Source organism: Canis lupus, chromosome 29 (genome assembly GCF_011100685.1).
Source record: "Canis lupus familiaris isolate Mischka breed German Shepherd chromosome 29, alternate assembly UU_Cfam_GSD_1.0, whole genome shotgun sequence".
Taxonomy (NCBI): domain Eukaryota; kingdom Metazoa; phylum Chordata; class Mammalia; order Carnivora; family Canidae; genus Canis; species Canis lupus.
In genome coordinates, this window is record NC_049250.1 from 31,017,265 (window position 1) to 31,089,353 (window position 72,089).

General features: G+C 34.5%; 1 long non-coding RNA gene across 1 annotated transcript; it reads right to left on the reverse strand.

Annotated features, from left to right (window-relative positions):
* Window positions 1–25,281: 25,281 nt before the first annotated feature.
* LOC102153041 lies at window positions 25,282–45,679 on the reverse strand. The gene is made up of 4 exons (XR_005380897.1): window positions 45,528–45,679; window positions 39,519–39,617; window positions 34,426–34,567; window positions 25,282–25,605 (listed from the first exon to the last, which is right to left on the reverse strand). It is a non-coding gene; the product is annotated as an uncharacterized LOC102153041 (long non-coding RNA).
* Window positions 45,680–72,089: the final 26,410 nt, after the last annotated feature.

The window sequence follows — 72,089 nt, forward strand, 5'->3', positions numbered from 1 at the left end:
TTTTTATAAAATTTGTTAAAAATAAAATGATGTTTCAATAAATCATGGAAATAAATATATATTTGATTTCTTGAAAACATAGATACCTTCTGCCACTCAGTCTACTCAGAAGTTGACAATAGTCAGAGCTATGAATAATTTTTGATTGTTAAATTCTGTTTGCAAATATGAAAGTGTATCCCTAAAATAACTCAGTATTTTAGTGTTGTTATTTCACATGTATGTAGATCAAATTAACATCATGTTCAAATATTCTCTGCTACTACTGAAAACTAAAGTTTTGTTTAGATAATTTATGTCAACAAAATCAGCATGTTGGTCTCAAAAAAAGCAATGGGCTGTTACTAAGTCTGTATGTTTGGTTTGGTTTGATGGATATGACTCACATTCAGCAAGATGAGAGACTGTTAGTGGAAAATATAAAATCATTATTTTCCATAAAGCCAAGTTTTTCTCTCTAAAACAAGGCACACACCACCTTCAAAATTTGCTTAAGAACCCATTATGTAAAAATACTACCTGACTCCTGCTCTTCTAATTCTAACCTCCAAATCCTCCTGTGCCCAATTTCCATCTACCAAATATATTGATTACTTTTCCATCTATTCAAATGTCCCTGGTTTTATTGTAGTCTATATTTTGAAAAAGCCACTTTGCTCCATCTCTCCAATAAATTAGTAAGCTCCTGGAAGCTCATTCCTTCTCCTGAAGATGGAGATATTGATATTAAGGAGGCTGATTGGAGGCACCCAGTGCCACAGGAGGCAGGATAAAGATCTAGGAGAAAGAAAGTGAGCAGACTGTTTGAAAGTCTATACCAAGAGGAATTTAATTCCTCAATTTATAATTTTCGGTGTGTCCTCAAGTAGCTATCTCTCCGACATCTTCTAGGAGGTCATTCCTGGCTCAGAGGTGGCTGGCACATGGTGTGAAGGTGGAAAGAAACCAGAAATCCTGAAAATTTAGTAAAAGTCCCCTGACTCAACAGTGAGGCTCCAGTTTTCACCGAAAGCTTCAGAATATCTGCACCCGGCCTGCTAATCCACAGGCAAAGAGATAGGTTTATTCTATAATCTTCATATTACTATGGAGAAAATGAACATCAAAGAGAAAAAACTGAAAAATTCTTCAATAAAAAAATCTGACAGCAACACTTTCAACCTATACTAGCTCACCAGCAACAAGCCCGTCATGTTCAGAGAGCCTTTCATTGACTCACTGTTAAATATGAGTGAACAAAATTTTCCCGATTCATCAAAGAAGCCACTAACACAAAATATAGGGACTAAAGAAATTAAATATAATAAACATTACACAAGTAATATTGAAAAACATAGATATAAATATATAATCTGACCTGTGGAGGTTTCAGAAAAAGAACAAATTTTTTTCATTGTGAGAAAATTCTTTTTTTTTTATATATATTTTGGTTTTTCTCAAAGCAAAAAAAAATTAAAGTTTTGCAGGGAGATTGTATGGTGGTGGCAAACAATTCTCATTTTGTTAAATTTTAGAACTTTGGAGATCAAATAACATTTTTACATCTTCCAGGGATGAAGAGTGTACGAAAGTTCAAGAACCAAAGGACATCTGAGTCCACAATAGCAACATTAAAAGGCAGAATAAATAGGAAACAAATATTTTCAGACTTATAAAATTAAAATCATTTGAAATCTAGAATTCTAATCTAGTAAACCAGAAGTCAAGTGTGAGGGTAGACTAGATACATTTTTAGGGATGCAATGTTTTAAAAATAAATGGAACTCCCATTACCCCTTTCTCAGGAAGCTAGTGGAGTGTTTCAAAAAAACATTTACAGAATTTATAAAATATAAGATGGCTAAGTCCAAGATTCTAAGAAAAGCAAGTAGATTTTTAAGGAGTCAATTATTAACCCCAGGAAAATGCAAAATATATATAAAAAGGTAATGTACCCATGGCATGCCACTTAGAACAGCAGTTAGTAATATTTTAAAAGTCAGAAAAATCAAAACACTGAATATGTATTTATTCAAATTTGCAATATAGCTATTTTGGGAGATGGGCTGAGTGAAGTTGTGGTTGAAGGGTGCTGTGATAATAACTAAAATCCTGAATCAAGAGATAGCAAAATGCTAATATTAGTTAGAAGTACAAGAAAAACACACTGGAGATAGTTAAAAGACTTTAAAGTGAACTGAAAAAAATGGTAAGTATGGCAGAGTGGTGGCCAGGGCTTGTTGAGTTCCTCTTGTTATTATTTGTATAAGCTTTTGCCATTTGTCTTTTTTTATATTATGTGAATGTAATAATTAGGAAAAAATAATATTTTAAGTTAATAAGAGCAAAATATTGACCATCTCTCAAAAATAATACACATAAGTCTAGGTTAGTAACAGAAACAGTCTGTAATCACAACTCACTGAAATGTCTTATTTGCTGTCCTGTTCCTTCCTACTATTAAAGTAAAAGTAAAATCAGTAAAAGAAGAGATGCTGCGATGACAGTCCTGGGAGAAAAGCATCCATAATTTGTGAATGTTTGAAATGAATTTTCACTAACTTAAAAACAGAAGGAGCTAAATTTTAATATCTCTACTGGTAGACTCGTAGACTATAGAAACACAGAGAGAAAGAAAATGAGTTAGCAAGTAGAGGCTTGTTTGGTGCTAATCCCAAAGTTACAGTCAGGGTCTCTGAGGTTGAACCACACTTTTCTTTACACATCTCAGTATTTCTCTACCAGATAAATATGAAGTGTTCTACACTGGGATGCAGACACAGGAATAACAATAGAAAGAATACATATACCATAAGGATTATCGGAGACTGTTGTTAATTCTTTTGCTTCAGGGCAAAAGAAAATTTCTAAATATCCCAGAGTATTTAAAAATATATTCATCCTCACATAAACAGAAAACTTAACAATGAATTTTCTACCTTTATCTGAATCATAGAATATTATCATCTGGGTTTTTTTTTTCTAACATATAGCACAACTTCTTTACTCTGGCTTTTACTATGTAAAAGGAGGATGCTAGAAATGGCTATAGGCAAAGCATGCATTGTTGAGAAAAAGAAAGAGAAAAATAAAAATGATAATAAAGGGCACAAATGCAGACTTTATTTATTTTGTATTAAAATACTGACAGGAATCAACAATGAACAATGACAAACATAGAGGAGCCTGAATATATCAAAGGACTCCCTAACGTGTAAGAAGGATTTCTCTTAAGATGCAGAGAAAATGAATCCTGAGAAAAAGATACACTATATTTTTTCTTTTATGATATATGTACTATTTTTCATTTGTTCATACAACAGACCTTTATTGAGGTGCCTATCAAGTCTAGGCATGGTTTTTGGAGATGCAGATATAGCAGTGACCAGAGTCACCAAAGTGACCCCATGGAAAATGCTTCTAACTGTTATAGGTGGACAGTAATCAAGATACATAAGCAAAGTATATGGTATGTTAGAAGGTAATAAGTGCTTTGGAGATTATAGAAAGAGCAGAAGGATGTTAAATGTTGGAGAGGAATAGTTTGGGGATTTTAAATAGGGTGTCAGGAAAGACTCCACTGGGTGAGTGACTTTTGAGAAACTACCAGTCTTGCAGGTGTCTTGGGGTCAAATTTTCCAGGCAGAGAAAACACTAAGTGCAAAGCTATGAGAAAGGATGTATCGCCTGGCCTGTTTGAGGAATAGCATGGAGACCAGGGTGGCAGGTCAGCTGAAATTGGAGACAGATCAAAGTAAATGAAAATACTAAAATATACGAAAAAATTATACAACTTCATAGCTAATATGTACACTAAAATAATGCAAGTTGCAAGTAAAGGAATTGATAAAAGGATGCGGGGAATCCAATTTTTAAAAATGGGCAAGATTTTTGAATGGACATTCCACAAAAAAAACTATATTCAAGAGACCAAACATGAAAATGTATACAGTATCATTCATTATCAAAGAAAATAAAACTGCACTGCTAGCAATCACTACCCATGAAAATAGCTAAAATTAAAAACTGACAATACCAAGCAGTGGGAGAATGCAGAACTGAAACAATCATACACTGATGATGAGTGGAGTGAAAAATGATAAAACACACACAACCAATCTAGAAAACTGCATGGCATTGGCATTATGCAATAGGTTAAATATTTAATGGACAACCAACTTCATCCTTGAGGATACACCAAACTGAATTGAATACATATGACAAAAGAATTGTTTGTAATAGTCTTGAAGAATCCAAATGTCCGCTTACAGTAAAATGCACCAATAATTAATGGGATATTCATACAATAGAATACCTTATAGTGATGGAGCCTTCAAAGTATTGTTACATATAATACATAATACTGATAATGTCACAAACATAATTCTGGATGAAATAATCCTATACTTTATGTGATAATTCCATTCAAATAAAGTCAAAACCAAGAAAAGAAAAATTGGTATATGGCATGAGAACCCAGGAGAGTATTTACCTTTAATGAAAAGGGAGAAGTGTCAATTAGGGGTGACTTGAAAATGGGGATTGATAATGTGGGGGTATTGTTACATGAGCATATTTATGTTGTGATCATTCATTGAACTTTACCCTAATGTGTGTACTTTTTCCTCTATGTATAGCAAACTTGGATAAAAATATCTGTCAAGACATATAAGGGATACCTGAGAAGAAACCAAAGTAGATAAAGAAAATGTGACTCCTGAGATTAGACATTCTGAAAACTTCTTAAACAGCTAATTCCACCTAAAGAGGGAATCTGAGAATTAGAGAACAGATAAAAAGATGAACATCACAATCAGTTGAACAGATAGAAAAAGTCAAAGTTTGATTTCAAAAAAAGAGAAAGAGAGAGAAAGAATGAAAGAAAGACATATGCTGTAATGAAAGAAGATTAGCTTATCTTAATAGGATTGCAGAGGGAGAAAATAGAGAGTGGAGGGGAAAAAAATTCAAAGAGACAATAGCTGAGAGTTTTCGAGAATGGATGGAAAGAAAATCCTCAGGTTCTGTCAGCAGAACGAACCTCAAGCATGAAAAAGAAACAAATAAAAAATCCTTGTCCTTAGCACAAAGCGCAGAACACCAGAAACAGAGAAGGTTTTAAAAGCATCCAGAAAGAAGAGACAAATTATCCACAGAGTGGGACATTAAATTGACAGCAACAAGAGCCAGAAGAGAACTGAATATTATCTTCAAAAAAGGAGAGAAAACAGCCATCTGATGAGAATTCTACTCACATGAAAACTATTTTTCAAGAATGAGTTTAAGGAAAAAAAATATAGCCGAACAATGAAAGGGACAGGCTGACAGTGCCCTAACCCGTGATCGATTTTAGCACTTGCAATGTTATAACAGACATTACATGTCTGCTTAAATGAAGAATCATAAATTACAAAATGATGTATTCTGACTTGAATATATCAAGCCTTTATTATCTATCAAGGTGTAAAAAGTAATGGAGAGTGAGGAATAAACCAAATAATACCCCAGGAGGCAGTCAGAAAAGCCAGTAAACTGTATTCAACTAGTAAACTATATTCAACTTTATTTTACTAAACTAGTAAACTATATTCAACAAATCAGTAGCATAAAAGATCTGTCTTAAATTAAGACACTTAAAGTACACGACAACTAGATGAACTGAATGACCCTGGGTTTGTTCTTGTTTGGGCAACCCGGCCATAAGGGGCATATTTTGGACAACTTAAAATATGTGCATATGAAATGGTTATTAGTGGATATCATGGAATTACTTTTACTTTCGTTTTAAAAGTATCACCTGGCTATGTAGCAGAATACATTCATTTTAAAAGATGTACTCAGAAGTGAAATAATGGCTTTTTAAAATTTGAAAGAAAGCATTTATTTTCAAACAAATAATAAGAGATCAAGAAATTTTTCAAAGGAATGTCTAAATGATGTACTTTAGTAAAAGAGAATTCCAGCACACTTGGTTTGGGTGACAAAGAGTTCTGTAAGCATATCTGCATACCCCAGCTGCATACCCCACTCTTTGGTGCTCCTCATGGAGGTGCAGAGATTAATCTGGAGGTTAGGTGAGAGAGAATGATTTGTATTTCTTGACTGGAGGAGGCTTTTAATGTGTGGTGGGAGTGCAAGCATCTACGATTTGATTGATGTTCCTTCTTTTTATATCTAGGTCAATGGGAATCAAAAATCCAGCAGCATAAGTAAAATCTTTAAAAAAATTCCAGCCACAGTGTCCATTCTGCACACTCAAACATTAGTTGGGCTAGTCACAGGTCTTTACTTAGGGTAGGATACCAGCAAGCCCATTTTTGTGTTTTGCACTAAGCTATGTTAACCCAACCAAACTTATCAAGTAATAACACTGATAATTTGTTTCTCCAAATATGGACACTTAAAAGTATTTCTAAGTTATTTTTTTTCTGAATTGGAGATACCACAGAACCATAAACATCAGATTCACTTGGCAGAGAAACTAAAGAAATACAGAATAAAATTTGGGGAACCAAATAACTTGTAATGATACTCAACTTTGGACACAGCTGAATTGAGTAGCTGTTTTTACAGAGGCCAGTGTCCATTTCTAGAGAGCTGGGTGTCAAGTTCATGCCCTAAGCAAATATGTGGTCCTAAGTGAAATCTGGTGCCTAGGATAGGTGCAGGATGTCTTAGAGTGAGAGAGAGGGAGACACAGGCATTGTCTGTATCCTGAAGGAAAGCCCTGAGAAATATATGGGTTTAGCAGCCTAAAATAACACACACCACGATGTATTACAGGAGAGAAAGGCAATACAATGACAGATTGAACCAAAGTCCAGGGTCAATAACAGTCTAGTGGGAGAGATTGCCCTAGTACGATTGTCCATTTAAGCAGGCAAAGGTAGGCATAGTTTAACTGAACCATGGTAGACCTGGTATTTCCTGAGGTTGTATTTCAAACTACAGAGGCCTCTTCCAGACAAAATGTGGATGAGTATGTCAGAAGATCAAATATCTGGTCCAGAAGATAAGGGAAATGGAGAGAAGGCACTTAAATACATCAAAAGGTCCTAGTTTTTTTGTTTTTTGTTTTTTGTTGTTTTTTTGAAATGTCCTAGTTTTTGAGTGGAAAGGAGAAGGACCAATTTAATAACTGCATTCACTTCTTAGAAATGCAACTGAGACCCTTCTGAAATGACTTTCAAGACAGCAGAGGTAAATAACATGCCAGAGGCCCCACTCATTTCAGGGGAAAAATGCTTGCTGTGCCCTGCGGCCCAGGGCCAAGCAGAGTGCATTGATAAAGGGATCAGTGCTCACAGGGCACCTCAGGCCCCAAGCTCTGGAAGCATCACAGCAGCTTTGAACAGGATGACAACTCAGCTGAAACAAAAAGGAATGAGGAAGAAGGAAATTTCGCAGGTATAGGAAATTCTTCAGCAAGGTCAGTAGAGTTCTGGCATAGATTCCAAAACACTTGCTTACCAGAGAGAGTGAAAGACATGCTGCTGGTCAGTAACCCACCCCTGGTTAACCTGAGAGTCCTAGAAACACTTGGCCCAGAAAGGAAGTAGCAATGCAGAGGTTTTGCAGACTAGCAGGGAAACAAAGGATCCTCCTATTAGAAGAAGGCTGACAGTACGCTGAGTTTCTTAAAGGAACCTTGGAGTCTGGATATGCCCCATTTCTGAGACACCATTCTCTGGGAGGGGAGAAGATGCCCCTGCGTGCATTTACTCCCACGTTTGGTAAATGCCTGTCGTGAGAAGTAAACTTTGCTGAGCCATTTCTCCAGGTTTGTTTTTGTTTTCCAAATCGTAGAGTCTATACAAGCAAAATTAACTGACCAGCATCTTCATTATCCACAACTTCTACATGCACTTGAGGCCTTTGCAAAACCTCAGTATTTAATTCCTTATACTCCTTTCCTCCATCCTCTTTCAGCCTGTCGCTGAGTCATCACACAGAGCATCTAATCACTAGTAACTAGAGCTCTGCTTTGTTCCCAATTCCATTAAATCCTCCCTGTGACTGCCACTTTCTGCCTAGGTTGCCCAGCCTAATTTCAGTAGTAGGTCGTCAGAATTTCTCCATTACCTAAAGCTTCAACTCCTTTACAATTCTTTTCCTTAACTGTACTTCTGTGTCAAAACCATAAACCTGGGAAAATCTAAACCTATCCCTAATGTCAACGTAATGTGAAGCTGGTGATATTTATAATTACAGCAAGGCAACCAGTAAAAATTAAGTCCATCTCTGGAAAATCAAGCTGGAAGATCACTCTAAGTATAAAAACAATAACAATATACAGAAAATCTAGAGTGTCAGTAGTCTTGTGAAAGTGCAAAAAAACAGCCAAAAAATAAAGATATAGTTAAATAAGTTTAAGACACCTCTTCCTCAACATAACCAATAAGGTGGTTAAAATGCAAACTGTAGAGTTAAGAACGTGATTGCGACATTTTGAACCAATAGTTTTTTATCTATCCAAAAAGTGAACTTCAACTTAATTTGGAAAAACAGACATTCCAAATTAAAATAAAAATAAATAATAATAAAAAATAATAATTAAATAATAAAATAAATAATAATAATAAATAATTTTAAAAATTAAAAAATAAAATAAATAAATAAAATAAGCAATAAACTTGGGGGTGATTCACAAAAGAAATGAATATACTATGGAAAATAAACATATGAATTTTGTTTAACCCCATTAGAAAACCCAGGGGTATTCGAATTAAGCCTACAACGAAATGCTTCCCCCTGCACAAGAAGCGCTAACAAAATAAAAATCAGACAGGGTCAGTTATTGGTATAGATGTAGAGCATGAGAGCTCTCACATGCTTAATGGAGAAAGCATAAAGTGGTATAACCGTTTTATAAAATGGTTTGCTACTACCTACTAAATTATGATATTTCCAAGTTGGCAAGTGTCATATGTCCTATGATCGAACAATTCTGCTGTATACACCAAAGAGAAATGAACACACGTGTATAGCAAGAGGTTAAAATGTTTTAGGTATATTATTTATAACAACTCCAAACTAGCCTAACTAACCACTAAATAGTCAAGCAATAAGGAAAGTATACTATACTTGAAGATCTATGAGATACAATTATATGCAATAACGTGAATTAATCTAAGTATAATATTGAAAGAAAAAGTCAGAAAAGGAGAACATATTTATAATTACAGCGGGCCAATGGTCTATGATTCCCCTGGCTAATAGGAGAAGTATACCATAGCATTTGTTACATGATTAAAAAAAAATAAAAGCAAGGTAGTGATTCGCCAAACTTCTGGCTTATAGAAAGAGAAGAAAGAGAGGTATGGAAAGAGCGGAAGAGTTGGTGATTATAAAAGACTTTCTACGAGGTTTAGGATGCCAACAATATTCTGTGTTTTGATGTGGATGGTAATGTGGATGGGTTCCCCTCTTAACTTTTGGCAATTCGTTACATTATACATTTATGGTTCATGTAACTTTATGGACCTATGTCATGTGACTAAGGTAAAAAGGTTTTAAAAGTTCGTATTACTTTATAGAGGTGTGTCTTATGTATTTAATTTCCACTGTAACATCGAAGTGAAATTCTTTAATGGAAGTACAAAGTATTAATGAGGCTATTTATCTGTAATCTAGAAGAAAGAAGTCAAATTGTTACAATGTAAAGCACAACATCTTTTAAGATTTGTTGGTGGTTATTCGATTTTCACATCAAAGAAGGAGGGTCACTGTAGTCTCATTTATTTTTTCTATTGTTTTCTGTGGTTTTAGTGACTTATCTAAAAAATGATTGCCAAGACCAATGTCAAGGAGCTTTTGCCCTATGCTCTCTTCTAGGAGTTTTATGGTTTCAGGTGTTAGGTTTAAGTATTTAATTAAGCTAATTTTTGTATATGGTATAAAAGTCTGACAAATTAAAAGGAGATTTGCTGTTTTAGAATTATAGAAAGAAGGGACATCTGGACATCAGTCAGTTAAGTATCTGACTTGATTTCTGCTCAGGTCATGATCTCAGGGTTGTGAGATTGAGCCCCACATCAGGCTTCACACTGGGTGTGGAGCCTGCTGAAGAATATCTCTCTCTCCCTCTCTCTCATCCCTCTTCTCCTCCCCACTCTCTCTCTTAAAAAAGCAAAACAAAAAAAGAATTACAGAAGGAAGACATGGAGGTAGAAGAAAGAAACATACCTAGATCTACTCCAAGATGTTTTACCCATTCCTGTTCTTGCTCTTCTGATCCTCAATGTTTGACTAAAAATCTTTTTAAAATTTTAGCAACAGGGGCATCTGGGTGTCTCAGTGATTGAGCACCTGCCTTTAGCTCCCAGGATCCTGGGATCCAGCCCCTCATTGGGCTCCCTGCATGGAGCTTGCTTCTCCCTCTGCCTATGTCTCTGCTTCTTTCTGTGTGTCTTTCATGAATAAATAAATAAAATCTTCTAAAACATAAAATAATAAAAATAAATAAAATTTCAGCAACATAAAGCAGGTCCCTCCTATGTAGTCTTTGACAAACAATAACAGAATCTAATTGCAGATTATTGGATGGTGAATAGTACCAACCTGAATAAGATCAGGAAAATATAAGATCAGTTCTCCAGTTCCTACTAGAAGCAACAAGAAAGCAAGTATGAAGGCAGCTAACACAGAACTAACAGGTATTACAGTTTCTCTAGAATTGTGTTCACAATGTTATAAGAATCTACAGGTAACAAGATTGTTTATTTGTGCTGTTTCAAATATTTACTCTTATTTCAGTCATAAACTATAATATTATAACTCTGGTAATTACCCTGTCATGGCTTTTTGACTCAGAAGCAGTAGTAACTATGACTTTAAAATCAAGATATTTTCATGTTTAAAAAAAAATAGTAAAAGACTGGGCCTGCGTATTTATTTGTGTCATAAAGTAATAAGCATTAAGCCTGAGCACAATGAATAGTCAAGATGAAAATAGTGTAGATTGTAAACACTTCTGAAGAGTTCTGTTATGTCTTCTTTTAATTGGAAACACTGATATTCACAATATCAAATTACATTCAAATCTCCGTGGTATTTCTGCATGTTATACACTGTCCTAATTTCTAAATGGCAAAAATGCATACACAAAAGGATTTAGGCTTATGTAACAGAAATAAAATCAGAAATAGAAATAGGAGTCGTATCCCAGTTAGCCCGAGTATTTAATATGGGACCTCTTGACTGTGGTTTCATTTGAACCTGTTGAATCTTGAATACCCTTTTGAGTCTAGATTTAACAGCGGGGAGTAAGTTAATTTGCTGCTGTGGCTTTTTTCTTGTTGTTGTTGTTGTTGCTTTTTATTTAAGCCTGAGTATGATACTGATAATATGGAATAAGAAGTTCTCGATATGCAGCAGAGTTACAGAATTTTTTTTTTTTTCTGTAACTCTAAGCTTTTGCTACAGCCCCTTCTTTCTGAAAAAGACTCTAATTGGGAAGGGGAGTTCTAGGTGTCATGTCCACTCACTTTAACTGGACAGTCCCCATAGTCTGTCAATGTTGATGACAATTAGTGCCAGTCTTCGCACTAGTAAGAGGTGTGGGACTCCTACTAAGAAATCAGATAGCAGTTTGTGCAATATGAAATGCCATACTCTAGCCAGGCATCTTGCCTGATGATTTTCACATAGTTTTATTTGTTCTACTGACAATATATGTAGGTTGTTTATAACAACAGATGAACTCAAATTAACATTTCAAAAATAAACATATATCCAAACAGCTGAGGTGACGCTAAAAGTAGAATATAAACAAACAATTAAGCTCCTTCATCTAACTCACCTCTTTTAATCATTGTGTAATTACCTCAGTTTGAATTTTTATTTTCCAACAGGAGTTTGACTGGACAGTCCTTTAACAAAACAATCTTTTTTGATACATTTTAGGTGACCCCTCTTCAATTCCAGATTTTCATCTAGCTATCTGATGTTGAATAGTCTTGTGGTTCCTTTCAGATTTGAAACTATTTTAACTCAATCAACTTGAATTTAGATTTTTTTTTTAATGAGGAAAAAAGAACCTCCCTTTTTTTCTTATTTTGATCATGAATATTTACTCCTAAGAACTAGGATCATCAGAAGCTCTTGAACAGAACGTTATACTACCCATTTACACTTGTAAAAGCAGAAAACAAGAAAAAAAGAAATATATTTGTAAAGTCTATTTATAACTGAGTTAGCTTCCAAAATACCTAATCTCTAAGGCTATTATTAAAGACATATCTAGATAGTATAGATCTCCACAACACTGAGTATAACTTTAGGTCTTAGAAAATATTATAGGATTTAGTCAACAATGTGGAAATGAGAATAAAAAATCATATTATAGCTCAATATCTTCCCCATTAACCTTATATCCATGTATTATTGACCTGACTGGTAAGATTAACCCAGGTAGACAGCTGACAATAAATGAAGACACTCAGCCACTAGATTTATTAATTGAAAAAAAAAGCCTATATAATCATTTAGTGGAGAGATATGTTTATCAATTTAAAATATGACTTTAAGTAAGAAATCTGAGAATTTGAAAAATAATTGCAAATTCATGTGATGTCTAAAACTGAGCAGATAGCAGGCTTAGCAAAATGGATGTCCTTTTCTTCAAAGGCTAAATGCTATATCCTTCAGATGTGCTGAATTTGCATTCCTCTCTGCACTCCTCATCACTATCTTTACACGAAGCCTGATCCTCAGAGTTTGATGTTTAACAAATTAAATGGAAATGAAAATAAGTAAAGTAGCTAAAATTGTATACTTTCATGTGGCAAATATCTTCTTATCAAAATGGGTATATACAGATGTTCTCATGAAAGAACTGCATCAAAGTAACCACTTTAAATCTTAGAACATGTCCCCAGCTATCCGCTGGTCAAAGTGTCTGTAATTTTCATTAGTTGTATGTTTTCCTTCTGTTAGCCACTCACTCTCGTATTTTGAACCCACAGGTTAATGTCTAGCTAAAGTAGTAATTTATAAAGGATTAAAATTTCAGAAACAACTGCCAAAAACATCATTTTAAGTAGGACATTTTTGGATAGAAACACTTATTTCTATCTTAAATGTCCTTTCTTTTTCACATCCCATTGCCAATTTATACAACGAGAAAACAAACAAGGACAAATAACTTGAACTAAAAATCTATATTAAAAGATGTTTCCCTTTACAGGTTACCATCCTAGAACAAAACATTATTAACAACAACTCTTCATGGTGATGTCTACCTGGTGGATTGCCCAGGACCAATGTAAATAGCCTGTTTGGGGGGACTAATAGCATTGCAGTTACAATTAGACATCATAGCTACATCTCTAAAAGTCCTACATGTAATAATAATATTTGATATTTTCTTTTTATTCATTTTTAAAGATTTTATTTATGTATTTTAGACAGTGTGCACATGCGAGAGCTGGGGGAGGGGCAGCAGGAAAGGGAGAGAGAGAATATCAAGCAGATTCCATGCTGAGCTGGAATCGGGGCTCCATCTCATGATCCTGAGATCATGACCTGAGCCAAAATGAGTAGTCAGATGCTCAAACAACTGAGCCATCCCAGGCACCCTGATAATGTTCGCCGATTTTTAAAAAATAATTGTAAAGAGCAATAGAGAGGAGGCTGTTTTTTTCCATAAAAGCCTGAATTTGCACTATGCAATATTCAATTTTTGCCATCACTAAAAATATAGGCATTATATCATAATATATTTATATATAAGCACACATCATATATATCAACTTACATGTAGATAGAGACATCTACTACTCAGGACAGTATATTTTTTAAATATAAATTTAAATATTTCTAAAAGATCAAATAAAAAGGATATTTATATCCTGTTCAAAAGTCAAAGGAAGAAATGTATTTTGATAGTATACTGTTAGTGTTCATGTTTTCATGTAATAGAAACCATACTTTCAAATTTAAGCAAAAGGTATTAAAGCATGTGATATATCACATATTATGTATTAAAATATTTAATATAAATAATATCCAAGAGGGCCCAACAACTGGGTTTGGATACCACATACTCAGAAATAGTACAAGAAAATACCTAGCAGTGACAGGTCAGGTTACCCAGGATAAAATGAAGATTAACATTCATTTAACTAATTGGAGAAGGTTGTTAGGATTAACATCTTTATGAAGTTTAAGGAATATGGCTTAAGTAGAGGAATAAACACATCACAACGACCTCAGCCAATTCCAGCAGGAGCTATGAAGCTGGGATGACCCTTTGCAAGTATCGTGACCCCCTACAACCCTGCATTGTTAAATTAATATATGCAGTTTGCCCCTGGATGGGGGCCATGATGTTGAAGAAGTGGTTTTCTTCAGCAGATAGATGGGATTCCTGGAGAGGGCTTCCTGTAGAGACGTCTGCTGATAGCTACCCACACCTGGAAGTCCGACAAGGGTTTCTAGATAGCACTGCATAGAGAATACGATACCACCCATGTTCTACTGAAATACCACTACCAGTAATGTCCAACCTCTGGTCCTATAACATTAGGGGCCAAAGCTTAAAACTACACTACTATTTCTTTGGAGGTTCCTAGTGTTTCTGCCATAAGGCTTGAAAGGATTACCAGCAACTCAGTATGTGGCTGCCTCTTCACATTTTCCCCTTTCACCTGCCGAGTGTCTCGTGGAAGAGTCAATCCCATGAAAATTAAATCATATGCAAGTCTTAAACTGTAGTTGCTGGATTTTCAGAAACTATGGTAGAAAAAAACTGGCCTACGATGGCATTGCAATAAATACTAAATTTAAGTATACAGTCTGCCTTTTGACTATTCAAATTCTATATATAAACACCATTTAGCTGTTCACATCGTAGCTATAATGATCTGAATCTGCCTAGTGTATTGCAACTATTCCTCATACAAATATAAATTCAATCATACTCAACTATCTCCCCAAAAAGGAGATCCAATGCTCATTATTATCATAACTATTTCTAAATGATATTAATTTCTGTCTCGGGTTAGAGGAAATTTTATTCATAGTTTTAGAAATTTTTGACCAAAGTATAAAGTCAGCCACCTCTGTACCAGAGCTTTAAAAAAGGTTTTATTTTAAATTTTCTAGAAAATGAAAAGATGTGTATGTGTATATATACATATACACACACCATGTGGGTACTCAGCAGTGACAATAACAAGTTAAGATTGATGAGTGGTAGTAATCTGAGTTAAGGCTATGGAACCCTTGTACCTTTTATCATAAACACTCAGTTTATGAGGAAAGAGTCTTTGTTGAAGACCACAGAGCATGTCATCTGTTCTGCTGGAGTTTGAATGCCTCCTTTGGAAACATATCCTTTGCTGAGTAAAACATCTTTACATTCTATGTCCATGTTGAGAAGTGAGGGTTCCATATACTCTTTTCCCAAATCTCCTTATTACACATCCTGCAGGCTTTTTATTTCCGAGTCCCTGATAAACTACAGAATCATTAGCCACTGCTCTGAGTCAGCCCATATTCTTACCTTAGACCTTCTCTCCTCTCTGTCAATATTGAAATTTGGCATGCTGGTAGACAGGAAAGATTTACATTCTCAACTATTTTTGAGCACCCGCTTCCTTGTGTGTGTCATTACAAATCTATAGTATCTACCCTTCTGTTGCCCCTAACATACCAAGCACAGTCATCAATAAACCAGGTTCACTTACACCTTCTTCAAATCATAAGGAATTTTCCATAAAAATTCACTACAGATGTGAGTTGTATGAAAGGAGACAATGAAATCACCATATTAGCAGTTTAACTCTTTGTAGATTTTCAAATCCAGTCTTGAGATATAATGCCACAAGATCATGACTAACACATTGATTTTATGGTTTGCTGGACCAGAGACCCTTAAGCCATATAGTTGTTGAATAACCTGAAGTCAGGTTAGGGTTTCTATATGGGCACAATAGTGAACCAGGAATTGCCTATAGATAGAAAAATGGTTAGTTGCTCAACAAAACATTATTTTGTTAAAAACACCAACCACAACAAAAGCCTAGATTCTTCTGTGCATATGTCACAATTTGCACATCCACTAAATTTTAACAGTATATCCCCAGGATACAGTACTATTGCTGCTTGAACTTCAGCCTTGATCACCTTGAAATTGCTATAGCTTACAACCTACAGTTCACACAGGAAATACAACAGACCAAGTTTGATATATGGGAGCTCTAAAACAAAGAGAGAATCATTACAAGTTTAGCTTCTTTCAAGTTGAAGAAGATACAAGATGCAGAATGTACTTTGGAGGGTTACTCAGAGAGTAATTGAGACAGCAGGAACCTGAATTTTCATGTGCTGTATCTCCTTTCTCCAAGCACAATAGTAACTTAACAAGGAATCTAAAGCACCTGTGACTTCCTATGCGCTTGGACATATTTTAAGTAATCAATACAGCAAACTAATGCAATGCCCTGTAGGAGGTAAAAGTGATAAGTCTCTATGAAAAAAATCACCATGAGTCTAAATAGCTAATATAAACCTGAGCTATTTTGTAAAGGCGCATTGTTAAATCTGTCAGTTAAAAAAATAAACAAAGGAAAGTGTTGCCAACATTTCTTCTTTAAGAGATAGGGGAAAAAACAAAAAACAGTGGCCAGATTAATGCCTATATGCCAAGCCAAGTCTGTCTTGATCACCTGGGCAAAGAGAAATTGTATTGCTGTGGTTATTGTTGTTGCGGGTAAGTAAGATCTTATTTGGCTTCTCAAGTCTTTAAAGGACCCATAATCATTAGTCATAGCCACAGATCCCCTTGGTTTTAATTTTAATGAGGTGACCATTTGTCTCACCTCATTCCATGTTACGGTAACCATGCTGTTCTGTTTCAGGAGCCACATCAATGCTCTGGGACTGAGTTTGTCTCTGCTGACAATTTATTTAACACCGGTTCAGGGAAAGTATTGCACATGTCAAAAGCATGCAGGATTATAACTTAACAAGCCAAAAAAAAAAGAAATAACACACTACACATCAATGATAGATTAATCATACTATTGTATCAGGCAAGATACAGAAGGAATAAAGTCCAAATTTAGTTGAGGTGTACTTTTATACAAGTCTGTAGTCAGGAGAGTTTGCTTAGCCAACTAAGTGCTGTTGTCCAGCTGCCAATACAAAAGTAGAAGTCTTCTGTTGCTAGAGTATATTGCTAGAGACTGAGTACCAGTGTTGACAGACAAGATGCCCTTCTTTGAGGGGACTCTACACAGCTTTCATCAATGCCAACTGGTTGGTGGGAATGTAAATTGGTGCAACCACTGTGGAAAATAGTATGGAGGTTCCTCAAAAAAATTAAAAACAAAAATACTATATGATCCAGTAATTCCATATTTATCCAAAGAAAATGAAAATACTAATTCAAAAAAAATATATATATATATCCCTCTGTTTATTGCAACATTACCTCATTAGCCAAAATATGGAAGGCACCTAAGTGTCCATCAATAGATGAATAGATAAATAATGTAATATATATATATATGTGATATATTTATATATCACATATATATATATATATATATATATGTATGTATTCAATGGAATACTATTCAGGCATTAAAAATGAAATTTTGGGGATCCCTGGGTGGCGCAGCGGTTTGGCGCCTGCCTTTGGCCCAGGGCGCGATCCTGGAGACCCGGGATCGAATCCCACGTCGGGCTCCCTGTGCATGGAGCCTGCTTCTCCCTCTGCCTGTGTCTCTGCGCCTCTCTCTCTCTCTCTCTCTCTGTATGACTATCATAAAAAAAAAATGAAATTTTGGCATTTGTGACAACATAGATGAGCTTAGAGGAGGCTATTATGCTACATTAACTAATTCAAAGACCAAATGATCTTACTTACATGTGGAATCTAAAAAACAAAAAAAATTAACACATACATGCTCACAAACAGAAACAATCCTCATAAAAAGAACAAACTCATGGTTGCCAGTGGGAAGAGGTTTGGAGGGATGAGCAAAATAAGCAAAGGGGGATTAAGAGGTACAAACTTCCAGTTTGAAACAATTAAGTCACTGGGATGAAAATTACAGCATAGGGATATAGTTGATAATATTGTAATAACTTTTTATGGTGACAGGTGGTAACTATACTCATGGTGAGCACCGGGTAATGTATAGAATTGTCTAATCACTATGTTGTACAACTAAACTAATATAGCATTACATGCCAACTATGCTTCAGAGAAACAAATAAATAAATAAAGTCACCTTTATTGTGGCAGGAGCTAATTGCCCCCAAGGTCTTTGAAGAGCTTTTATTATTAATAACAGAAAAATCATTTCTAATGGCACATCCATCCCCAAATGCCGTAAGTGATAAATCACCTTATGTCTTTTCTATTTAAATATGCACATTCCTGTATATATTTTACCCCTTACTTTCTTTATTAAATTGTAACATCTGTAAAATACACTATTGATTCAAAAAAATTTTTGAAATACAAATAAAACCTACTACATAAAATCTATACATCTATTCCATGATGTATCCCAATGTAAGAAATGCTGAAAGATTTTTAAAAATAGAGCCTAATGTTGAATAAGATGATTTAGGTCACGCTATATATGCATTGCTAGGATCTTTGACGTTTCAATTTACAGTCTTTTTTAGGCATGTTTTATCAATATAATTTTATTTCTACTGTACTACTAGTGGTTCTCAAATCTTATTGTGCATTAGAAAGTCTCAGAGGAGGATGATAATAACGTATGTTTGGGGATCCAGTTGGAAGTGTGCTTGACGCATGGAATCTAGGGAAGGGTGCCTAGGTCTGCAATGTTGCCAAAAGAAAAGAAGATTCTAAAGCAGTCTATGGCATGCTTCAAAAATCACCAGTACATTCTGACAAGGACTCCCTCCTAGACTAAACCTTTAGTCAGACTCATCTGAGCTTCCTTTCTACTAGGTCTTGCCCTTGATCCTAACCATGGTGTGCAGAACCATTTTCACAAGGAATTCTGGTAAGCCAAGTGATCAAGGATTCCCCCACAACCATGACATCTAATTAAGCTTGATTTCTAAACAAGTTTCTCTTCCCCAACCTTGATACCTAACCAAATTCTTCATAACTTTTCATCCTCCTCGCGGCCCTGAACTTCCAGGTGTCCTTGTATATTTGGAGTTGAATTAGATCTCTCCCTGCTATTGCAACAGTCTTAATCTCTATTGCAATAATCTTAAGTAAAGGATTTCTGCTCCTGACCAGGATAGAGTAACAGAGACTACCTTCCTCTAAAATAACTAAAAGGATGAAATCTATGAACCGAGTACCTCAAGACACTGGACATTGGTCAATGAGATCTGTGATTCCTGAAAGACTGGAAACAAATAAAGCTATTATTGAGGGATCCCTGGGTGGTACAGCGGTTTAGGGCCTGCCTTTGGCCCAGGGCGCCATCCTGGAGACCCAGGATCAAATCCCATGTCGGGCTCCCAGTGCATGGAGCCTACTTCTCCCTCTGCCTATGTTTCTGCCCCTCTCTGTGTGTGTGTGTGACTATCATAAATAAATAAAAATTTAAAAAAAAAATAAAGCTATTATTGATTGGTTTTTAATTTTAATTGCAGTATAGTTGACATACAGTGATATTTGGTTTCAGGTGTACAATATAGTGATTTAACAATTCTATACATTATTCAGTGCTCATCTTGATAAGAACCCTCTATTTCACCCATCCCTCCAATCACCTGATAATGATCAGTTTGTTCTGTATAGTTAAAAGTCTGTTTTTTTGGTTTGTCTCTTTTTTTCTTTGTATTGTTTCTTAACTTACACATATGAGTGAAATGATATGATTATCTGTCTTTCTCTGACTATTTCACTTAGCATAATACTGGCTAGCTCCATCCATGTTGTTGCAAATGGCAAGGTTTCATTCTTTTTTATGAATGAGTCATATTCCATTATATACATGGAATTTTTCTTATCCATTCATCTATTGATGGACACTTATGCTGCTTCCATATCTTGACTATTGTGAATAATGCTTCAATAAACATGGGGGTCCACGTATCTTTTCAAATTAGTGTTTTTGTATTCTTTGGGTAAATACTCAGGAGTGGAATTACCAGATCATATGGTAGTTCTGTTTTTAATTTTTTGAGGAACCTCCATACTGTTTTCCATAGTGACTATATCAGTTTGTATTCCCACCAACAGTGCATAAGGTGGGACTATCTGCATTCTATCTAATACTTGTTATTTCTTGTGTTTTTTATTTTAACTGTTCTGACAGGTTTGAGGTGATATCTCATTGTTATTTTGATTTGTATTTCCCTGATGTTGAGTGATGTTAAACATCTTTTAATGTGTCTATTGGCCGTCTGTATGTCTTTTTTGGAAAAATGTCTGTGTATGTCTTCGGCCCATTTTTAATTGGATTATTTGGGTTTTTTGGTGTCGAGTTGCATAAGTTCTTTATATATTTTGGAGACTAATCCTTTATTGGATATGACAATTGCAAATATCTCCTTTTGGAGAGCTATTTTAGATTAGCAGTCTCATTACTTAAACCAAACACTCTTAGATCATCCCCACAAGCTCTTAGTATTTATAGTCTAAATATCTCCTTGCCATTGTTTCTTTGCCACATATTTTTATTGATAAACCTCCATCAGGAATCCTCAGCAGCTGAGCTACAGAGTTCTTTTTGGGGAGAACAGAAAAGATGATGACATTTGACACAACTTTCTTCATTCTTATATCATTCGACAACTTTATTTCCAAAAATAACATTTTTCTTTTGTCTTGGTCATGAACAAGTGACAACTTTATTTACATTATAAAAAAGCAGATGTAAAATTATATCAAACCAATATACAACACATACCTACCAAGAATTCAGATATTTTCTATACTTGAACTCACTACTCTGGAAGCCCATACTCCTACTGAAAGCAGGGATCTTTGAATAAGATTCTTGAATAGAGCAATTCTATTCTTGAATAGAGCAGCATTACAGGAAGATTTCAGGAAGATAATAATGTAAAACAAAAGTCACTGCAAGGAATTTTCACTGCATTGTTACCTCCTCTAATGTATTATCAATGCCATAATCAAGGAAGTATCTTTTAGCCTTCTCCTGTGACATAGACAGGGAATAGATCAACATCAGAAATGATAAATCTAGGAGTGTCTGGGTGGCTAAGTTGGTTTAGCATCTAACTAGTGATTTACATTCAGGTCATGATCTCATGGATCTTGAAATCGAGCTCCTCATGAGCTCAGTGAAGGGTCTACTTGGGATTATCTCTCTGCCTCTCTCTGCCCCTCCCCCTGCTCTCACTCTCTCTCTCAAGAAAAACAAATAAATCTTTATAAAAAAGAAATGATAAATCTACTCTACTATTTCCATCTCCCTAAGACATTGGATTTTTTCCTATACTATACTAAGAAATATCTGGAATCTCAACTTCATTCAGCCAAGCATGCTGACGAGTTCAAAAGTCAAACAGTCCAATGTTTATAAACTCTTCCTAGAGTTCTATTAGATCAAATCCAACTTCTGGTTAGTGCATTGGTACTGAGCATACCAATCTTTAAAAACAGAAAATGAAGAGAAACAAGAAAAATAACTTGAGAAGAAACTAATTAAATGTGAAGAGGAAAATGAACCATGGGATTCTGAGAATCCAAGTGGAGAAAAATATGTTTTATAGAATAATGGATTGATTAATTACGCCAAATGCAACTGACAAGTTGAGTAATATAATGACAGAGAACTGACCACTATATTAGCAATATGGTGTTGAAATTGACAAGAGCTGTATCAGTGGAATATTGAAAATAAGCACTTGATTAAACTATATTAGGGAAAAGAGGATGAGAGGGGTTGGAGGCAATAAAAGTAAATTTGTAGAGAAGTTTTACTATTGTGGGGGAAGGAAGATAATTTTCTTTCTATACTCCTAGGTTCTTTGCTGAGACCCTCCTATAATAAAAGACAAATTAACAGGAGAAAAACGAACAAGTTTTCTAACATGTATACCTCCTGTATACATAGGAAATAACCAGGAAAACTGAGTAACTCCTCAAAATGGCCCAAGCCACCACCTTAAAATCATATCCAGCTAAAAACGAAATATGTTGAAGGTTGGGGGAGCCAGTCTTTGGAGCTACTGAGCAAGGCACAGCAGAAAAGGTTAAGGTTATTATGTAGATTTAGGTCCTTGCTTTCTCCATTGCTAGGGGTTTCTACAGATTAAGTCATCATTTTCTCTCGCATATATATAGAGAGAGAAAGAGAGAGAGATCCTTACAAATGAAAATTTCCCTTATAAATATAAATGTCTCTTACAAATGAGTAACATCTATTCAGTTTTCAAAGGTTTTCCCATGTCTGCTGTTTCTTAAAAAATAATCTTAAAATAATCCTTATGCCAATGAGACAAATTTTTCCCCTACACTTTATATAAAATAACAGAGATATGGTAGAGGCTGGACTAATTGAAGAGAAACACAGGATAAAAAAGTTTTCATTTGTAAGACAAGTGATATTACAGTTTGTTTTTTGATAGAAATGATGCAGGTGACATGTGGGAATGTTGTTTCAGGAAAATGAGGAAACAATTAGAGTGGAATGTTCTTGAGGATATGAGAAGAACGGAATCTAAAGTGAATAGTTTAGGCTTAGATAGAAAGGACAGTTCTCCCATAGGTACCACAAGGAGAGTAAGAAATAGATGACAGTTGCATGTTTGCATGTTGAAATGGTAAATGTGGTGAGAAAAAAATATGTGGAAATTCTTTTCCCATTGCTTCTCTTTCTTCAGGAAAATACTAGCCAAGGATATCTGCTAAGGATGACAAAGGGTGGGGTGTATAATATGCAAGGTTTCAAGACTGAGGAGGTGACTTGGGCTGCTCAGATTGCAAAGGATGAAAAGACAACAAATTTATTTAGGAAGAATACCATTGAGAGGCCAACCGAGGTCAATGGAAATGAATTTAAAGTAGATTGGTCATGGTGATAGTTGTTTTTCTTCAGCTGTGTGGAGGAGAACTGACTAAGGATACAGTCCATTTAATTCAGTCTGATTATTTCTTTTTTAATAATAAATTTATTTTTTATTGGTGTTCAATTTGCCAACATACAGAATAACACCCAGTGCTCATCCTGTCAAGTGCCCCTCTCAGTGTCTGTCATCCATTCACGTCCACCCCCAGCCCTCCTCCCCTTCCACCACCCCTAGTTTGTTTCCCAGAGTTAGGAGTCTTCCATGTTCTGTCTCCCTTTCTGATATTTCCTACCTATTTCTTCTCCCTTCCCCTCTATTCCCTTTCACTATTATTTATATTCCCCAAATGAATGAAACCATATAATGTTTGTCCTTCTCCGATTGACTTATTTCACTCAGCATAATACCTTCCAGTTCCATCCACATCGAAGCAAATGGTGGGTATTTGTCATTTTTAATGGCTGAGTAATATTCCATTAAAGGAATTCAAATTGGCAAAGAAGAAGTCAAACTCTCCCTCTTCGCCGATGACATGATACTCTACATAGAAAACCCAAAAGACTCCACCCTAAGATTGCTAGAACTCATAAAGCAATTTGGCAGTGTGGCAGGATACAAAATCAATGCCCAGAAGTCAGTGGCATTTCTATACACTAACAATGAGACTGAAGAAAGAGAAATTAAGGAGTCAATCCCATTTACAATTGCACCCAAAAGCATAAGATAGGAATAAACCTATCCAAAGAGGTAAAGGATCTATACCCTAAAAACTATAGAACATTTCTGAAAGAAATTGAGGAAGACACAAAGAGATGATAATTTCTTGTATCAGTTTCTCCCGTGTAGAATATCAGGTTTATAAAACCAAGGAGTTCATTCTCTTGTTTATTTTTTATTTTTTATTTTTTTTGTATGTTTGTTTTTGTTTTTTAGTATCCCCACTACCTGTAATAGTCCCTGGCTTGTAAATTGCTCAATCAATATTTGTTTATTAATTAATTAATTATTAATTATTAATTAATTGATGGATCCATTGAGGAACATACTGATTTCCATTCTAGTTGAGACTAGCCATATACAACCCCTCAATCCAAAATTTTCAAGACTTTTCTTCAAAATTACCTCTTTTCCCTGTTCACTAAGTTTTTCATCTATTATTACAAGATGTTATGAGGAAAAATGTTCCTTACGGTAGTATTCAATAAAGAATTAAAATTAGTGGTACAACCTATTAAAAAAGAAAAATTCTACTGAGTAGAAGCTCTAACAGACTTTATTCAATGATTCATGAATTGGACAGCATATCTAGCAAGTAGAGTGGAACTCCAAGGAGTTGTACAAAACGGAAGGCTTTATAGGAAGGAGGATAGGGCAAGAAAATTATTAGCCAAAGCAAAGAAAGGATTGTTTCAAGCAAGGTCACTTCCCTTTGGTGGGGGGAAGAACAGAGTGCCTTATCTGGTAGATTACCTCATTTTTCTACAGAGAAGGCCTGTGTGACAGATTGTCTCATTGGTGTTGACCAGAATTTACCTGACTGACCAGGTTAAAACTTAATTTCTGAAGATGAAAACTGGAATTAGATTGGGGATTAAGACCTGGTTTGGTGACTTGGCCTAGCATAAGCAATTCTACCTTGGGCCTGTAGTTTTCTTTTTAATAAGCCTAAATTGAAATTTCCTCCACAGAAAACCTCTTTTATTATTTTGATAATATGAAAATGAAATATGCTACTGAAACTCTTAGAATTTGTCACTAATATTCTAAGAAGCCAGACATCTGCAGGCCTGGCAGGTATTGGTTCTCTGTGCATACCCATGAAAGCAACCATATTTCTATTGGTTGCCATTTTGGGCCACAGAAATTCTGAATATGCTTGAACCTTATTTACCAACCAAATTTCTTTTACGTGCTTCTCCCTAGACAAAGATGAATCAGAGTATATGAATATAAATATCTGTCAGTAAATCCTCTGAGAAGTTACTAATATCTTTCTTTCTGTCCAGGTAACGCGAATAACCTCTGAGAGGAAATTGTGATGTGGTAGGTATCATTGTTGCCTAATGCCACACTCTTGCATATCTGTCTCGACTTTGGCCCAGCATAGCTACCTTGATTCATTTCTATGACACACAGTAGTCATTCAATAAATGTTTGTTGAAGAACTGACTATTCTAACAATAATAGCTATGATTTACAGCACTACCTGCCAAGAACTCTTCCAACTATTCATCATATGTTAAACACCTTAATCTTTTCAAAAACAAAACCAACAAATAATTGCCCAAAGAGTTTACATTTTTCATCCATTTTTATTGTTTTATGTTGAGGTTCTTGTTTTAGTCTGGGACATTTAACTTTTTGTGAGATTTAGAGGAAAGTAGATTCTACATCCTACTACAAAGATGAAAAACTCAGATAATGGCTTTCCCAGCTTCCCTTGCAGCTTTGGTTTGAACAGATACTCTGTGTAGACACATACACCGTGGATATTAAATTGAAAACTAGAGACAAAAAGATATGTAGTGCCATAAAGAATCAGGAACTGGAGTGTCAGCTACAACCAGCTTAATTTCCCAAGGGGATCCTGTCTTGTTGTGGAAACTGCAAAACCTCTTTCTTGCTGTGGGTATCCTAAAAAGAAATCATAAACAGATTGTCCTTTTGTTTCCCTTTGTTCTACCTTAATTGTTTGAAATTGGTTCTCTAGGTTCTTAGTTACATAATACTAGTTATCTTTAATCCACCATAGTATATTTCTGTTTCTTCAATGTCTTTGATTGATACACTTTCATACGACCTTAGATCAATAGAGACATTTAAACTTAATACCCCACTGGGATGCCTGGGTGGCTCAGCAGTTTAGCATCTACTTTGGGTCAGGGCCTGATCCCAGGTCCGGGGGTCAAGTCTCACATCAGGCTTCCTGCAAGGAGCCTGCTTCTCCCTCTGCCTATGTCTCTGCCTCTCTCTCTCTTTCTCTCATGAATAAATAAATAAATCTTTAAAAAATTAAATTAAATTAATACCCTCATTAATAAAATTAATTAAGTAATTTTATACTATATTGATCACATGTCCTGATCCCTGCAGAAGTACAATAGCAAAGTCCTTATGATCTCATTGCATAGTAGCTGAGTTAAGTCATAGTCATGATTAACTGATATGCAACTAATAAGTAAGAAGAAATAAAGTATTCCAGGAATTCACTGAAAGGAAAGATTATTAATCAGGAATTTTCTGGAACAGTTGAATAGGAATTAGGAAGCTGACGTGTCCTTAAAGGGTAGGAATTCAGACCGAGGGATGGAGTACCATGAACTGACCAGTCCAGTGAGATGATTCAGAGTCTATCCTTCATTTTGGCAGGAGGAGATTAAGGAAGACTTAGGAGAGACCACAAGCTTCAGTGAATATTTGGACCAAGTATATAATATGAGGGTGTAAATAAGCCAACATATGACAACACCAATGATACAGTTTGTGGTGATAATGACTCAGTCATTTTATTTTCTGTTTTTCAGACAAAGTGCTGATAAAAGAAAGTTGCAGATAGTAGTTTAAGACCCTTCTCCAAAGATATTTGGTCTTTTTTATATAGTCCAAGGTGTATTGTGAAAATTTATAAGGAGTGACATAATCAAATAAGTAATTCAGGAATTTCAATCCAAAGGTGGTCTTTAAATAAACATGGAAACAAAATTACTCAAGTTCCTCCTTTTAAGCAACGTTAAGAATTATCTGTGGAGAGGTGCCTGGGTGGCTCAGTCAGTATTATAATTATCCAGCTCTTGGTTTTGGCTCAGGTCATAATCTTGGGGTCATGGGATTGAGCCCTGAGTTAGGCTCCATGCTCTCAGTGTGGAGTCAGTGTGAGATTCTCTCCCTGTCTCTTTGCCTCTCCCTATCCCCTGTGTTCTCTCTCTTTCTTTAAAATAAATAAAATATTCTAAAACTTTAACTATGGAAAAGGAGTCATTATTAGATTTGAACTCTACTTTTTCACCTCTTTTGTTTTGCTCCTTCACATGAGTCAGTTTGTGGTGTTTCCCTCCTTTTCCATTCACATTCCAGAATTATTTGTAGTTCATCTTAAGTTGCCATGCAAAGATACCCAAAATGCACTGTCTCAAACATTGTAGAAGTTTATATGTCACCCATGTAACAGATCCTTGTGGGTAGGTAATATCTGCTCTGGGATTTACTTCAGGGACCATCACCAGTCGGGCAGCTCCATCATCAACAACATGCAACTTCCAGTTTGTTCCAATCATCACATTTTCAGTCAGCAGGAAGAAAATTAAAGGGATCTATCCATAGCAAGTGCATTTTTTTTTTAAGAAAATAAGGTTGAAATTCACTTATGCTCACATTCCATGAGGAAGAACTTAGTTGTATAATCACAGGTAAGACTGAGTAGTTTGTCCCAGAAATCAAGTGCTCAGGAAGGAGACTTGAGGAGGTGAGATCTGGGCAAACTCAAATCTTCACCTTTGCTTTCCTTAGTCTTCTGTCGACATAAACTGAAGGGTAAATGATGAACTCACTTTCCTTCTGGGTTCCTCATGAAGATGTAGTGATAGAGATTTCAAAATAGTAAAGTCTGTATTCCATAGTAGCTTCATAGAAAAAGGGAGTCTGTAAATTAAGTTGGATTTTTGCATTGAATTTTCCAGTTTACTGTGGTTTTCTATATGGAAGAATATAATTCTGAACATTTTATTTTTTAGTCTTTTTAAAATTGAGATATAATTGATATATGATATATTAATTTAAGGTTACAATATAATGATTCAGTATTTATATGTATTGCAAAATGATTACACAATAAGTCTAGTTAATACCTATCACTATATACACGTAAAAATTTTTGTGTGATGAGAACTTTGAAGATCTACTCTCAACAAGCTTGATTTTTAACTTTTAATTTTGATGTTCTGAATCTCAATATTTTCTAGCAAAATATCAATGCTTTTATTGATACCTGAGGATATTTTATTTTATGTGTATCATACCTAACAGAAATTGAGAGAGGAAAATGGCTTTCTCTGCTCTTTGTTTGTTGTCTTAAATTTATTTGAAGGATTTTGTTTGATTGCTTAGTTGGTTGATTTATTTGGTTAAAAGGATAAGAAATGGAAAGCTTTAGCAATATACCTCAAGTCACAATTCATTCCTTTCCTCAGATGAAATAGGATATTTTTAACTTTATTTCTGTGGTATCTGCCCTCTGAGAGGTCCCAGAGGATTTCTGTCTGCTGATATTCATAGCCATTAGGAGTCCGTCTCCCATGTGTAACAAATAGGGTATTACAGAAATGATGAAGTGTGACTTTTGAGGGTAGGACATAAAAGGTATGTGGGTTTTGTCTTTCTGTGTGAGGACAAGAGCATGTCATGAGACAGGTGAAAATTAGCCAGTACCCCACAAGTGAGATGCTACCATTTAGAGGTGGATCTCTCGCACAATGTCATGTCTTCAAATAACTACAATCCTGGTTGCTTCTACACTGTGTGTCATGAAATTACCCAAACTAGAAACACCCAGCTAAACTGCTTCTGGATCCCTGACTCACAGAATCTATGAGATAAATAACAAATATTTATTGTTTCAATCTACTGAGTTTTTAAATAATTACACAGCAATAGAAAACGAATGGAATCCCCAACATATCAATAGCATTTTTTTCTCTGTATATAGACCTATTTTTTAATTCTCTATTCAGTATAATTTTGAAGTTTTCATAGTTTTCCCACTGAATGATGCTATTCCTTATGTATGCATTCTCCCATAGAGGAATCAGTGGGTGAGTTTTTCCTATAGACCGGATTTGGGCGACATGTTGTCATTGATTGAAAATTGAAGCACATGTTTCTTTCCAAAAAGCCTACCTGGAAGAGCAAAGGGAATCACCAAGTTGCAGAGTCTGAGAAAGAAATGGTAACAAACAAGTCAAAGGAAAGAGCATCACCAGCAGGAAGAGAATTGCAGGTGAGATACTACCCAAAATATGCATAGATTACCCAAGGATCCTTTGAAAACACCAATGAGAGAATACTCTTTAACAATCTATCAGGCTCTAAGAGTGTGATGCTAGCTCACAACATCACCAATTATAAAAGTATTTCTGTTCATCCTTCCTCCCATCCCTCCACTCCAAAATTTGGTGGTAGGTATGGATTCCAAATAACTGTTTCCAAGGTAGCACCTTAGGAGAAAAAGCCAACTGTTCTTTTATCACAGACTTCCCCACTGCATGCATCTGAACTGAGAGGTGGGAGTGGGAAAGTTCTTTGATCTTGAGTCAAGTTCAAAGTTTGATTTTGACATGGCATTGGGAATTCTAAGAGTAAATACAGTTTACATTACAGGGGGAAAATGTGATAATTGAAGCCATAAGAATAGAGTTTTCTATATTTTATCCAGTAGCAGTGGAAAAATGAGCTCCCTGTATCTATGTAAAGAAAGAATGGGAAACCAAAGTAAAATTGCCTTATGATTAAGTCCCTGAAGTCATATATTTCACTATAATAGTTTGACGGAAAATGTGCAGAATTACATAGACCAAAAATAGACAATTTGATTGATGCAACTCTTTCCTGAAAACATGCATGGTAAAATAATCATTTTTTGCTTTAAACATAACTAAAATGAAGTAACATATTTTATAAAACTAAATAGCTATTTTCCTTCTGTATTTTATTTTGTGAAGCTAGACATAATGTAAGGGAGGGGTGTTTTTCCTTCCTTTCTCAGTGTAATTAGTTGGCAGAGTTTGATAACTGGACATAAAAACTCCATAAAAATTTTCCAAGCACATTCCACTCCGCTGTATTTCTTTGCAGTTTTTAGTCACATTCTGAGGAGCATAAATAGATGTATTACCTTATTTACATAATGGAACCATGAAGTCAGCACAGCTATTGCATAGGCTATCATGTCAGTGAGAGCTTTAGAGACTCAACTCAGGTTTAAGAAGAGATTCCAATATGCATTCAAATCAGTCTGCTATATATACAGTTTTTTTTTAATTTCAAACAAGAACCTCGAAATGGTTGAACTAAATTGATTTCTAGCCCAAGCAAACTTGTTTAAGTTGATAGAATAGCAAGAAACATATAGCATACAATATTTTTACTTCAGTTTTACTTTATTCTGAAAGATACTATGATAAAAATTTTTTTATATTAATCTAGTATGTTGCAAACTCCTCCACTAAATTAAAAGGTTCCATCTTCAGTGTCTCTATACTTACTAGATTTCATGACTAAGTTAAAAATGCATATGTTAGGAAAAAGAGAATCTGTAAATGATCAGTTTTAAGTATATGCATTTTAATGTTTTCATATAGTCACAATGTAGAAAAAAGGTCATTATATTTATAGTCTAAGCAGTGTGAGTTTTATAGAATCATACTTTAATAGTAAAGCAGTTAATTTCTTTGATTGATTAGATAATCTTTTATGGAACTGACTTCTTAAAACTAACATAAAAAATAAGGAGATCCAGAATTAGGAAATAGCTGTATTCACATATTTATTTCCAAAAACACCAAATAAGGGATTCCTGGATCAGTCAGTTAAGGAACCGATTCTTGATTTTGGCTTGGATGGTAATCTTGAGTCCTGAGATCTGGCCCCCTTGGGCTCTGCACTCAGCATTCAGTACAGAGTCCACTTAAGATTCTCTCTCCTCTCTCCCTCTGCCCCTCCCCCTGTCATGCTCTCTCTCTCTCTCTCTCTCTCTCTATCTCTAGCTTAAATAAATAAATAAATCTTTAAAAGTGAGACCAGATAAACTTTTAATATTGCAAATGCATCGTGGTTTATAATTACTCATCATTTAAAAGCTATAACTGTAAAAAATTGAAAACAAACACAGAATCATGGAATGACCAAAGTGGAAGAAACTTTAAACTCATTAGGAGAAGGCAAGATCCAAAGAGCAGATGGATTCTTTAATAGCAGAAGATAATGGACTTGACTGACAATATTTATTAAACAATATTAAAAATTCACACAATTATGAATTATTAAGCTGCTGTATTGTTTAATTCATATAATCTTTACTTGACCTTACAGTTGTTGGCTATGTTTTATGATCCAGTGAAAGCAAAACATCCTTTCATGTTTTTCCTCTCTCCTTATTCTTTAAAAAAAAAAAAAATTAAGAGGAAATAACATGTTGTCTGCTAGGATCCATGTCTTGATAACCTTTTTTACCCCTACTCAAATGTGAATAGTGTTCATCTGTATCATTATAGTAACATTGCTGCAAGGTGCTCCCAGAAAATTAGCATTATCCTTCCTTAATGTACATCAAAGCCTATTAAATTTACAATGGACTCTCCACCTACAGCTTCTGCCAATTTTAGCACAATCTCTTCTTAACACAACTCTTTAATTTTAAGGTTAAATATATGGTAATATAAACCTTGCCCTATACCATAAGATGCAAAGAAGTTACAATAATAATTTTCTTGATTATACTCTAAATATAACGTATCTAAATTCTATTTGTATACCAGTTTAGAAAAGAATTGAAGACTTATTTCTGTGCTTTAGAATGAAGGCAAGTTGAATTGGTCCAGAGTCTAACTTGAGCTTCTGTGGAATTAAAGATATGCAGATTTTACTGGATTAGGAAGGAAAGACAGTGGCATAACTGATTTTAAGCAACACAAACTCTTTGGGTCTCAGTTAAAGCATGTTAAAATATGCAACATGAAGATAGGTAAAAATTCTCACCTCATGAAGTTGTTTGAGGAATAAGAGAACTTACCTAAATATGTCCAGGACACTTTCTGCTGATTTGTATCATTCAATATTTTTTTCCAATTCCTTCTGCATCAATAATTGTATTTTTCCCCTTTGGAATTTTTTATCAACTCTTTGGTTGTTGGTTTATAAATGAATTATGTATGTGAGTTATATACTTTTTTGAAAATGATTTCTTAAAGAACTCTTGGTAATTATTTTTTACAGTAATATTTTTCATAAAACAGATATTTTAATAAGATTTCTCAATATATTTATTACCATATACAAAAAAAATATTTCTAACAAAGCAAAGAATTATAAATTATAGAATTCAATTATTTATAGAATTAGTTATGTGTTTGATAAATTCATATTATAATGTAATCTAAGGACTGGTAAATTGAAGGAAATTACTATACATCAAACTCATTATATCAGTATTCAATACGTTTTTACAAAATAATTATATTAGTATGAATATTCACTGTATCACCATACATAACAGAGGTAAGAACTTCAAACATATGACTTTACAATAAATTTCTTTTTCCCAGATACTGTAGATGTTCTTATCCTATCACTTTCAAATAGTGCATATTTAAAAAAATAGCTCCACTGCATAACACTATAGTAGAATGTATATTCTTATATGTTATAATTCACAGAAATAAATATATTTGGGCTTTATTGATTCCTGGATCTCATTTCAAGAACAAAGAATAATTCCAAAATTAGAGTAACTTGACTTGATGGCCTAAAAGCTTTTGATGAAATTTATCTTTCTGAGATCAATATTCTTATAGGAAATAGTCAGTATATGCTGGGGTAAATTCTCCTAACATGTAAGGTCATTATTTTTAGTTTATCTCAAGATTTTTTTTTAAAGCCACTTTATTGATGTATAATAGACATAAAAAGTTGTATATACTTAGGGTATGCAACTTGATGAGTTTGGATACAAGTATATATCTGTGAAAACACCACTGCAATCAATGCCATACATGTATCCATCACAACCATGGGTTATTATTATTTTTTGTTATTGAGGAGAACACAATATGAAAACCATCCTGTTAGCAAATTTTTAAGTATACGATAAAGTAGCCTATGATGTATAGTACATCTCTCAGACTTATCCAGCCTGCATAAATGAAACTTTGTACCTTTTGATGGACAACTTCTCCATCTCTCCATCCCCTTTCCTCACAATGTCTGGTAACGACCATTCTACTCTCTATTTCTATGAGTTTGACTATCTTAGGTTTCTCATGTAAGTGGGATCATGTAGTAATTGTTATTCTCCATCTGGCTAATTCTATTTAACATAATGTCCTCTAGGTTCACCCATGTTGCCACAAATAGTAGGATTTCCTTCTTTTTTAAGGCTGAATAATATTCTATATTATATAAATATTACATTTCCTTTATTCACCTGTTAATGAAATTTAGGTCCCTTTCTATCTTAGCTATTGTGATTGTTCTGAAATGAACATGAAAATCAGATACATTGTTGAGACCTTTCTTTCAATTCTTTTGGATATACCAGAGGGGGCATGGCTGAATCACATAGTAGTTTATTTTTAATTTTTTGAGAAAGCTCCATACTGTTTTCTATAGTGTCTGCACCAATTTATACTAACAGTGTACAAGTTTTCTCATTTTCGCATTTTCACTAACGCATGCTATATTTTGAGGATTTTTAAAAATAGTATCCTTCTATCAGGCGTTAGGTGATATCTTATTATGATTTTAATTGATATTTCCCTAATAATTAGTGATGTTGAACATCTTTTTATATACTTGTTAGTTATTTGTATTTCTTTGGAGAAATGTGTGTATTTATGTCCTTTGCCCATTCTAAAATATTTTCTTCTTCTTTGTTAGTAAGATTTAAATGTCCCTTATGTATTTTGGATATTAATCTTTTATTTTGGATATTAATCTTTTATCAGATGCATGATTTGCAAATATTTTCTTCCATTCCAAAGGTTGTCTTTTCACTTTGTTGATTGTATGCTTTGATCTGCAAAAGCTTTTTCATTTGATATAATCTTATTTGTCTATTTATGCTTTTTTGTTGCCTAGCTTTTAGGGTTGTATCCAAGAAATCACTGCCAAGGCCAATGTCAAAAGGTTTCCCCCTATATTTCCTTTTAGGAATTTTTTGGTTCCAGGTTTTTCTTTTAAGTCTTTTTTTTTTCTTTTAAGTCTTTAATCCATTTTGAATTGACTTTTGTACATGGTGTAAGATAGAAATTTACAACCTCCTAAGACTAAATGAAGAAAAGATGGAAAATTTGAAAAGACCAATAGCAAATAAGGAGAATGAATCAGTAATCAACAACTTCTCGACTAAGAAAAGCCCAGGATTAGATGACTTTATAGGTGAATTCTATCAAACATCACAGAAGAAATTTCTACCTCAACACAGCAAAAACCATATATAAAATGCCCACAGCTAACAAAATAATAACAGAAGTAGAAAAAGAATCCTAAAATCCCTAAAGACTCCAACTCGTGAAAGCAATTTTGTAGAAAAAGGACAAAACTGTAGGTATCACATTTCCTGGTTTAAAGCTATATTAAAAAGCTACATTAATCCACATAATATGGTACTGGTATAAAAACAAATATATAGGCCAATGGAACAGAAAAAAGACCAGAAATAAACCCACACATATATGGTCTACCCACCTTCAACCAGGGCTCCAAGAATACACAATGAGGAGAGGATAGTCTCTTCAATAAATAGTGTTGAGGAGAAATGGATTTACATGCAAAGAATGAAATTGGTCCTCAAATTTCTTTATAATTCCATGCCACAGCATGTGAGAATCTAGAAAGAAATTGACTTGTTCTTTTATTCAAATAAGGCACTTTCTATTTCTTTTGAACAAGCCTCAATATATTCTTACTTAAAAGAGGTAAAAATATAATTCCTAGTCTACCAGGTTAGTTGGTTTCATATTTCTTAATGTCTTCTGTATCTTAACTAAAAATAGATATTCCTGACTTGCCATCCTGTCTTACTAATTTTTTTCTTTTCAAAACACTTTTTTCCAATTCTGATATTTTTATAACCATCAAGCTCATATTATAATAATGGAGTTAATTAAATAATTTTTACTTTAAGAGTGAATACATATCCTTGATATAGAGACTGTTGGCACCAAAATCTAATAGGAAGTGGCTAGAAAAAATCAGGAGGTAGATTTCATAATGACGCTGGCATTTAGTACCTAGAAGTCAGGGATGCTAAATGTCATGTAAGGAGAGACAATCCTAAAGAGCAATGATGTTTCCTTTCCCCACCAAAAAATGCTAAATATTACTTCATTAAGAACCAAGCTGAGCGGTTTAGCGCCGCCTTCAGCCCAGAGTGTGATCCTGGAGTCCCGGGATCCAGTCCCCAGTAGTGCTCCCTGCAGGGAACCTGCTTCTCCCTCTGCCTGGGTCTCTGCCTCTCTCTCTCTCTCTCTCTCTCTCTCTCTGTTATGAATAAATAAATTTAAAAATCTAAAAAACAAAAAACAACAAAAAAAGAAATATTGAATATAAGGCCCTTAAATAGACTTTCATTTGATTTTTCCACTTCATTATTAATGAGATCAATGTTTTCCAAATTTTTGTGACTACTAGATGATATTAATTATAATTTGGGGGGATATGTGGGATTTATTATCCTTTCAATAATAATGTTTATAGTTAATACAAATAAATACAAATTAACTACCTAGACATACTAAAGATTTGATTTATGTAATTCTTTGGCTTAGAGGAATTAGGAAAGAAATGTGTTTTTTTTAATATTTTATTTATTTATTCATGAGAGACAGAGAGAGGCAGAGACATAGGCAGAGGAGAAGCAGGCTCCCTGCAGGGAGCTTGATGTAGGATTCAATCCTGGGACTCCAGGATCATGCCCTGGGCCAAAGGCAGGCACCAAACCTCTGAGCCACCAGGAGCCCCGAAAGAAATGTTTTAAATGTAAGCATAAATAAAATATTAAATCAATTAAAATCAGTGGTAGGTAGATGTGACAAAAATAAACAAATTATGGTAAACAAATTATGTCTGCTTAGGAAACTGAATTTGGGTTATATGTATGTGTGTGACAGAGGGAGAAATAGAGACAGAGAGTGTTATAGTAACTCATGTTTAATAAATATGATGACATAAGTATTTGTACAAACCCAAACAAAACATTATTTTCCCATTAAGTCCATATTCTCCCCCCACACATATGTTATGAAGAAATACATTTCTGAGGTTGTTAATGAAGCAAATACACATCACAGTTTGATAGTTTATAAAAATCAAGAGTGCAAACATTAACTTTATCATGACATACTAACCATAATCTGGTTTTCTATCCCTTTTTGTGTTTGTGGTTAAAACTTTAATCTTGCCCGTGCTGCCTCTTTTGGACAATACTGGCTCGAAATGCAGAACTCTTTCCCTCACTGCTTACCATTTCTTCTGCTCAGTGATTTTCTAAACTGCGAAGGGGCAGGCATGGCCTTGAAAGTGCTTTGCTACCTCTTTAGACATCTTTTCTCTGCTGCTTAGAAGTAGCTTTCCCCCTTTAGCGCTCTTTGTAGTGCGTTTGCGTTCTCTGCTGACATGTATATTCAATATATGTCTTTTGGTTAGCAGGTCCATGCATTCTGTTCCTCCTCATACTGGCCACAGATATTCTTGCCAGATTATTTCTGATTCTTCCTGAGAGATTAAGGGCTTTTAGATTCTTTTCTAGCATTTCCTATAATGCACACTCTTCTGTGAAGTTGCACCAAGTCTCATCTTTCTAGATATGTAAGTCTTTACTATTCTTCGGCTTATGTGTCATGTTTAAATAATTGGTCATATTTAAATGTCCTTGAGCACACTAAAAGGTGAGGCATGACTCCACTAATTTCTGATGATCTCCTAAACTCTTCTAGAATTTCTACTGCTACAGCACTTCTACCATCTTCTTTAAGAATTCTGTAACGAAGGAAACACAGGAGACAGTACTCCCCACCCAAACTAACAGTTAAATTCTCATGATTTTCTTTTTCAATACTCTTCAACGTGTCTGGCCCTAGTTCAGTAATTTTCTATACCTTTTTTTTTCTGCACAAAAGGAAATGTCTTAAAAAAAAAAAAAAAAAAAAAGGAAATGTCTTTGTACCATCTTGCATTTCTCCATACTTTGTGCTTTAGGCAACACAGTTTACTAAACTTCAATTTGGTAGTCAAAGCTAAGCTTATTGGAAATAAATGTTCTCAAAGTCATTGCAAATGTGTAGCTCTCTCTCTCTCTTTAAAAAAAATAAAAATAAAAATAAAAATAAAAAAGACTTTTTTTTTTATTTGCGGTGGAGGGGCAAAGAGAGACAGAGAAAGAATCTTAAACAGACTCTCTGCTGAGCAGGGAGTCAGACACAGGGCTTGACCTGAGGCTCCATCTCACCACCTGAGGCCATGACCTGAGCAGAAATCAAGAGTCCAATGCTCCACAGACTGACTAACCCAGGTGCCCCTACAAATGTATCAGTCTTGCAATCAAAATCCAAGTTGCATTTCAACACAGTTTTGGAACTCAAGGACAGTAATTTCACACAATTTTCAAACTGAATTCCTTTAGGATTCTCTGTTCCCTAGGACAATAAGGCTTCAACCATGGTCAATTATTAATAGCCAAAGGCTAGCATAAAGGAAAGCATTTGCCAAAAAAGAAAGATATAGGGGTGCCTGAGTGGCTCCGTGGTTGAGCATCTGCCTTTGGCTCAGGGCATGTTCCCGGTCCAGGGATCGACTCCCACATTGGGTTCTCCTTGAGGAGCCTGCTTCTCCCTCTGCTATGTCTCTGCCTCTCTCTCTGTGTCTCTCATGGATAAACAAATAAAATCTTTTTTTAAAAAAGAAAGATATGTATTAATTCAAAATATTCCATTGTTGTAATCAAAATCAAATATGTTGTCGAAAACAAAAAAATATCAGACATGTTCACTCTTTTCTTATACAGTGAAGATAATTTCTCTCCCACGTCAATAACAACAAAAAGAAGTGATGAAAATAAAGTAGGTGAGGAAACAAATAATTATCTAAGTATATTTGTTCTAAAAAGAAATGGCATGAAAATATAAGCACTCCAGGGACAATGGCATACCTACCAGTGGTATTCCAAAATAAGGGCTTATAAATTAGAGAATTTTGCTTCTCCTCACGGTCCATCAGATGATTGATTCTATTATTAGTCGGTCGATTGAGTTCTGGGCTAAAATTTGTGGTTGGTTTGTATGTTTGTTTGTTTGTTTTAAACCAGCATTGAAAAAAAAAATAAAAAAATAAAAAAAATAAACCAGCATTGAAGTGGGCTTGATTGTAGTTCTAAATAACACTAACAGGATTATATTAATTTTTCTCCACAGTATCCGTAAGTTAGGCTCTCAGAGCCTTTCAGTGTCTTTGGGTTTGTTTTGTTTTTATTGTTTTTTGTGTGTGTTTTATTTATTCATGAGAGACACAGAGAGAGGCAGAGACATAGGCAGAGGGAGAAACAGGCTCCCTGCTGGGAGCCCGATGTGGGACTCGATCCCAGAACCCCGGGTCGTGACCTGAACTAAAGGCAGACTTTCAACCACTGAGCCACCCAGGCATCCCTCAATGTTTTTAACCTATATGCCTACTCATTTAATATTTAGAATAAAAATAAAGAATAATGTCAAATAGGTTGCAACCCCTACTTGATGCGACAAAGATATTTAAATACATACATATATACCTGCGTGCACACACTATAACATACCTGAAGAATAATTCATTTTTTGACCTTTCCTGTGATAGCAGAACTCAAAAAATAATGGTCTTGCTCATGATCCAATTGTCTAATGTTCTCCTGATTTCTGCATAATTCCATGAATGATTCTGTTATAAAGCAATTTCTGTTCATGGAAATGTAATTCAAGTAAACAGAAATCCAGTTATGCTTCACTAGTAACTACTGAAATCTAAGCCAAAAAATTAACCTTTTGACCTTACTTTTCTGCATTGAAAATCTTTTCTACAAATACGATTAGTAAAGTTAATTTCATAATTTCACAGTAGTTTAAACCTAATCTAGTCACTATGGATGAGCAAAACCAATTTAAAAACAAGTGTTTGTAAACACAGCACATTTAGCTTTAATAACTGTTATTTGGAGGAAGAGTCCTTCACATATTTTGAAACCCTCCAAACTACTGGATCTGTTTTACTGCTTGTGGATCATATAATCTGTAAGCCTCTGTTGACATAGATAGAGTTCAGGGCAGGCTGCCCCAAAATACGCCACTTTGGCATATTGATTATTTTAAATTAAAGTTTCTTAAGAAACAGCCAGTGCAAAGAGGGCAACATGACCCTTTTCTGTGCCCCTGAAAGCAGGAAATAAATCTCCCATGGGAGAGCTACCTTCCCTGTATCAGGAGACATCCTTATCACCAGAGATAGGAAATTCAGGGCCGGGAAGGCTATATAAACAAATCTTGTTACTTCACTAATTTACTGCCCCAAGCCCAAACTTCTTTGTCTTGTCAGTTCTTCACAAATTTATTATTTCTTTGTCTAAAAGATATAAAAGCTGTCTGCTTTAGTCACTTCTTTGAGTCTTATATTTTTATGAACTCCTATAACATACAAAATTAAGTTAGTTTTTTTCTCCTGTTAATCTACCTGTCAATTTAATTATTAGCCCAGCCAAAGAATCAAGAAGGGAAGAAAGGAAGCGTTTTCTTCCCCTATACATATTTAAAACTGTTTACCTGCGGTGGATTTTAAATTGATGTTTCAACCAGAAGGATCTGCAGCTTTCAGCTATTCAGAAGAAAATACAGCTTGACCTCTTTGGGCTTTAACAAATCCTATGAAAGATATTTTTAAAATGTGATCTCATAGTTACCTTACAATACATATTTGTGTTGTGAACTGTCTGACCTTAGAAAACTGATAACCTCCTAACAGTAAAATGGGAAAAAAAAAATCTCCTATCTGGCATTAGGAGTTTATGTAGATAAAATAAGATTATACCTATTATAACATTTTAGAAATGAATATCCTTTGTGCCTCTCAGATATTATTAAAGAAATCTTAATATAATCTTTTTACAAAATAGTAAAGATCACATTATCTTCAGTTTAAAAAGCCTTCAAAGGCTCCTATAATATTCCAGATTCAGTGCAGATTCCTCAACCTGGCATTTGCCCTCCAAAAAAAATGGTCACAACCCACTTGTACAGACAGGTGTGTGCTATTACCTATGCAGATACTGAACTGCATCCATCATCAATAGTGCAAGTACATGTCTCATGACCTGACATCTCAGAATCTTTTTTTTTTTTCATGATAATACCTTTATCCTAAATATATCTTCCATCACTAGCCACAGGAGCTACCTTATTCTCAATTCTACCCTCCACATCTAGTAAAAGGGCAGCCAAATAATAGGAATTCAGCAAATTGCAATTGAATGAAACTTCTATTACTGAGGCACATGGGTGGAGTGGCTGAGCGTCTGCCTTTGGCTCAGGTCATGATCCCAGGGTCCTGGGATCGAATCTCACATCAGGCTCCCTGCAGGAAGGCTGCTTCTCCATCTGCCTATGTCTCTGTTTCTCTCTGTCTTTCATGAATAAATAAATAAAATCTTAAAAAAAAACCTTCTGTTACTAACAGTAGCCAGTCTTATACCTGTCTCCTGATTTTTATTGGATGTCTAGTTTCCAAAAGATTTTTTTAAAATGCTTCCATCTTAATTATTTTCCTTTCTGAAGTCAAGTCACATTCCCAAAGTTAGAAGTCATGAAATGAAGAACAAGGAAATAAGCCCAGGTCTTTTCACCACCCACCGGGCTTACTTCTAAAATATTCTCCTGATTATGCACATCCAAGTTATATATCATTACGTCCTCATTATAGTATCTTTTCTAATTCTTTGATATCTGTAAAGTTTGAGCTCTTTTTATTATAACAACCTTCGAAGCCCATGTGTAAGCCACAGAATCATAATCAGTTCTCTTGCTTTGGACCTGGTTTTGGAAAATTCTACACAGTTGAAAAATCTAGTGAGGGTGTTAGTTAATCACACACTTGTGATGAAGATCGGCCTTCTCCCTTTGTGGAAGGTCACCCTCACTGAGCCTTTAGCCAGCAGGTCCCAAACGGAGTGACCCGAGAAAGAGGGGATGGAAATGACAACCTCAGACTGGTTGATAATGTGCTTTATGTATTGATACTGAGTCTCCCAGAGTGTAAATCCTAATGTAAAATTTAAAAGAGAAATATATTCTGTGTTCTGGCTTCTTTGGCTCCTGCAGTACAGATAGAGGAATAAGCGTCTGGCACTCTAATGCACTTGAATGAAACTTTGTTTCAGGACTGAATGAACTAAAGAAAACGCAAAGTAGAGGACTTTTTTTTTTTTTTTTTTTCTTCCTGGTGCAAGATTGTGACAGAGGCAAAGTGGTTTTGGACCTGGCAGCTGTGGAGGCTTTCTGCGTTGGCAGATTCTTGATTACAGAGGAGGCGGTAGTTCCCTTGGGTGAGCAACTTTCTGTATTGTGGATCTGTGCGTAATTCCACAAAAGCTCAGCTTTGAGTCATTTTCCTCAGGCAAGCCCACAATTCTCTCTATATCTTAAACCCATTTCTGTTCAAATGAGACTAGATGTTCTTCTCTGCAACTAAGAAATTTAACCAACGTAATAATTGACAGCAGAAGTGATTGCATGCACAAATTCTCAAATGAATAATCTGGGATTGAATGGCTGGCACGCAGGTTTCCCCTCATATCTGAGAGCAAAGCATTCCTATGACATTTTGGTAAGCCTAAATGGTTAAAGCAAAAAAGTAATTACCATTCATTTACATGGGAAAATTTTTGAGCTTTCCAACACCCAAAAAATATCCTCTCTTAGGCTTTTCTGATATCATAGGAACATCTTGCTAAGGGAATGACAAAATAAATCGAGATACAGCACAGATGCTTAGGGGCACAGTTTAAACTATGGCAGCTTGATGCTGAGATGCTGAGTGTAGTTCTCAGGAAAGGACCACGGGGTGAAAGCCACTCTCACTGCTTGGGGTGTGCGCTGCCTCCATAACGCCCTGCTGCAAAAACAAAGCAACACAAAATGAAACAAAAAAAACACTGAATGCTATTTTTGCTTTTTGCTGCCTTTTTCATAAAAGCAAAAATCCTCTTAGATTCCCTTGGTTAGCAAAAGCAGGTGCTAATCTGGGTCCTCTTAAAGGAGAAATGGCATAATGTGAAGTTTTGAAAAGCAGGGACCTGTATTGAGTCTAGATGATGTCATCTGTCTCTGATTGCTTTAAAATAAACTTATTTTATCACATCAAAAGGATGTGCTTGGGCTTAAATTTATTTGTATTTATCCTAGAATTACTTTCTTTCTATAAATTTAAGCTTTTCATTGTTATGGAAGAAATTTGTCAGTTAAAGTCTAAACTCATTCTGTTTTTTCTTTCCTAATATTCTAGTTAAAAAAATATGTTAGAAAAAAAAAAAGAAAAAAAAATATGTTAGGCTTTCTCATTCAACCTTTAATATGTCCTAATTATTATTCCATATTTTTCACCTTGTTGCCTCCTTTGGGGTTCCCAGGTAATTTCTTCAGTTTAAATTTTATTTTCCATTTCATTAATTCACTTTTGGGCTGTTTTTATTTTGAAGATTAACCTATCATTAAGTTTTCAATTATTATAATTTTTATTGCTAGAAATATATATATACATTTATTTTTATTGTATACATATAGAGATAAATAAATAAATATATATATATATATATATATATACACATATTCATGTGTAATAGGGTTTTGTTAACTAGTCATATTTGAGTTTGGGTCTTCTATTTCTTTACCCATTTTATACATATAGATCTTATCATGAACCTGGTAGTCCTAGAATTTATAATCCTAGGGGTTCATCTTCACTATCTTTTTTTTTCTATTGAATCTTAAACATATCCATCTGCTTTTTCATATGTTTAATGATCTTTGCTTGCAATGATCTATGCTTGACCTTGACTGGGAAAGTCTAATGGACATAAAGTGGAGTTTGGAGATGCCTCTCTCCACAGAGGATTAATTGCTGCTTCTTCTGGTTGGTAGCACATGTCCCTTGCCATGGGACCACTTCAGATCTGAGTTCAACACAGAGTCCAGGCTGCCTCTCACCACACTGAGCCTGGATCAATGATCTATTTCCTTACAGGGGCTATCAGTATGTATCATCAGGCAACCTTCCTCTTGAAAACTGGTTTCTTCTCCTCTGCCCAGGCTCAAGCTTTTCTTCTCTTTGATCTCATTTAACTGTGCATGTGTGTTTGTGTGAGAGAGACAGAGAGGGAGAGCTAGAGGGAGAGAGAGAGAGAGAAAGGCAGGATAACTGCCACAGAACAGTAAGCCTATTATCGACTTGCATGATGTAAGTAATATCTCAGAGTCTTCTTTTTTCAGGGTCTCATTTTCTGCCGAAGAGCCTCTCGGAATGCCCACTTGTCCATAATGCTGAAAGCAGAGTTTGTAGCTCTTCTCTGTCTATATAAGTTTTTGTCTCTTAGCAATTGCATCCAATTTATCTCCTGGGCATGAGTAATTTGCTGATGAATCTCGATATTACATCTATATCCTTAACCACTCCCTTTAATTCTGGGGTTATATATCCAACAGTCTACCAACATTTCTGTATGAATAAATATAAAACATTAATGTGCACATAGACATATAAGTACAAAGAGGACAACAAAAGAGAATGCTTGATCTTCTACCCTAGTCCTCTGCAAAATTTAGTTAAAACAAATATTTTCCCCAAACCACAAACTTCTCCTCCTCTGTTCAGCCACCCTTTGTTTCTTTCTGTGACTCTTCACATTCAATCAATCAGCCAGTGTTGTGTATTCTAACTCAGATCTCTTATCAGAACTTATCTAAACACATCATCCTTTTTCTGGCTTATGAGTAGTTTGCTAGTTGGTTTCCTTGTTTCCTCTCTTCCCTCTTTTCAATCTATTCCATAGCACCCCTTCTTGTACACAGTGAAACTAGAAATTAAAATAATCTACATGGTCTTGATCCCAATGGCTTGCAAACCTCTTGTGCAACAGTTATGCGCTTGATTCACATCACTGTAGCTCACTGGTATCTTTGTAAGCGTTCAGACCCTCGGGCACTCTCTACCCACTCCTTGTACTTCCTCCAGTAATCTTCCCACAGATATCTGCATAGCTAGTTTGTTCATTTCCTTATTGTTCTGGCTTAAATGCTGTTGTCTCACTGAAGCCTTAACTAGTTATTATGTTTTAATAAATACTCCAAGAGCATTTTCTATCCTCCTTTCCTGCTTTATGCATCTTTGCAGTGCTGAACACAACGTTGTCAGTGAATACAATGTTTGCGTGAGCTATGCATCTCTCCTAACAAATCTTTTTTGTTCAAATTAGAAAAGTCTGAACTCTGTTATCCACCACTGGGTTTCTGTCTACTATTTAGGAGCATCTTATGTGGCAAACCAAGTCGGAGAAGTAGATAATTGCCATCAAAAGTGTGACAGTCATAACTTTCAGCACGTAATAGGTTTAATTATGGAGGAGTATTGTTACACTTAAAACATCATTAAGTTTTTCAAGAGAAGGCAAAATAAAGTTTTCAAATTATTCTAAAATGAGAATTTTAATTATATGTTTATTTTTCCCCAATTACATCTTTAAAGATGACAACACTACTGACACAAGTATACTATGTCTTCAGATAGTCACTCAAGGAAACATTTACTTGGACTTTAAAATTCTGATACATTAAATATTTTACATTAACTATTCTTAGTAACATATCATAAAATTACCTCAAACAAGAAGGAAAAAAAAAGCTTCACCAGGTATACCCTTAAATTTTACACTTAAGAATTACAGAAGTAATGACTTTTTTCTGCTGCATTGTTAGTAAACCAAAATTATGACAACAGAATATTTGCAAAGATTTAGACAACTATGATTATATAAAATCTAACTAGTCCAAAAGAAAATTACAGCCCTTACTGTTAGCAGATACAAATTTTCATTGAATGTAAAAAGAGTTCACAAGTTTTAGATGTTTTATGCCCAAAAGGAGCATATTTACTATTCAGTGTGTAGGGCTAATTTGCTGACACCTGAAGTCCCAAATAGTGACTATGTTGTGCCAATTCATTTTTCTTTGGATGCCAGGATTGGCTCCAAGCTAGGGATAGCATAATTGATTTAAAAATCAAAGAAGTGGGCTTTTAATTGATTCTCATAGGGAAATCACTGGTCTTGAAAACATATATGAAAATATGGCTAATGCTGATATCTCTTCATGCTGACAGATGGTACAGGGAAGTTCATTGTACTTTTCCACCCTTGTGTATGCTTGGAAATATTCATAGTATAAAGCTAAAATTAAGAAATTGCACACAACTGTGGTAAAGTTGCAAAGAAGATATCTTAGTATTATTACATCTTCATGTTTTTACAAGTCACTGTTTGACCACTCAGTATGCTCTTGAAAATATTACCACAAAGTACATTACTTGTCAAAATATGCATGCTCACACTTAGTCAAGGCCGTTGTTGAATCTCCAAAAAGCACACTAACACACACACACACACATGCACACATACACACACATCAGGATATTTTGATATGTATTTTCTTAGCAAATTTAAAATATTGACTAGAATAATAATGTAAAATACGTTACTGTTACATATGAGCCAGATTTTGCATGCTTACTTCAAAACCTTGTACAAAGTTTGCAGTTTAAAGAGAAGACCATGAACAATTTGGAGATCCTAGGGAGCCATTTAAGATATGTACTAACAGAAATGTGTAGGCATGAATGAGAGAGTAACTTATTGAGAAGCATTTTAATAGCAATTATATTGCATGCTCACCCAAGGAAACTAGACTATATTCTTGTGATGCAATAATACATTATACTAGAATGTAAGGTTCCCAGGCTTCCAAAGCCAGACTTCCTGGTTTATCCATTGAGTTATACCTACTAAAAATCTAACTCATTTGCCTAAAAGAAAAACAGATTGGCTAAAATCTAAGATTAGCAGGCTTAAATTTTACCAGAAAAAAGTCTTGTTCTGAAACTCTTTAACAGATACTTGCCTCATTTTCATTGGCCTGCATAGTGACAGCAAGCTAATAAGTCAAATCCAGCCGATATGTCTTAGTGGATGACACTCTCCCAACTAGCCTCTGCAAATGATTATTATTAAATAATTACCTTAATTATAGGTAAAGAGGTATAAAAATGAATAATGAAGTGTGAAAATACAAAATATTAATAATAACTAAACATAATTACTCGTTACATCCTTTACAACAACTGTACAAAGCCATTATTTATTAGGACGAGCAAAACATACCATACTTATGGAAAACATTGGAATGGCACGTGTGGCTATCTAAATCAGTAGGAGTTTAGGAGGATCAGCTTCCTGCATTCACAGAGCACCTGCTGCATGCAAGGGATACATCATAAATATCCTCTCGTAACATCTCCCCAATATATTTTAGAAAAAATTGATATCATTCATTATACAAATTAAATACATGAGACTCTGGACAAGTATATTTTAAACACAACACTTTTTCTTGTTTTGCTTTGTTTGGCTGGTTTTTATCTTAAGAAGAATGTAAGCTTTAGCTCAGTTATTAGCATCTTACCATAACTCCATTTTATTTTCAAAAGATATTAGGGAATGACAATGATTATTTTGGAATAAACACTATCATCCGATGAGACCAGAGGATTGACTATTTTACTTGCTAAACAAATCATTAATAATTTTTCATTCTACATTGCAGTTATTTCTACAATGGATTATTGTTTTATTTTAAGATAAAAATTTCCAATTTAGCATACTATAGACTTTAGAATATATTTCTCTTTGATTTTTTTTCTCATTATGTTTGACTATTATTAAATAAAAATTTTACTTTGAGTATTGAACCAATGAAATAGGAAAAATAAAATGAAAAATGTATTTTGAATATTAAGTCCTTTAATATTTCACTTCAGTTTAGGAACTCCCATTGTTTATTCAGTGGTAATGTACTTTAAAGCTTATAGAACACTCTACTAAGTCCCTTTGGGTTGTTTGTTTTCCAATAATTAAATGTTAGCATTTTAGCTCTGCTACAGTTACAGTTACATATAACCATTCACCTTTACAATGTATTTCTTCATATAAGTTTCCAAAGAATGGAAAGCATGTATAAGCATTAAAACCTTGTATGAAAATCACTGTATAAGGATCACCTACCTTGACACTGAATTCTTTTTTTCCGTGAGAATACCTACCCCACAGTTCTGGTACCTTAGCTTTCTCAACAGGCTTTCATTTTAATCTTGACCACATTCCATTAAAAAGTATCTGTTTACCTGTATTTATATGTCTCCTGATCTAGAATAAAGGCTCCTTCAGAGCAAAGACTGTGTTACTTATCTTTGTGTCACTGATATTTACTCAAAGACCTTCTAGTCACATTGTGGGTACTTGAAAAATATGTTGTAAGAAGGAAGGAAGGAAGGAAGGAAGGAAGGAAGGAAGGAAGGAAGGAAGGAAGGAAGGAAGGGAGGAAGGAAGGAAGGGAGGAAGGAAGGGAGGAAGAGTTTAATATTGTGAATTAGCATACCGTATGAAAATTGTGACCTGGAAAAGAACAGTCATTTATACTAAGCATAAGGGTACATTGAAGCAGAACTATTAGACCAAAGATATGGATTAACTGTGACTTTGGTTTCACTACTACTTTCCTTTTGCAACTTTGTCTTATTGTGCCCTAGAGCTGCCTTCATTCTACTTAAAGTAACACCAGGCAAGACAGTGACCAGGAATTTTTATCCTTCATCACTTACTTCTTATTAAAACTAATGTTCTGAGATCCATTCCCCTGGCTGCTTACTATGAAGGAGAATCCATTTCTTTTGGCCCTATTTTTGAGGGTAATATTTTGCCCTGCACTCATCCCAAGTTTATGGATATTAAAATTTCTACCCACTCCACTATTAAGTTACACAGGAGACTCCTAAGGGCTTAAGAACATCCTGAAGTGTTGTGATAGACGTTTTCACAGAGTTCCTGAATATTTGATATGCAATGACTCAAAATCTAGGTAGAGCCAGATCTTGTTCATGCAATTTGTTGAACTGTCAAGCAAGCTCTCTATGAAATCAGGTAGGTTAAATAAAATATTATGTAAATACTGTATTAAATACTAAATACTGTACCAAATTCTGTATTAATATATAAATAATACTAAATAAATAAGTAAATATTGAATACTGTACTAAATACTGTATTAAATACTGTATTAAATACTAAATACTGTATTAAAACAATATCTTCTTTCGAGTATTGACTTGCATTAGGTTTTATTCTAATTGAACATGTTTTATCTCCTTTTACTTATCATTACTACTATGTTAGTTAATATCAAGTTGACAACTTATTACCTCTTCACCTTCTTAAAGGGTTCATTAAGTTAACAACTTGCTATAATTTGAGTAATATTATATTATTAAACTTATAAAATGAATTCTTTATTTTTTTTCTGTTTCTTCCATACACAGAGAAACAAAGTAGAAAGTTTGTTAAGTAAGTGGCATCCCAGGGTGAAGATACAGTTCAAATCAATAAGCCTAGCAACACTTTTACATCTTGAAATTGAGTTTCCTGCAGAGTAGTTTTTCATCAACTTTGTGCATCAAAATCAAGTTCCTTGAAAATTTCTGCAGTTTTTCAAACTTCGTTAAAAGAAGTCCCATCACTTTGAGTCATTTATTGATCATATTTGGAAAAAGATACAAGCCACAAACAAGAAGTCCAAGAAATTTATCCATTGTGGAGATTAAGTGGAGGCTGAAACTGTACTTAAATTCACAAGCGAAACAATTATATCACTTTAAAAATGTCACACACTTCAAATATGTTTACATTGTATAAATAATATTCACTAACCATATTTTTACAAAACTCTTCCATTAAGCTTTTATTATGTGCAAGGCACTGCACTAACTGCTTTATATATTTCACAAGGTACTGTGTGTGCATGTGTGCACATGTAACAAATGGTACAGACAGGGGCTCCTGGGTGTCTCAGTTGGTTAAGCATCTGCCTTCAGCCCAAGTCATGAACCTGAGGTCTTGAGATCAAGCCCCACATCAGTCTTCCATCTCAGTGGGGAGTCTGCTTCTTCCTCTCCCTCTGCCCTGCTCATGCTCTCTTCTCGCTGTCTCATGCTCTCTCTCTCTCTCTCTCTCAAATAAATAAATAAGTAAAATATGCTTAAGAAATGGCAGAGACTAAAACACAAAGAGAACAAGTAACAAGGATTCACATGGAGGTTATCAACAAAAGAATCCAAAAAGCCTATCATAAAGGATCTACAACCACTGAGAACACAGAGGTGAGAGTAAGAGGTCGAAAACAAAGGATCTCTTAATGCTAATGAATAATCTCAGCACTGACTGTCTTGTCGACTCATTGTAATTTAAGAAAAACAGGGGCACCAGGGTGGGTGCAGTTGGTTAAATATCTGACTCTTAGTTTTGGCTCAGGTGGTGATCTTGGGATCCCGGGTTGATGCCCCGCCACAGTTAGGTTCTCTCTGGGTATGGAGCCTGAGATTCTCTCTCTGCCTCTCCCTCTGCCCCTCCTCCACTCACATATGCTCTCTCTCTCTCTCTCTCTCTCTCTCTCAAATAAATAAATCTTTTTTAAAAGTGCTTCACAGTGGTATTTCCAGTTTCAATAAATGTTATATTATATACATATATATTTCTATATCTCTATCTCTATGTCTATATATACATATCTGAATTCTTCACCACACTGAGCTTTATGAGAATATGAACTGTGCCTATTTTCGTTGTCTAGGACTGCTGCAACAAAGTAACACAAACTTAATATCTTAAAGCGACAGAAAATTGTTCTCAAACAATTTTCAAGGACAAAAATACACAATCAAGATGTTAGCAGGACCCTACTCCTTCTAAAGGGGAGAGTCCTTCCTTGGCTTTTCCAGCACTGGTTACTCCAGGTGATCCTTGGTTTATGGCTTCTTAGCTCCAGTTTCTGACTCTTTCTTAATATTCCCTCCTCCTCTGTTTATATTCTCCTCTTCTGTCTATGTCAAATCTCCCTCTGTCTTTCTCTTATAGTCATTTGTCATTAGATTTAGGCCCTACCTTGATAATCCTAGATGGTGTCATTTGGAGATTGTTCACTTAATTACATCTGTAAAAACCCTTCTTTTCAAAATATGGAAACATGCATAGATTCTGGGAATTAGAACATGAACATCTCTTTCTAAGGTGCCACCATTCAATGTACTACACATGAATACAGGAGACAGAAATTTTGCCTTATTCACCTAGGTAGTATGAGCACCAATGAAAGGTGTTAGCACATAATAAACTATCACATTTCCAGTAAAATTGTAACAAATGACAAATTACTACTTTCATTGGTGTCAAATTATTCTCTTGGTATAGCTCAAATTTCAATGCCACAGGGCATTAGTTTTTAAATTAATAAGAAGGAATCTGGTGAACTGACATATTTTATATTATTATGATGAAATGTATTAAAATAACTGCATTCGTATGTAGGAAAACTAAATCTGCAGAATTGTTCTTCTCTTAATGAACATGCTGAAGTCATTTGATTTGTAGAAAGAGTAAGAAAATATTAAACTATAAGGCTAACAGTAATAATACTTATTATTATCATTGTCAGTAGTAGTAGTAGTAGTTCTTTAATCTTTAGGCAGGATGGATCTTGCAAGCATAGAACCAAAAACACCACAACTGCAGTGTAGACATACCTCATCACATTTTTCTCAGCCTCCCTTGAGACAAATTTGACGATCAAGTGACTTATTTCTGGCCAATGACATGTGAAATATAAACCACTTCTAAACATATTCTTGAAAAAACAGTCTTGGAATACCCCAGGTTTCTCTTCCCCTTCCCTAGCAACCTCACAATTATGAGTTTCATATTGTATCACTACATTATGAAAACAATGTGGGGTTTAGAGACCTTTTTTAGATTTGTAGTAGGGCCAATGGATGCTGTCATGTGTTCATCCCCTTGTGACATGAAAGAGAGATAAAGTTTTCTTGTTTTAAAATCAAGAGATTTGGGGATTACTACACATAACCTCATTTGTCCTGATTCAAAGAAATACCTCAACAGAAAAATGCTTTAAGGTATATGGAGGTAATTCATGACAGACCAGGTAAAGATATTTAAGCTTACTCATCAATATTTTTTTTAAAAATTAATTACAGTTTTAAAAAGTACATAGTTCACTTCAAATATTGGCAAAGTAAATAAATAGATTAATTAATTAGTTAAAAACAAAGTAATACTCTCTTTTGGTTAAAAAATAAATGAACAAAAATATTTCTTTCTAAAGGATAGTTAGCCATAGATATAAACATAATATGGGGGTGTTTTGAATGAAAATATCGTGTCCAGAAATTTATCAGAAGGAATGATTTGATATATACCAAAATTTTATATATAACAAGAATCCTGAATGCTGCATTGTTTACAATCATTAAAAAATATAAAAAGCTAAATGACGATTAATAGATAAATAAATTATTGTGCAGATACAATGTGATGTATTATATAGCTTGACTTAAAAGTGTAGATTATTGGGATCCCTGGGTGGCGCAGCGGTTTAGCGCCTGCCTTTGGCCCAGGGCGCGATCCTGGAGACTCGGGATCGAGTCCCACGTCGGGCTCCCGGTGCATGGAGCCTGCTTCTCCCTCTGCCTGTGTCTCTGCCTCTCTCTCTCTCTCACTGTGTGCCTATCATAAATAAATAAAAATTAAAAATAAATAAATAAAAGTGTAGATTATTAAATTGGGACGCTTGGGTGGCTCAGTCTTTTAAGCAACCGACTCTTTGTATCCGCTCAGGTCATGATGTCAGGTCATGATGTCGAGCTCCAAGCTGGACATGCAGCTTACTTAAGATACTCTCTCTCTTTCTCCCCCTACTACTCCTACCCCTCTCTCCCTCTCTCTCTTAAAAAAAAAAAAGTGTGGATTATTATATTTTTAAGAGAATAGTAGTAGGTTATAAAATAAATCAGTATATTCATATTTTACTAGGAATAAATCAGCATACTCATACATAAATTATTAACAGTAATGACACTGGATTAGTTTCTAAAAGATGTTTTCACTTCTCCCTATTTCTTTTTATTGTTTGACAATATTTATATTATTTCTATAACTAGGAAAAAATTTTCAAACTTAATTTTATAAAAAGTGGACATCTCTAATGGTTTAAAAAATTTTTTGTGTGTAAAATACAGTATATCACCTTGTCAAACTGACCACAAAGTGTTAATATCAGATTGCTGTGTCACCTAGACATTGTTAACTTCTAGAGTGAAATCACTGAAAAGACAAAGAGTTATTTGACTCCCTTAGCCAAGTGCATTTGGCTAAAAACAGTAAACATACTTTTCTCTTAGCTTAATAGTTCACATGGAATATACATTTTTTGCAAGAATGCTAAATTATAAGTTTACATTCTTCTAAACTGATCATTTCAAATGAATCTCACAGTAATTAAGACCAAATGAAACTTGTTTTGTTTTGCTTTTAATTTTACAAATTCTTTCATTTTCTAATAAAATGTTTTACTGAATTGAACTTAACAATTCATGTCTGGCTCCTTCTTTTCCTGAAGAGCTCAGATTAACTATCTTTTCCTTAAACCAAACTTCTGTGAACATTTATCCCAAGTAGTCTTAGCCAATATTAATCTCTATCATTTCTAGTTAGAAACCTTTACCATTTTTATTTTTAATTGGTTACATGTTTCCTTTTCCTAGTGCACTAAAATGTAAAATCCATGAGGGCTAGAAATATTCCCATCTAGTTCACTTTTGTATTTCCAACACCTACCACAGAGTTTAGTACACACTACTTGCATAATAATTGAGGGAAAGCTACACTGGAGTAGATCATATCTCTGAGACACTAGATGACAACAGAAGTTCAGATGACTTTTCATTTGCTCTACTATATGTAAAAGCTTTCTTAAAAATCTTATGCAGGAATTACTTGAATGTAAGCATATCTCCATGCATTACATTTGTTCAGCCTTAATAAGGGCATGTGATATTTTTAGCTTGAGGTGAATTATGATGACTAATCATTGGCTAATCCTTATTATAAATGTATTATTGGTTTATTTATTTTTAAGAGAATGTATGCAAGCCAGGGGGAGGGACAGAGGGTGTGAGAGAGAGAGAATATCAAGCAGACTCCACGCTGAGCATGGAACTCAAGCAGGGCTAGATCTGAGGACCCTAAGATCATGACCTGAGCCAAAACTGAAAGGCTGATGCTTAACTGACTGAGCCACTCAGGAGCCCCAGCTAATCCTTGTTATTATGGATTATCTCCAGATCTCCTTATTGCATTTCCTGAAAATTGGACAGTTATAATCTACCTTTATGCTAATTAGCTGGATTACCTTTCCCATTCCTTTGATTTAAGCCAAGCTGTATTTCAGATGCAAGAGGAGACATATGAGAACATATCTGCTTCATCTGAATTTTTATTAAAAAAGAAATGTCTACAAATACTATTTTGCTCTTATACTAAAAACAAATTAGTTTTACTGTAGAGATTTTGAGGTTTTCCCTCATAGACTTTTCATTGCTGATATAATTGGCATTATATCAACATGGAGATATTCATACTTTATATAAAATAATTATATGAATCTAGATTTATACAAATGAGTTTGTCTAACTCTTGCTATTAGCATAATATAATATACAAGGAATGAAGTAGTTATAGAAAAACTGTGTTTCATTGTACATTGTAAAGATTAACACACTTTAAAAAATCCATTTATTAAAACCACCATATGTCTTCACAGTTTAAGAAAAAATGATTTGAATACCAGTTTGTAGTGGTAATAAAAAATACCACAGGGAAGAATTGTAGATTAACAACATTGAATTTTAAAATGAAGATGGGCTGCAAAGAGCTGAATCTTTAATCAAAATATGCTTCTTGCAAAGATTTGCTCTTATTAACACCAATGGGGAAATAAAATATTACTTCATTCCAGAAAAGTGAATTATTATCACAATTGAAAGGAAATGAAAATCAGGCAATATCAGTTGCACAAGCATAAGACAATACTCAGGTAAATTCCAAGATTATCTGGAGACATATAGGCCCTTGGAAAAACTGTGTAATGCAAACATTAAATGTTAGGACCTACTATGTAGTCAGTCATTTTTTAAGTGAGCCAGACCATTATGGACAAATGTTATCATCTGTGAATTAGTCCCATTAGAAATGTTCCACACAGATTACTATGTAAGATAAAATCTTTTTCTCTTTGTCCTCTGATAAATGAACTTTAAAAAGCACATCTTAGCCTCTTTTTTTACAGAGCCCTTCGATTAATGTTTATTATTGATTTTTTCCAGTGCTCCAGTATGTTTCCTTTTATCACTATAAAATAAAATGTCACATAAAATTACAGAACTGTTACCAATCATTTAGGCTGATAATTCTTCGATATTTTGCATTTATCATTAATTCTCAACATAAGGGGTTTTGGTAAAAACCCTCAAAAGCTACTCAAGACTTAAATTCTCTATATATGTACATAGATATAGACATACATATGGAAAACAGGATACAAAAAGTTGGGCTGCCATATATTTTCAAATTGTCTTCAAAAATCAATACACACAGTATTCATCAGGATCTATCCCTGGGGTCACAGAAAACAAGTTTCAATGGTCACCAATATTTAAAGAAAATATATAATACCTAAAACAAGGTACACAACAAATTTATTTCTAAGGAATTTAAGCTATATAATTTAAATCTGTATCAGTCTTCTTACTTTGTAATGGCTATGGTCATTCTTGATTACTTTCATTTTCCTCCACACATGCCATCCACCATTAATTTCGGTTGGTTCTTATCCATCTGACCACTTTTCACCATTTACACTGCTTCCCACCACTCCAGATCAACATTATTTTTCACTTGCACAACCAATATCTCCTCTTAACTGGTCTATTCACTTCTATACTTATCATGTTATAGTCCACTCTCCATACAATAGGCAGCATGATCTTAAAATAAAACTTCAGGGACACCTGGGTGGTTCAGTTGGTTAAGCATCTGCCTTCGAGTCAGGTCATGAGCTCAGAGTCCTGGGATTGAGTCCTGAATGGAGCTCTCTTCTCAGAGGAAAGTCGGCCTCTCCCTCTCCCTCTGTGATCTCTCTAGCTTTCTCTGTGTCTCAAATAAATATATAATATCTTTTAAAAAATAAATAAAAATAAAAAAACAAAACTTCAAAAGTACATAAAATCATTTCATTCTCATGATTAAAATATTCCGCTAACTTGTTTTAAAGTTATGATAAAATTCACCTTTTAAAATATTATTCTACAGGGGTCAACATAGCCTGGTGCCTACTTACCCATCAGCTTCAATTCTTATTATTTTCCCCTTGGCAATCTAGATACTCCAGCCATGTGTGTCTTCTTTCTATTCCAGGAATACCACTTCCATTGTACCTTATTCCCTTCACTGCAGATGCTGTTCTCTGGTGGTGTGCATAGCTACCTTATTATTCATATCTGTTCTCAAAGGTCACCTCTTCACACAAGCTTGTCCTGACCATTGTAACTAAAATAGCTCTAACAGCACCCACCATGTATACTCATTTTGCAAAGCCATTATTGCACTCTGAAGTGATGATATTTTTGTTTTCATTTTTATTACATCTTCCTTCTTCCACGAGGACAGGAGTTTGGGATAGTTTACCATCATATTTCTAGAGCTTAAAACATGGCCTATTGTGTTGTTGTTATAAGCGATTAATAGCTGTCTATTGAACGAATGAATTTGCTAATGACAGGATCTTATATGCTAATGAGAAGTTCTCTATGATTAGTAACCACATAACTTGAAACATTTATTGTTATGGAAATTTATTCATACGCATAAGCAGAATTTATGTCAATCTAGGCATAGCTAGACACAATCTCACTTAGTTTTCAGGAGTCAGACTAAATGTATCATCAATTTCTGTTGAATTGTCCTGGACTTTAGTCTTAGCACACACACTGCTTTTGTGTTGTAATTTGTTGTTTCTTTATCCTACTTTATGTTTTCTCTACCAATCAAAACAATGTCAAATACAATGCTGGCATGTTACTAATAACCAGAACCCCTACTTGCAAGTCTTTTTTATTTTAATAAACAGACTCTTTCATTATTAGCAGTAATCAGAAGGGGCCAATAAAAATAGGCCCTATCTTTAGGGCTGAAAGGAAAAGGTATTAATATTTCATTGAGGAACACTCATTTCCTGAATGGAAGATTAAGGGAGCAGTGGCTTACATTCTATGCTGATGCACATTTCTGGGCAACAATAAAGAAACTTATTAAAGTGAATGCAAAGAGTAGGTTGATCCCTATGATGACTTATCTTCATAATAACAAAACAATAAAAGCTCCACGATGATACTCTCAGAAAAACCCAACACCATCATTTGCATCTACAGTGCCTATACATATGAATGAACATTAATATCTGACCTTGAGCTATTGAATTTGCCATTTTAATTTCTTCCTTTGCAAACTCCACTGACAGGCATTAGAAATGACAATGAGTTTAATCAGCCAACCTCAGAAAAATCCACCATTGCCATAAAAATGGGAAAAAGAAAAATGAAAGAAATAAATCGGAAAAAAGGCCAAAAAAAAAAAAAAAAGCACAAAATAAAAGGAAGAAATAGAAATACAAAGCAAAAAGGAAGGTGATGATGAATCAGGATGTGTCTTGGAATCATTAAAATTAAATAATTAAATACAAAACTATATTTTCCCCTTAAAATTTGAAATAAAATCTGAAAAAAATTGGATTTATTAGTATTATTCATCATTTTTTGCTCAATAAAAATTTATTGAACACTTTTGTGGTCGGTCATTGCTCCAGATTCTAGGGCCACCAAGATGAACAGAATGACAAAGTCTCTGTTCTGACATAGTTTATCTTCTAGTGTAAGGAGAGAAATAACAGGATGCCTGGGTGGTTCAGTGAGTTAAGCATCTGCCTCTGGCTCAGGGCATGATTCCAGGGTCCTGGGATTGATCCTTGTTGGGGTCCCTTCTCAGTGGAGAGTCTGCTTCTCCCTCTCCCTCTGACTCTTCTCCTTGCTTGTGCTGTCTCTCTCTGTCTCAAATAAATAAATTATTTTTTTAAAAATCTAAAAAAAATTAAAAAGGAAGGAGACAGGTAAAAACCAACAAAATAAAGCAAAGCACAATAATTTGATAACAATAAGTCCTCAGGAAAAAAAATTGATTTCCTTTCTTTCTCTCTCTCTCTCCCTCTCTCTTATCTTTCTTTTTTCTTTCTATCTTTCTTTCTTTCTTTCTTTCTTCCTTTTTCTTTCTTTCTCTTTCTTCTTTCTTTCAAGTAGAATGATGTAGTAGAGTTTTGAATGAATAATCATAAGACTGGACAGTCATTAAAATTATCTGAGGCATTTCAAAAGATAACTGAATTATAAGAAATTGTCAACCAAGAAAGATTAGAGAAGAAGAATTAAGAAAAAATGATAAATTATTTTCATGGAGTACTATGTAAGTAGCTTTTAAAACTAGTCATATAATTGTATTTCTTATATTATGGGAGCTCATAATCTATGAACAATACCTATGTGGCTAAATAAAAAATGAATCAAAACAGTTGGTAGTGAAATCACCACAATTTGAGATATTTGAAGATAATTAAGGAGTCTGTATTAGTTTGGATGAGTATCAATATTGTCAACAACCCTCTCAGTAATTAATCACTCAAGCAAAAATAATAGTAATAATAATAATAATAATAATATATGAACATCATGAACATGATCTTTAGCAACATATGGCAGACGTTTTCCACCACCTATGGAACATCTATTTATGGACCATAAATTGGGACCATTAAATATGTCTTCTATTTAACCACAACTCAATTAATATACTACTTATACAACTAACTACATGTATGAGGTTTTTTAAAGATATTTCATATGTAGAAAGGAAAATTAACTTTAGAAATAAAAATTAATGAGTTTGAAGCTGAGGTACCTCAGTTTTCTATCAACTGGGCAACCTTGCAAAATTTAATTTTCTTCTCTGAGACTCAGCATAGTCATCATCAGAAGAATAATTATATTTATCACCTAGGTTTTTTATTAGATTAAGTGACACTATACATTTAAAGTACTTAGCATAGTAAGTGTTCAGAAACTATATAGTAGCTTCATGCAGCAACAATTAGTATGCCAATATCTAAAACACAGCTAAAGACTATTTTCAAAAATTCAGTCATTGAACTTGTCAGAAGGAGATGAAAATCTATGTTATCGGAATCACTGATTGAAAATAAAACTGCAAATGGGCGCCTGGGTGGTTCAGCCAGTTAAGGGTCTGACTCTTAATTTCAGCTTAAGTCATAATCTCAGGGTTGTGGGATCGAGCCCCACAGTTGGCTCCATGCTAAGCATGGAGTATGCTTAGAATTCTCTCTCCCTCTCCCCATCTCTTAAAAATAAAAAGATATATATATAATAATATATATAATAAATATATATAAATATATATCTGCAAGTTTCACTAGATTATTTTATTTTTTAAGATTTTATTTATTTATTCATAAGAGACACAGACAGAGAGAGAGTCAGAGACACAGGCAGAGGGAGAAGCAGGCTCCATGCAGGGAGCCGGATATGGAACTCAATCCCAGAACTCCGGGATCATGGCTCTGTGTGAAGGCAGATGCTCAACTGCTGAGCCACCCAGGTGTCCCATTCACTAGATTAATTAGTCCAATTCCGGCTACCTTTATTTGTTTAATTAGAGATAATAAGTATGGTAATCCTAAATTAGAAAGTTTCCATATATGTAAAAATAAAGAAAAAGTATATATATGTAATATAGCACTAAATGGTTTCCTATTCATTAAAATTCTTAGTTAAACCAGGCCAGTAGATTAGATAAATTGGGATATGGGTGACATCATTGGTTTAGAAACATATACCCTGGTTCATATTTTGGTATCACCACTTCCTAGCTGTGTAATCTTGGAGAAGGAATTTTACTTATCTAAGCTTGTTTCTTGAAATAGAAATAAAAAGTGTGTGTGTGTGTCCATATATATATATATATATATATATATATATATATATATATTATATAACAACCTAAGTTTATTTTGAGAGACAAGTTAGTCTTATAAAACAGTTTAGTGTTTGGAATATTATAAAAGTATAACTATCAACTGTTATTTCTTGCCATTATAATTATTACTATTATTATAATTACCAATTTAGTAATCCTGCCTTCAATATCTTGCAGAATCTATATTGATTGAAAATTCACTTGGCATTTTGCATAAATGTATATGGAATGAGTACACATATTTTAGTTTGCACTAAATTCTAAACTATGATATATCGTAAAGATGGAGTGGTTTTTTTGGACATTTGGTATATTCTAGGCGCTATGTTAATAAAGGGAATGCTTCCACTGTGGAGGACATTATAATATGAGAAAAAGAGTTCTTTAATAAACTGTTGCTCATTTGAGTTATAACAGTTATAAAGGGGATATTATGGGTAGAAAAATAAAATGTGACCTCCATTTCCAGAATGTTAACCTACTCTGATCTCCTCAGAATCATATTCTCTAACCCTGAAAGTTTCAGGAGCACAGTTGGAACTACATTTAATAATCATCTTGATTTTAGATAAGCCACTGTGGAACTAAAGTTTAAATGTGTCATACAGCTGGCTTAATGACAGAGTCAAAAATAGAGATTTTCCCTTGTGCTATGGTCTTTCCATTATACTCTTTTATCTCTCCAAGTGTTGCCTTCAAGAGAACCCATATATGCCCATCCAATTTTATTTGCCATTATTCTAAAACTCTCCCCACTTTCTATTACTTCTGATATTTTATCATTAACTTTCACAGTCCATTTATTACTCATATTTTCAAAAGCTACTTTGGGGGAGAAAATGTGGATAATAAAGAAAATCTATTTTTTCTTTACTAATTCCTTCTGTGGAGTATTAGGACCCCACACCAGACATTTTGGAAGAGTTTGTATCTTAAATCCAACAGCTGCTCTGTTTCTTAGAAGTATTGGTAAATTTGCAGAATCAGATTTGCCTCTTAACTCTGCCAAGGAAGACCTAGATGTAGACAAAAGCAGCAATCACAGTTTTCTCTAGATTTCCAATATTTTTAATTCCCCTCTGGCTTCCTATATCCTTCCAGTGAATTCCTTCACTGACAATCTATGCCTAGGCTAGGGGAGAACTGCTCATACTTTTCAAACTGCAAAGAAATTAGGCACTCTCTGGTTTGTTTTTTGAAATTATATTATATTATATTAATTATATTATATTATATTATATTATATTATATTATATTATATTTTTAATGTTTTTATTGGAGTTCAATTTGCCAACATATAGCATAACACCCAGTGCTCATCCCATCAAGTGCCCCCCTTAGTGCCCATCATCCAGTCACCCCAACCCCCTGCCCACACTCTCTGGTCTAATCCATGGAGTGGTACTGCTTAAAAGTACTGTTCACTTCAAGGTATTTCTTTGAAAATCTCCCTGGAATTTCTTGGCAGCCTTTGATTACAGTGTTAACTATTCAGGAATATAATCAAATTTCCTCGAGTTTTACTCTGAGACTATGCATTTAGGTTAGTATTGAGTAATGAAAACTCAGATATGTCTCTAGACAACTACATAGTTTCCCTTGTCAGTTGTAAAGAGATATTGTTCTGTGGTCGGAAGGCCAGTAAGAGCCATTAAGGCTAATGACTTTAGTCACAGTTTGGATTTAAAAAAAAAAAAAATCTTTGCAGGGAAAATGCTTTCCAATGAAAACAAAATACACCAACTAAAAACATTGAGAATACACTTTGAAGACATTTAGAGAAGACATCCAAAGTGTTTAGAAGTTAAACATTTATCCAATTTGTGAAAAGATTGTTATAACCACCAGGTTTAAGTCTGTAGAAGGGTAGCATTTAATGTAACCAGATCTGTAACCTGGCAATGGAGACCACTTATAGGAAAATATATTTATTTCTAAAAATGTTGGATATATAAAAGGAAAAGTGAAAGGTCTACAATATTTTAAATTCAATATTTTATCACATATTGGACATTTTCAATGAATAATGCATCAACTAGAACAAACTTAATTCCAATATCTGAGTGATTCTATTGAAAGAATCAAGAAAATAAACATGTACTGAAGTTCACAGCAAGGTAAAAAGATATTAAAAATGCGTGCTTTAAAAAACTATGTGCTTTGTATTTAAGCCATGTATATACCCCTTTTAGGAGTTATAAAAAGAATATTTTGAAAGAAGAAAACAATTAAATATTCATCTACACAAAACTACAGCTATGTATTTTTTTAAATATTTTATTTATTTATTCATAGAGAGACAAAGAGAGAGAGGAAGAGACACAGGCAGAGGGAGGAGCAGGCTCCATGGAGGGAGCCTGATGTGGAACTCGATCCCAGGTCTCCAGGATCACACCCTGGGCTGAAGCCAGCGCTAAACCGCTGAGCTACCCAGGCTGCCCACAGCTATGTATTTTTATGTAAAAGAATATAATGTTTAAAGTGTATCTATTATGCATAGTGTGATCACCTGGATGATTAAAGATTTTATATAAAAGTTAATATTTCTTTAGTAGTTATATGCATTTTATCTCATTTAATTCTTAAGAGTATGGAGAAGGTACTATTACCAACTACATTTTAGAAAGCATAAAAAGTCTAAAACTTGTACAAGACTTACTAGATGCCATAAATTCACTAAATATTTTTTGAAACATTAGTATATATAAAAATTCAAAATAACCTTCTGATGTAACTATAAGTAGTCTTTTCCACTTTGTGGATGAGGAAAATAATATTTAGGAAATTTTAATAACTTGTTCATCTTTACATCGTGGTGACGATGATGTGAAGCTTGAAACCTATGTTCTTAAGAATTATAACGTGTTGGCTCTCACAGTTTAAATTTTAGTGAAGTAAGTACCACATCAGAAGTTACACTACTGGTTAAGAAATAGATCCAAATTTCAAAAAGCAGCATTCTGACACCTGGGTTTAATATCTCCTTTATTTTCTGTCCACACTAATTATACTTGATGCCTTCCTTTTCCATGGTTAGCTCTAGAGTTTATATTTGTACCTTAAACATTTCCTTTGAAATCAAGGTATGTATGTCCAACTATCTACTAAATATCAGTCCTTAAATGTGGCTCTTAAGGGTACACATAAATATCTAGTAGGAATACTGGTGACAGCTTCACTTTGGATTTACATCAGACATTGAATTTAAACCTGTTAAATGTCAGTCTTTTTATCTATACAATGGGATTAGAGATAGCATCTATCTCTTCATTTATGTGGCTTAAACAGTTATATAGATATTTTAAAAATGTATTTTAAGCCTCCAAGACAGAACAAGAAAAACAGGAAGAGAAAGGAAGCCATAAAAAGAGAGAGAGAGAGAGAGAGAAAGGAGAGAAAACACAGAAGAGAAAGAAGCATCAAGGAAACAAGGAAGGAATGTATTAATGCGAATTAGAGTTGGATCTTGGGCATGAAACTAAGGAGTTCAGGTGGTTTGTAAGAGAATGTAAACTTTTTGAAAACTTGCATGCCAGAAAGTGAATGTTATTGCCAGAAATGTGCTTTGGAAGTGTAATGCAGATGCCACATAATTGTTGTATAAGAATGGAAAAGACCAAGAGTCACCAAACACATACTAAGATTTCAGCACGGGCACCATGTTTGGGCTGAGGGGTGGTGGAGGTTTCCATCTGGGATTTATGTACCAGTGGCTGCAGGTCAGACTCACTCTTCAATACTACCTCTGCCCACCTGGACCGGTGTCCACCTGTCTCCTCTTGCTGCCCTCCCTCAATAGCAGTCTTGCCCAATCTTTTTCTCTCCTACCTAAAGGGCAGCTGGTATAGTGAAGGAGTGCTTCACTTTTCTAAACAATTTTTTTCTCTTCCTAAGTAATAACCAGAGAAATCTCTGGAGTGAAAGGAAATTGTACAACAGCAGGCTGTCAACAGATATATGATAGAAAGTCCACGAAGACACCACCTTTAGGATCAAAAATCTCTGTTGGCCTTCTGCTCTACTGTGACAGGTGAAAACAATGACTTTCCAGATACAATACATTTTGAAAGACTGGACTTTCTAAGTATGCTGCTGAGGTGAGGTAAGTACAGTCGGTAATTCATCGATTCTCTCCTGTGTTGTCTAGATACCCAGTTCAGTTCCCCCTGAACAGCCTAATCTTAGATCTTTTTAAGAGCTGCCTCATCCCAGCACAAATAATCAGAAGAGCAGCAGGTAAAAAAGTCTATCCAGCAGGCGGTCACAGTTCTCTTTCCTGCTTTCCAACCACACACCTCATTCACGATACCACCTGGATATGAATGGGGCCCTGGGACAGGGAGGAGGAAATAAAAAAGCGATTATAAAAAGGAATAAAGCTGAAGACAGTGTGAATCTCTGTTAGACGGGATATGTGTTTAAGTGTTACAGTGTTTAAAATGGCTTGAAGGAGTAGGGGACAGAAAGGAGAGGTTTAAGGGTCGCAGGTCCTAATGCCCAGATATCCAAAAAAGCATCCACAAGTGCAGTGCCAATTAGGGACTAAATCTTTCCCAGTTTTAATAGTTTCAGTGGAAATCAAATGGCAAATTGATTGTAATGCTCTTGGCATTCTGGATGCAGAAGCTTGAGGAATCTGGCACTCTGTTCATCCTCAGAAAGTGAAAACTATAGCAGATGGGGAAAAATGCCATCACCCGATTTACTAAACCCACTGAAAACCAAAACACGAAAAACTGAGTCTCATCTAAAAACTAAGTCTTACCCATCCCCAGAACAGAGCAGTTCAGCATTTAATGACATTTCCTGCCCTCCACACTGTTAATTGCTAGTTAACATGCTAATTAGAGATGCAGAGTATGATTATCTGGATTTTTCACATCTGTCCTCAGCCTGGATATCACTAAGGAGCTGAGAATCTATGGGATTCATACATCTGGAAGGAGACACACAGATAGGATTAAGAGATGCAGACATATGATGGGATGCACGGTCCCAAACCCAGTGGGGAGAAGGATGAGTAGGTAAGGTGCATAAAGAAGTCCCAGCCAATGTGGCCATCCACATTCATCCATCTAACTTTCATATTTGTCTCTCAGCCTTGCCCACATACTTCTTATAATATCTTTTTAACTTCTATTTTTACTTTCCCTTTCTGATTGTTTCCAAGTAAAATCCCATCATACTTTATATTTATATTGTTCTGTGGCAAGATAGAAAAATATGAATGTGGAGACATTTCAACAGCAGTCCTGGAGCTTGGAAATCATAGAATTATTAGTGACAATAAGATAACAATTAGTATCTGTAGAAGATTCATTATGTGCCAGATACTGGGATAATTAGTTTATACACATTATCGTATCTAATGTTAAAATATGTTAAAACATATATCAAGTAAAAACTATTATTACTTCCACTATACAAACAGGGACAATGACTTCTAGGGGTGAATAGTGGTGAGACTAGTATTCAAACCCAAGGAGTCAGACTTTCATGTTTAAACCACTTTGCTATTCTCATCAAACTGAATATAAATCCTTGATATTATTGCATTAAAATTAAACCATCAAAGTTTTGAGAACAGCACATGAATAAAAGGGCAGAGTAATAATGTTTTTTTTTATTTTCTATATTTTATGGCTCCTTGACATCTGAGGGCACTGCACATACAGGGCAGGATTTAACCTCCGAGAATTAGTGAATTCAGAGACATGGCAAACAATTTGCCCGTGAGTCAGTGTTTGATACTCAAATTGAGTCCATACCCCAACCCACCTCCTTTTATCTTCCTTTTATCTTCCTTTTATCAGGCTCCTGCAGTGCTGAACACTATCCCCTACCCTAAATCACCTCATGGTCAGGTACTAGACAAACAGGGACAACCCCTGACAACCCAGAGTTTGCCGGAACTCTTGAAACTTGTCCAATACTGGACCTTCTCAGCTCACCTTCATCCATTCGTTCTAAGGAAATCACAAAAAGGCTGCTGACCTTAAATATCCTCTTTTCTGTTACCTTCTGACCTACCCTGGTGCTTGACCATGTGGCTCTGTGTGGTGGGGCACCCTCTTCTCTGTGGAACTATGAGCAACAATCTATCTTTTCAATGATAGTTGTCTCTTGGTTTGTTGGCCACACCATACCTGAATAAGAACAAATTCCTAGACATATCTCAAAACATATACAGATAACCTGAAGATGCATTTTACCTTTTTTTGTATTAATTTCCCTATGTTTATCGACACACTGTCCCCATCCTTGCCTGAAAATATTCTTTTATCAAAAATGGTGACTAATGACAGTAATAGCATCCATATATTCATCTAGTATTTTAGTATTTTATACTGCTCATTTTTTCCTACAAAACAATTCTGTGAATTAGGTAATATCATAGTTATAGTGATAAGGAAACTAGTTACCATATCACAAATTAAAGATGTTTTAAGAAATATTGTCATTACTTTGAAACCTTTAAACCTGAAAACTACTCTCTTGTTTGTTGCGATTGATAAAGTCAACCTCCAGGTTGCAGAGGCTCACATTAAGTGGTGTCCATATTGGAGTGCGTCCTCCAGCCAGTAGCCTACTAGAAACTGACATCCTCATTCCAATGGCCCTTGAGAAACTGCAATTCTGTTCACATCCATGAAGGCTTGACAGCTATTCTTCCTCAGTATGGCATTCAGATGAGACTCAACCTTGGTCAACAATTGATTTCATCTTTACAAAAGATACTGAAGACATAGACCAAGCTAAGCCATGTCTGGACCCCTAATATAGTAACTATTAGATTAACATGTATTGTTCTAAGCTACTAAATTTGTGTTAATCTGTTATTTAGCAATAGATAACAAATACAGGGGCTAAGCCAGGAAAGCTCATCCTTATCTCTCTAGACCCATATGCCAAAGTATTGGTGTAAGGAATTGAATTCCACAGACTTCAGTTGACAAGCATTAACATTGCCCAAGAAAGTTGCTGCAATGGAGAGACAAACCCAGTCAAGAGATTTCATGACCTAGCTAAAAGAGACATTGCAAAAGTTGATGTGCATACAAAAAATGTAATGAACACAAAAAAGTAAGATGTAGGGGTAAAATTATTGTTTTGTCAAAATATACCATTTATTCTGTATCTAGCAATTCCTGCTGTAGCAAGTCCTACGTCTTCAAATGATACTGACCACAGAAATGTCTGGGGAATTTGAATACCAGCTGCCAAGTTCTCTTCCAGTAATCATCGATGTTTTTTTACATGACAAAATTCCTCTTTAGTAGCTGTGGTTTCTATCCCCAGTAATCTCCTCTAACTACAGCATCCATAAATCTAACTCCATAAAGTAACTCTTCCCCAGTGGAAGGACCCGTATGATGGTCTGCCAGAGCAAAACTTGCACTGGACAAACTTAAACAGACCACAAGGACTTTATTCAAGGCTATTCCAATAAGGGTGAGGAATAAGAACTGAAGTCTGAACTTAACTTTGCTGGAAAAAGGTAAGAAGGTGAGATTTTTAAACACTGGGATGAGAAGAAGTTTTCCTTTCTTGGGATTTTTTGGTAGGAGCTTGCAGAACTTCATTATTATTTGTATCGCTGCCCTTCAGTGTTCATCCCTATCACATGAACTGATGTAACTTCTTCCTAACTGATATTCTTTCTCACCATTATAAAAACAATAAAGTTTTTAAAGTTTACCCAGGAACAAAAGTGTATCTGGTGATTAATCTCCACCATCATGTTTCACCTTCCCATTTTAATTTTTTTTAAGATTGTATTTATTTATTCATGAGAGACACACACAGAGAGAGGCAGAGGGAGGAGCAGGCTCCATGCAGGGAGCCCAATGTGGGACTTGATCCCAGGACTCCAGGATCACATCCTGGGCCTAAGCGGACGCTCAACCACTAAGCCACACAGGCGTCCCTCCATATTAATTTTTTACATGAAAGTGTTTTATAAGCAGTTTTATGAGAGGAATCAAAAGGATCATGATTCCTAAGAAAGGGTGTAAGATGATTTTTTTTTCTTTTTACCTAACGTAGGCCTTTTGGTTTATGATTGCCTTTTGGTAGGTGTGTCAGAGTCTTGTTATGTGAGGAGAGCTGGGTATCACTATTGAGGTTTTAGGGGAGAAAAAAAACGAAGGATAGTATTCAGTACATTAGGCTTTTGAAGAGTATCTGATGAAAAAAAGGTAATAACAATGGAGCATAAACTATAGCTGTAAGAGCAGAAAGGATAGATGATAGAAATACACAAACACACACATATATACACATGAGTATGTGTATGTACTAACCCAAATTTTAAGTCCAATAAAGTGAACAACGAGTATCAGGGGCTATTGATAATGAATTAATATAACTAAATTTTATTGAGCACTTACATTTAGATAGCTAACTAAAACAGTTTTAAGTATGTTTAACTAATCTTTGTTCTTGAGTAGACAAAACTCAAACATGGAAAGGAAATCACAGAGACTCATCATTTATTGAGGGACTACTGTGTACCAAGTACATGCTAACTGCTCAGACTCTAAGCTAGTCAGGTCTAAGTTTGAATTTCTACTTTTACACTTCCTAGAAGACTGAATGGAACAAATTTATTTGTTTCTCCTTAAATTTTCAGATATTTTTTGAGGGTTTAACTATTATTGAAGTTTAAAACGTCAATGTATTATAAAATTCAAAAGAAAATGCCACTCTTTTGCTTCCTCCCTTACAGACTTACAAAACCCCATGGGTTTACATTTCAGACAAATCTAAAATTTCATAAATAATCTTTATTTTTGCAACGGCTCATTAATGTTTATAGCATTTTTTTAAAGATTTATTTATTTTGAGAGAGAGAGAGAGAGAGAGAGCACAGGTGGGAGAGGCAGAAGGAGAAGGAGTGTGGAGTCTGACAGGGGACTGGATCTCACCATCCCCGGATCACAATCCTCAGATCATGACCTGACCCGAAACCAAGAGTTAGACACTTAATGGTTACGCCACCCAGGTTCCCCTAATGTTTATAACACTTTTTATAAAGAACAAAATGATGGGGCACCTGGGAGTTTCAACTGGCTAAACTTAAGTGTCTGCCTTTGGCTCATGTCATGATCTCAGGGTCCTGGGAAAAAGCAAGCCCCACTTTTGGCTCCTAGCTCAGTGAGGAGTCTGCTTCTCCTCGTTATGTCCCTCCTCCAGCTCGTTCTCTTTCTCTTTCTCTCTTAAATAAATAAAATCTTTTTTTTTAAAGAATGCAATAATAATCATGAGTCTTTTCTATTTTAAAATAATGAAAAGCAGATACATATTATGTTTTAATAAAAATAAAAATTTAGAACAATTTTATGCATCTGCCAAAAAATAAAAATAAATGATCATTTACTTCTGCATTTGTAAACATTTTATAGAACAGGTAGCTAAAGCTATCATTATTATAATTATATACTCACAGTTCATGTAGATTTAGGACATAATAACATAATTCTCTAACCTAGTTAAATATGTTAGTCTGTTGCATATCTGTTTTTGGAAATAATCTTTTATACATGCTGAAAATAGCATTTTTTTCCCTCTGCAGGAATGAATGGTTACTTTTACTCTAAAGCTTAAATAGAAACATCTAGCTCCTTGACACATGAGGAGGGATGATTCAGATTCAGCGATTTCAACATCCCAGATAGATTACTGTACCAAAACACTATAGGCCCAAACATTTCCTTCTTCAGATTGAAAGGATTTAGATAGAAAGTCATGACAATTACACTGGTGTTCCGCTTTTAATCCTCACGTTATTCTAATACTCAGTGTTAAAGGGATTGAAAATGATTCTTAGCTTTCCTCCATAGCCATGAATGATAGTGTAATACAACCCTTATCCATTACTCTGTCACTATAATTAATGAGGTCATCCCAATATCAATACATGTGGCTGAATAGCACATGATAAAGAATCAGAATATTGTAATGAATTCTAGCAGAATCATATTTTAAAAGTGTAATTGTTTGAGTTGTATTTCAGAGTTACGTGGATCTTTATCTAAATGATGGACAATAATGTGTCGCTTACACTTAAATGAGTTGTAAGTTGAGTACTGAGTAATTTCTCCGAGCTTATTATTACTGAGAATTGGATCATCTTAAGTCTAAAGGTCTTGTACACTTATATAGGGGATTACAAAGATATTAATTAGACTGAGTGATGGAGGCTTCAGCAGTGAAAGTGTCTACAGTGTAATGACAAACTTCAACTTTAATGAAATAGCAAGTGTTTTATTCCAGCCTAAAATTCTTCAGGAATAAATGTGGAATTTTCTGGTCTTTCTGTTTCATGACAAGTGAGAAAACACTATTTAATATAAAAAAATAAAATAAAATCCCATCTTTGTCTCAAAGAAGTCTCCCAAGTTATTGTTTGATAATCTTATAATAAAGAATATTTTATATCTCTATATTTCTGGCTTTCCCTTTTACCCTTCATTAAGTCAAGGTTTTTTCCACAAAGGATAGCTACATAAAGTTGCATAAGAGAAATAATTAATATACTTCTTTACAGAAATGAAGTTTAGAAGTATCCCCAAATGAATTAAAATTTATTCAAAATTCTTTGGATTAAAAATTGCCATGAAAAAATTCAAATTACACATTGAAGTTCCAAGTTTCCCATACTTAATCTCAGTCAAGAGTGTTATAATAAAAACTTCTGTAAAGTTTTCTGTACTCCAACTTCTCTTTAGTACTTAGACTGACAATGGAGGGCAAAAATACTAATTCAATTTGGGGAACACAAATACTAAATTTGGGAAGTCAGATTTGAATTAAATACTATAAGCAGCTTGAAAATTTCTCTAAATAGATTTCAATAGTAAAATAGTTACTCACTCATTTGGTCTTAAAGAAACTATGTTGAACATTATGAAAAATGTTCTTCCGATGTGTGTCACTATCAACAAACCATGTTAAGTAACTATTAAGCAAGTAATCTGAACCATTTCAAATGAGGAATTTCTGTGTTCAAATCATTAGCATGTATTAATTTCTTCAGGTATCTTTAAAAACTATTCGAAATATCATTTAGGCAATATTGAACATAACTTCATCTGGGAAAATAATAAAGCAAAGTATAACTGAAAGTCTTCTAAATAGGAAAGAAAATTATACCTATAGAATTCCTTTTTAATTTTTTTTAATTATGTATTTATTTGAGAGAGAGAGAACAGAGGAAGAGTGAGAGGAAGAAGCAGACTCCCGGGACACCTGGGTGGCTTAGTGGTTGAGCGTCTGCCTCTGGCTCAAGTGATTCTGTGATCACGCAGAGATTCTGCTTCTCCCTCTGCCTATGTCTCTGCATCTCTCTCTGACTTTCATGAATAAATAAATAAAATCTTTAAAAAAAGAAGCAGACTTCCCATTGAGCAGAGAGCCCAATATGGGGCTCAGAGGGGAGTCTGCTTCTCCCTCTCCCCCCCTGCTCCAGTGTTCTCTCTCTCTCTCTCTCTCTCACACACACACACAAATAAATAAATAAAATATTTTTTTAAAAAATTATGCCTACATTAAATAAATGTAAATATTTTTATGATTATGTTGGCTCTTTTTGTAAGACTTGAACTTATAATATTTGAAAGAGAAAACAAACTATGGAATCACATTTTAATGTTCATTAAGTCACACTAGAGTGTATCTTCCATTTTTGACTGAATTGAGCAACTTTATATCTTATTCATACTTGATCATTTATTTTTCTTGCTGGGGAAATATGAGACCCTCTCTCTAATCATGGATCATCCAAATTCCAGCACCCCTCCTCCAGCAGATACCTATGCCAAAATAAACTCACTTGTTAGCCTTATTAGAATAATTAATAATTCAGAAAATTAAATGATAGCTTCTTGCCAGAAAAATGGAGATATATATATATATATATAAAATGGATATATATATATATATATATATATATATATATATATATATATATCCATTTCCCTGTATAGGGAAATTTTAAAAATTAATAATCTTTGTTCTAAAAAATTAGTATGAGCTGTTTTGGATTGTGAACAGAATAGGTATAAATACAAAGGAGTTACCCCAAAAAAATTAAAAATAAAAAATGCTTAAAATCTAAGGAGATAGGACTTCTGAAATCAATATGTGGATGGAATCAGACAGAAAATTTGTGTTAGACTCTGAAATGTGTATTAAATCATATTGTTGACTTTCAGTTAGAAATCAATACAGTATTTGGCCAACATATCAATCCGTTGATTCCAGATGATCTCCTACATAGCCAATCAGATGTCTAACAGTTCTTTTTTTTCAGTAAAGTAAAACAAAAAAAATCTATGTATCATAAAAAAATTTTATTAAAACTTTCAAATTTAACTTATTTAAATAGCAACTACATAAATCTCTAAAAATTCATTCATTCACTCATGGAAATATTTAAAAGCTATCAAGCATGCTGTTTCAATGGCTGATTATAACATTTTGCTAGTCTATTAAAATTTCTTATTTTTGCTAACCAAAGTATTGGACTTACATAAAATATCACAGCTCTCTATGTAGGTCACTTCATCTTACTTTTTGACATTAGAAAATTATCTTTAAATAAAATTCTGTGATTTCAGAAGTCAGAATCTTAGGTATCAAAACTTTTCAAGAAACTCACCCTGATGACTCTTCAAGTTAAGCAGGATCTTGTAACTTTTCAATTGTATCTAGGAGACTACCTGATAGCTACAAGATAAAATAAAAGTTTGTAATGAAATTATTGATGAAATGCTTTATTTCATTTCTTTCATATAAATGCTGCTATCAATATAGAATTTCTTTTATTTTTACTATTTATTAGATATTTATATCATTTGCATATGGCCAAAATTCTTAAGTGTTGAGAAATATAACTCTGTTTTACACGAAAATGCATCTCCTCAACTAGTTTTTATATCCATTCTTTAAACAAATTATTTACAATAAATATTTGTATAGTTAAATACATTTTAAATTTAGAGGTTTAACATTCTCCACACCT